The sequence below is a fragment of the Triticum aestivum genome, chromosome 1D (genome assembly GCF_018294505.1).
Source record: "Triticum aestivum cultivar Chinese Spring chromosome 1D, IWGSC CS RefSeq v2.1, whole genome shotgun sequence".
Lineage (NCBI taxonomy): Eukaryota > Viridiplantae > Streptophyta > Magnoliopsida > Poales > Poaceae > Triticum > Triticum aestivum.
Window position 1 is genome coordinate 375224138 of NC_057796.1, and position 72089 is coordinate 375296226.

Consider the following 72089-nt stretch of genomic DNA (forward strand, 5'->3'; position numbering starts at 1 on the left):
GAGGTGGTGCCACAAGTACTTGTTGCCGAGCCCCGGGCTCCAACTTGGGCAAGGCACATCGTCCGCTACCTCCACACCGGAGAACTTCCCGGCAACCAAGATGAAGCTGAGAAAGTAGCCCGGAGGGCCAGTATGTATCAGTTTGTCGATGACACTCTATACAGAAGGAGGCCCAATAGTGTGAAATTGAAGTGTGTTTGCCAGGAAGATGGAAAGGAACTGTTGGCTGAGATTCACAGAGGAATGTGCGGCTCACACATTGGATCAAGGGCATTAGTTGGGAAAGCATTCCGGCAACGATTCTATTGGCCCACAGCCCTCCAAGATGCGGTCGAGCTCGTCATGACATTTGAAGCCTGCTAGTTCCATTCCAAGAGAACACACCTGGCTGACCAAGCCCTTCAGACAATCCCTTTATCATAGCCATTTTCGGTCTAGGGGCTCGATATCCTCGGCCCCTTCCCCCGAGCAATCGGGGGCTTTGAATTCTCGTTCGTCGCTATTGACAAGTTTCCAAAGTGGCCGGAAGTGACTGTCGTGAGAAAGGTGACTGCTCAGTCGGCTATCAAGTTCTTGAAAGAATTGGTGTGTCGTTTTGGAATTTCGGCAAGGATCATCACCGACAACGGCACCCAATTCACGAGCCACGGCTTCATGCAATATGTTCATACCCTTGGATGCAAGATCTCATCCGCCTCTGTGGCACACCCCCGAAGCAATGGACAAGCTGAGAGGGCGAACGCTGAAGTGCTGTGTGGACTCAAGACAAGAACTTTCGATACGCTGCAGAAGCACGGCAGGCGGTGGATCGAGGAGCTGCCGGTAGTTCTTTGGTCCCTCAGAACGACACCTAACCAAGCTACCGGGCAGACTCCCTTCTCCCTGGTCTACGGGGCGGAAGTAGTTATCCCCACGGAACTCATTTACGGGTCCCCTCGAGTGCTTGCCTACGATGAAGTAGCGCAAGATCAGCACCGGTGTGACGATGTTGTGCTACTCGAGGAGAACTGTCTCCGGGCTGCTACGCATGGTGCACGCTACCAGCAAGCCCCGCGTCGCTATCACACCGCAGGGTTCATGCCCGGTGTTTTGAGGAAGGTGACCTTGTCCTAAGGCGCGTTCAGTACGCCAAGGGTACAAACAAGCTGTCACCAAAGTGGGAAGGCCCTTACCGGGAGGTACGAGTCACCAGACCTGGCGCAATCCGTCTGGAGACCGAAGATGGCACTCAGTTGCAAAACTCATGGAATATTGAGCATCTCCGCAAGTACTACCCATAAGGCGCGAGGCTGTCGGGCACTGCCCGGCAGCCACTCTTTTGTATAGGCCTTGCCTCAGCTGCATGTAACCCCTTGTACAAAGCCGGGGCGATGACCCCGTGCAAGAGAAAATAAAGAAGTGATGTAGGGGGGCCAACTAAGATTTCATGCATGCATGAGCACACCAAGATCATTGCATAAGCATTTCATGAGCATTCGCATATGCATATAGATAGGATTGCATCCTGCATTCATTCTCATCTACATGGAGTTGCAGGTTCCTGCCATGAACTTGGCTTTGACATGGGACAAGAAGATTGCATGGCACTGCGATCCCCGGCAAGCACAACAGATAAGTTTTACCTCTTGTCGATTAGTGTTCCGTAAAGCTATAACTTTGCATGAGAAAACCTCGCCTCTCTTTTGCAACTTAGCTGCTCCCATCCATGACTCGAACGTTGCTTCAGTCAGGATGGTCACAGTAGCCTTTGGTAAAAAGGTGCTGGCGGGGGGCTGGCCCCTCTGTTTTTCCCCCGACAGACGTAGCTGTCCGGCAGACAAAGAGGGTGCCGACAGGATATCCTGCCGGGAAAAACTCGTTTATTTTCATTAAAGAGGCACTCCACCTCTGCATGGACATACACATGCACGATTCCCCGACAAGGTTCATCTTTTTCATTTATATGCTGATACAAGTACAAGCATTACAAAACACAAATATGGACTCGAGGGATTGCATTATTTGAGTTAAAATTTGGCGATTGCCTACAAGTTTAAGATTGAAAAAAAGATAAGTGCCCCGTTACGCCTTTGCCCCTTTCCATCTCCTACAGGAAGAGGTCGAAGGGGCCGGAGGCGGCACAACTGGTATTCGGTGCCTCCCCGGGATCAGGACGGCATCGCTCCCCAGCAAGGAGGAAGAAACCGGAGGGCGGGCGTGGATGGTGACGCTGCCGGAGGACCAGATGGGAGGCACGGAGTCACCGGCAAACACGACTCATCAGAACGGTCGTCCCCATTCTTGACGCGTCGTGGGTTGCCGCTGCCGTCCGCATCACTACCACCCGAAGACCTCGGCACGACCACCACGCCGGACACCATGCTCTCTAAATCCTTCCACAGAGAGCATGGTCGTCCCCGGGAGCCCTGACATTGGAAGTCACCACGCGTCCTGAAGACGCGTGAGAAAGCACGGAGCCTTCTTGTTTGACGAGAAAACCGCGCCCAGGAGCCAGATTCGCCCCCGTTAGTGGTGAATCTCTCCTACGGATCCTCCCCGATGCAGCAAAAGGAAGAAGAATGGGGAGCGGCCGACTACCACGCGCCGTGCCCATCTCCAGCCACGACATGGTGTTAGTCGCGTCCCCTCCCACTGAAGTCAAGGCCATGGGCGACCCGGCGACAAGCACGCCGGGGTTGCCACTCCCAGCGTCGATGTCGCGCCGCCCGAACCTACCTCTTAGATCCAAGGGAGATCCCAAGCAGGAGCCCGGGAGCTGGCCCCAAGCTCTCCCCTTCAGCATCGCCGGCAGAAGCAGAGAACAAGAGAAGAAGAGGGGCGATGCAAAGATGGATGACTCCGGCCTCCTCCGCCTCTCCCTTTTATAGGCCAGGCGGGGAAGGGCAGCTGCTCCATCAACGGGCGACCATCGCCCTCCTCCGCCAATTCAAGGCGGGCGGACCCTCTCCAAGATGCTCTCCCGCGCCACGCGCCTCCGTTACCTACCCCGCGCGATGCATGCAGCATACGTGGCTAAGGATAAGGGCGCACTGTGGGAAGAGTAAATTGGCAGTTTCTACCCCGTGCGTTAAAGTCATTCACGGGCCATCACTAGAGCGGCCCCACCACTATTGGCTTTACACCACGCGTGGGAAAACCGGAAACTGGCCCGAAATCAAGGCCAATGAAGCGACAATGGAAACCTTAAGGGGCCAACCCCTTCAGCAACCCTGCATGTGCACTTATTAGGCCCTACCCCGACGATGCTCAGCAGCGCGTTTGGGGTAGGCCCGGGGTCTTCTGTCAATGCAACAAACCCTAGGTCCGTTGCCCAGATGGTGCACATGCACCAGGACAAGATTGAAGCACTAGCTTAAGTCAGATATTGAAGAACCAAGAGATTTGAAGAACCAACATGCAGTTCAGAGGGACCAAGATCAAGCCAGAGGAGCAAGATATCGACAAGAGAAGGGCCTCCCTTGCCAGGCAGGCGAGCCCGGGAAGGGGCGAGGCCACCGCCAGAAGCAGGCAACCAAGGCAACCCGGCAAGGTCTGCCGGGGTTCGCGGAGGCCGAACCGCCCCACCAACCACTCAAGCACAAAGTGCGGTGTCAAGCCGCAAGATGATTAAGTGGCAGCCATTCGCCACATGGCATCCATTTCCTACAGAAGAAACCCACAAATGACACCCGTCCTACGACGTGTTAAGAGAATAGGCGCGGGGCTGGCAAGATAGCCCGGAAGCCTTGCCGGGCGACCAATGATGTGACACTAAGTGGTGCATTTAATGCACCCTGTCAGCCCACAAAGTTAGGTATGATAGCACTGTTTGCTATCATATCAGTGGATAATGACTATTTTGCCATTGTGGTGACCCCTTAATCTATAAAAGGAGGCCCATGGCACCCGTAGAAAGGGTTGGAAAGTTAACAAACCCATACCACCATACGCGCGTAGTCGCTGCTGCCCTACGGCAATTCCTGCCGGGCGAGTGTAGCGCGTTTCACCATCCCCATTCCACCATCAATCCACTAAAGAAGGAGTAGGGTCTTACACCTCGTCGCGACCCGGACCTGGATAAATTGCTTGTGTGCTCTCTGCCGTGCTGTCGTGCGCTAGTCTGCTCTTTGTGCAACGTGACGTTCCCCTGCCGAACCAGCAAGGGGCCTCCTGGTCCCATAGGTGGCCGTGGATATCCCGCGACATTCACCCTCGGGGCTGAGGGTATGTACCAGTAGCTATGTGTTTGATCTCTCTCTCTCTCTCGTGTTCTTGATATGGCACGATCTTGATGTACCGCGAGCTTTTATATTATAGTTGGATCTTATGATGCTTCTCCCCCTCTACCTTCTTGTAATCGATTGAGTTTTCCCTTTGAAGTTATCTTATCGGATTGAGTCTTTAAGGATTTGAGAACACTTGATGTATGTCTTGCATGTGCTTATCTGTGGTGACAATGGGATATTCACGTGATCCACTTGATGTATGTTTTGGTGATCAACTTGCGGGTTCACTGACCTTATGAACTTATGCATAGGGTTGGCACACGTTTTCGTCTTAACTCTCCGATAGAAACTTTGGGGCACTCTTGAAGTTCTTTGTGTTGGTTTGAATAGATGAATCTGAGAATGTGTGATGCATATCGTATAATCAAACCCGCGGATACTTGTGGTGACATTGGAGTATCTAGGTGACATTAGGGTTTTGGTTGATGTGTGTCTTAAGGTGTTATTTTAGAACAAACTCTAGGGCTGTTTGTGACACTTATAGGAATAGCCCAATAGATCGACCAGAAAGAATAACTTTGAGGTGGTTTAGTACCCTACAATATTCTCTTCATTTGTTCTCCGCTATTAGTGACTTTGGAGTGACTCTTTGTTGCATGTTGAAGGATTGTCATGTGATCTAATTATGTTATCATTGTTGAGAGAACTTGCACAAGTGAAAGTATGAACCCTAGGCCTTGTTTCCTAGCATTGCAATACCATTTTCATTCACTTTTGTTACTTGCAACCTTGCTATTTTTATAACTAGACCAATGATGGCGCGCGTTGCCGCACCCGTTTATTTCTAGAATTGAATGCAGGAATTTTTGTAAGCATATGAAGATAGGAAGATATATGAAGAGACGAAACATGCAAATTAAAATAATCCATATATTGGTCAAACATTAATTATTGACACACATCAAAGAACTTGTTGCCATGCATGTGTCTCATCGAAAGAACTACGGAGATGTGTAAGAATACGAGTAGATAAGACTACAGTTAGGTCATCCTGCAAAAAAATAATACTACAGTTGGATCAAGAAATGCAAGACATAATATGTTCCAAAGAATTATAGGTAATGAGTACAAAAATACAAATTTTGGAAATAGAAATAAAAGAATAGACGACAACAATCACAACATAGTAATTACGACGATGGACATTAAGCATATGAAGATTCATCTCTTGGTTCTAGCATTGCAAGTAAATTTTAATTCTACAGAGTCAAGGGTGATGAAATACTTGAAAAGATATATAGTGAAATCGGATGTCACCGATATCCACTCGCTAGGAGGAACTAACAAAAAAAAGCTTTATGTATTTTGCTTCCCTTTGAATCTTTTTTCTAGTCAACCAACAAATCATCTTCAATCCCATATTGGCATTGGTTAGTGTACAGGATTTAACCTGCACACAACGCCATTCATTTTCAACATAGATTGCTCAAATTTGTAGGATATTTCCACACCAAAATTATCACCAAACTCAACAATACATAATCTCAACCCTGGTGTACTAACAAACAACACTGAGTGTAATGAATGGGCACAACTGGTCTATACTCACACAAGTTCTTCTTTCATTGTTCATTAGAACAAAATATGCAAAAAAAGAAGGGACAAAACAAAATTTTATTTTGTTAATGTGTTTGCTCGTGAGAAAAAGGTACAGATATGTATACTATGAGATGAGTAATTATACAGTTAAGATTTATGAAGCCAAAAATCTAAGAACATATGAGATTGCAGTCTTCAAAGGTAAGCAAAGTTGGTTAAAATAGTGCAATTGTAGCTGTCAAATAATGCTCAACCATCTCTCTTTTGCTTGGATGATATAGAGTAAGAATACTTAACACCTTCCATGAATTGCAACCATCAATAACAGTACTTCCTGATCCATGGAATATAGTCAAAACGGCTTAAAGAACATGTGTTAGGAAGAACAAGGAATATGGTGTATATAACAGGCCAAACACATGGCAGAATACAATGTTGATGCAACGCCGAACCCTTGGCGCCATGAGCGTGGTTTACGCATCGGTCTCCTTGATGCTACCGCTTGAGGTGAAGCCACTCCCCATCTCACATGAATAGCCGCTTCCGCTAGGACTGGCCGAACAGGTGGTGGGTTATTGTTCTCCTCGGCAAAGTGCAGCATGGATACAATATGTGATTATTTTTGGAAGAAATCCTACAACGTAATAGATTGGCAGCAGAAGCACAAAATAGTGAAAATAGTTTGTTTGTTTTGTAGGAAAAGTGAAAATTATTGTAGCCTATCGTAATAAGTTTATAGGGTATAGTACAAATTGGATAAATGAAAATTTCTGAACGATATCAAGAGTGTAATGACTTGAAACATTACATGCGTGCAAATATGATTTCTCATCCCTCGTCTACTATATTTCGTACTCCACTTCCTTTATGTACATGAGAACATAACTCAGATTTTTTTTAAGAAATGCTACAAACAAACAGGGCAGAGAAGCATCCAACTCATGGGCAATATACTCTGTTCTCTGAAGGCAGTGAGCGGCAGCTGCTGCGCCTCAGGCTACCCGGCTGGTGCTAGTATTTCTTGTCAGGCCGAGGAGGCTAGTTAGGCCTTGAGTAGCACGACGTGGATGCGTGCTAAGTCTCGCGCGAACTCGAAATAGCCTGCACCTCCATCAAAAAGATGAGTTATGAGGTCTGCCAATCATCCCTACCACCCGTTTCCGTTGTAAACTGAATGAGCATATGTTGCAGGAAAAGGATTCCACATATGAGAGAAGGAGGCTCACCAGGAAAGAAACACTCCTCAACTCAGTTCACCCTGCCAGCGAGGAAGAGGTCTAACAGGCCGCTGGCGGCGCCCATTGCCGTCTTGCAGGCCGGGCTGGTGGAAAGTATGGTAGACTTATCTCTGCCTGCGTTGTCGGTCGCATCGGTAGAAACCCAACGCAGTCACTATGGGACTCCAGGCTCTCACATCACTCGGCACCTAGGTCGCTCGACCATGGAGAGGCGCCTCCACGCGCGAGGCTGGCAGCGAACGAAACAGGGTCGTGAGCGTCTAGTGATTTAGGGTTTTCCACTTTTGCATCGCACGGAAGCTTACTATAGGCCCAGTAGGCCCAATTGAATCTCAGAAGCCGAAAAAACCACCAGAGCAGCGGCCTGAGAAGGTTTGCGCTTGTTACACGAATGTGGTCGCGCGATCGACGTGCGATTAGAAGCCAATCGGATGGCCAAGGAATCCTAGAAGTGGCAATCCAACTGATAAGAATGCTAATGCTCTGAGAGGACATGAAAAGTGCTCAGTTTTAATGTATCTAAATTTCAGATTACAAAAACCTATATCTCCTATCCATATTGCACTTGTATTACCATCTCTTCGCCGAACTAGTGCACCTATACAATTTACCATTGTATTGGGTGTGTTGGGGACACAAGAGACTCTTTGTTATTTGGTTGCAGGGTTGCTTGAGAGAGACCACCTTCATCCTACGTATCGGGTGGTTGGTGCGACATATGCCAAGGGATGGCTTATCATTGTGGGAGCCAATAAAACGTCGCCGGTGCCTGGAAACGGGATGAGGCGAAGACATGCACGCCGGCGAATCTTACCCAGGTTCGGGGCTCTCCGAGGAGATAACACCCCTAGTCCTGCTCTGCGGGGTCTCCGCATGATCACTAGATCGGTAAAAGGTAGCTACAATCGCTCCTAGAGCTGTTGAGATCAAGGGAGAAGAAGAACAAAGGTAGCTCTTGCTTCTCTCTATCTATGGTGGGTGTGCTATGCTTAGAAGGCAGCTCTATGCTCAGAGGCCAACTATGCTTGGGTGCCAACCCTTTGCATGGGTGCTCCGGGGGGTTTATATAGGCCTACCCCCCGGGGGTACAATGGTAATCCGGCTGGGCTCTGGCCCCAGCCGTCAGTGCCTACGCTCGCCGGCTTCTCCGCCGGCTGCTGGGTCCCGCTGGCTGGTGCGTCCCGCCGGCTGCCGGCTACTCAGTCGACAGGCCGGCCCCACTGCATAGGGTCTTGTCGGCGGCTGCTTACTGTAGCCTCGCCTGTGATGACGAGGGCTTTGTCGAGGTAAGCGTGGCTACAGTGGGCCGCCTCGGGGGCTGTCACTGTAGCCTTACCTCGTCTTGTCTCCTTAATGGGGCTCCTGCTTCGAGGAAGGGAGTAGCCGGCTTCTGGAGGCCGGCTACGCTCTTGGCCGACTGGGAAAGGCCGGGCCGCCTTCACGCCTCTCTCTGGCCGAAGGGGCCCGCCGCCCACGGGCCATACGGGAGTCGGTCGTGGGTGACGTCGAGGCCAACATGGCTACAGTGCCGAGCCGCACGGGATACGTCCGTCCCGTACGGCCTCCTGTAGCCATGCCCGCCTCGAGCTTCGGGGGTAGTAGGCCGCACTGTGGCCACACCCCGTCACGTCGCCGTTATGTGGGAGTGGTTTGGAGTGGTTGTGGTCTTGGCCGGCTGCTAGGAGTCGACGTCCTTCTTGGCCGGCTTCTTGGAGTCGGCCACCCCATAGTCGTCCTGGGGAGGAGTTGGTGAGGCTGGGTCGCCTTCCAGGAGTCGGCTTTAGTGGTAGCCGGCCAGGGAAGGCGGCCCATTGCTCGGAGTGCTTGGAGGCCCGAAGGCCTGATAATTTTTTCAGAAGAACCAGGGGCAGTCGGTTAGGCTACCCGTGGCCATTCACTCTGACAGTAGTCCCCGAAGCTGATTGGGCTTCGAGATGGAGTGGGGTTTGAGAAGCTCGATCAGCTTCCTATCGTGACAAGCCGGCAGCTGGGAGCCAGCCTTGGTCGGGCGCGCCGCCTGAGTCGAAGTCTTTTGGAGTCGGAGGGTGGGAACTCGCTGGCACGTGCACCGGGCCCCGGGCCGACCACGGGCCGTTGGCGAGCCACGTGGCCGGAAAGCCTGCCAGCCCACGCGCGTGACGGGACGTCGCCACAGGGAGGGGGCCCGCCACGTCCGCGCCCCAGCCCAGGCGCAGATCCTTTGTATCCCGAAACCACCCGCATGTTCCGTGCGGTAGTTTCGGCTCGCATTTACGCGCGATAATCGCGACACGTGGGGAGAGTGGGCGCGGTTAATCCCATGTCCCCCCCCCCCCACGTCCGGCCTCTTCGCCCTCGTGAGGCTATAAGTAGGGGGAGGTGGAGGGCGGCAGGCCCTCGCACGCTCCTCCTACTTCCACCGTCTTCTTCCCTCGCTCGTTCCCGCGACAGCGCCTTGCCGCCGCGCTCTTCCACCGCACGCTCCTCCGCCGCCGTGCTAGCTCTTTGCTATGCCTCCCCACGTAGAGCAGCTTGGCGGGGATTGGGACGGCTCCATCGTCCATGACGACCACGTCGACTTCCTCCGCGACACGCGGCGGCTGCCCGGCGCGGACAAAGTGGCGGTCCGCCTTGCGCCCGCGAAGGAAATCAGGCCGGAGTCGCGGGATGGCGAGCGGGTGGTCTTCCACTCGCACTTCCTTCGCGGCTTCGGCTTGCCAGTGAGCGCCTTCTTCCGCTCCTGGCTGGAATTCTATCAGCTCCAGCCGCACCATCTCACCCCCAACGCGGTGGTGCTGCTGTCTGCCTTCGTCACCCTGTGTGAGGGCTATCTCGGCGTCCTCCCCACCCTTGAGCTCTGGGGGGAGCTCTTCCAGACGAAGCTGGGCACGCGCAGCAAGGGCGTGCCGGCTCATACTGGCGCCTTCATCACGTCGCGGAGATCGGGCGCCGACAACCCCTTCCCCGTCATCACGCTAATCCAATCGGTGAAGAAGTGGCAGAAGTCATACTTCTACGTGCGGAACATCGCGCCGCGGGGTGACTACATCAACCTGCCGGCTTACGTAGCCGGCCCGCCGGCGGGCAGGCTGCCCCAGTGGTCCTTCCGGGCCGTGACACTGTCGCAGGCAGGAAACGCCGCCATCGCCCGACTGCGGGTGATGGTCCAGTCGGAGGGCCTAACGGGGCCCGACCTTTTGGCTGCGTTCGTCACGCGCCGGGTTCTTCCGCTCTAGAGCCGGCCTCATCTGATCTGTCAGATGAGCGGCCAGCTCGATCCGAGCCGCATGTGCACCCAGGAGATGCCGCACCACCAGGTCGCCTACATGGTGAACTATCTCGCAAACTGCCAACTCTCTGAAGAGTGGCAGTTCGGCAAGGAGCCATATAGCCGCGCCAATCCTCCGCCTACGGTATGCTCCCCTTGTCTCTTTTTCTCTCTCTCTCAGCCTCTCAGCCTTGTTGCCGAGTATCTCTTGGCCAACTCTGACTTAGTCGGCTTTGTTCTTCGACAGAGCCCTCTGCTTCGGCCGGCCGGCGGGTCAGACGCGGAGCGTCGCTTTGTCCCCGACCGGACCGAACACGACCTGGAGGACCCCGACCTGGGGGCGGTCCATATGGACGACGCCGTCGAGCCGGCCGGTGGCCAAGCCGGCGACGAAGCGGGCGGCTCCGGGTTCACTGCTACCTTCGACGACTGGCCGGACGAGGATGAAGCCGAAGCCGTCCCGCGCCGCCAGCTGGCATCCGGACGCGACGCGGCGCGGGCAGCCTGCTCGGGGTGGAGGCCAGAAGCGCCGCACCGCCCAGGGCTTGTTCGGCAGCCGAACGAAGAAGTCCAGGGGCGGGGCGGCAGCCACCAGGCGGGAAGAGGCGGCCGCGAAGGCGGCTCGCTTTCGCAAAGTGGTGAAGCAGCCGCAGACCGTGCCGGCGTAAGTTCTCTTTCTCTGTGTACTCTCTCTCTTTTCTTGGGTGGTTCTTGAACTCTCGTCTTCTTCTTCGATGATTAGAGCTCCGTTGTCACTTGAGCGGGCGGCTGCGGGCTCCGTCGTCGAGTCGCCAAGGGGCTCTGGGAGCACCACTCGCCGCGTAGATCCCCGCGCCGCCCTCCAGGAGGCGACGGAAAGGAATGCGCGGGAGGTGCGGGAGGAGCAGGAGGCACGGGAGGCGGAGGCACGGAAGGCAGCCGCCGCCCAGGCGGCTCGGGAGGAAGAGGTGGCGAAGGCGGTCGCCGAGGCCGCAGCCAAGGCCCAGGCAGAGGCTGAGGCCGCGGCGGTGGCAGGGGAGGTTCTGATGGTCACCCCCCTGCGCACCATGGCGCCTGGGGACACGGAGCCCTCGCCAGGGGGAGCCAGCAGCGGCCAGCCAGGGCTGGGGGGAAGCGGCGACGACGTCATCATCTTGGAAAAGGCGCCGGAGCCGACCCCTCCGACTAGAGCGGCCCAGGGCGGCCAGCCTGAGCCTGCGCCCGCACAGTCGGCGGAGGGCGAGCCGTCCGCGGGGGCTGAGGTGGCGGTCCGGGTTCCACCAAGCCGGCGTGCAGGGAAGGCCGCGTCTGAGCCACAGCCGGCCGTGGGCTCCAGCTCGTCGGCCCGAGACGCGGAGGCGGCCAGTGCTACCTCGGGGTGGACGCCAGGCGGAGGGACAGCCGTGGTGAACGTCGCTGCACAAGACGTCCGGACCCGGCTCCAAAGCCAAGCCGCGGCGCTGAGGCAGTTCACCGACGAATTCCTCGCAACACGGGCGGCCATCCGGGTTAGTATTCCCATCTGGTTCTTCCTTGATCTTGGTTTCTCTCGTGGGGGCGCGTCAGCGCACTCACCGGGTGTAGTCCCCGAGTTCCAAGTCGGCTGCTGAGCAGGCGGCTTGGAACTTCTTGGAGATTTTGTCTTTGCTGTTTTTGTTCTCACTTCGGTCTTCTGTCCGTTCTTGCAGGACTACCACAACCTCCGGGCGGCCGCCTTCAACTCCCAGGCTCGGGAGCTGACTCAGAAGACCGCCGACCTTCCTGAGAGCCGAGGTATGTGACTTGATTTTTATCTCATGTGGGGGCGCGTCAGCGCATCCACTGGGTGTAGTCCCCGAGATTCGGGCCGACTGCTGAGCAGTCGGCTCGGATCTTCCTTGACGATTTCTTATTGTTCTTCTTCTTCTTCCATCTCTGCAGCGGCCAATGCCAGTCTGAGGGCACAGCTGGGGTAGTCCCAGACTGCTCTTCGTGCCAAGGACGCGGAGCTCGCCGCCTTGGTGCAGGACCGCGACCGCCTGGTCAAGAAGCTAGCCGACCAGGAGGAAAGCCACAAGGTGGTACTGAAGGCGGCGCAGGACCGCGAGGCCACTCTCCAGGCTGAGTTCGAGACGGAGGCTGCCGGCTGGGCAGAGGCCAGGCAGACTCTGGTCTCCGGCTATGGCCAGATCGAGGATCTGGTTGACGGTAAGCCGTCTATCTCTTCGTCCTTTCTTGCTATCTGCCACTTTGGCTTGTTTTCTGATTTTGGTGTTCTTCTCTTCCTTTCTTCTTCGCGCGGAGTACTTCCCTGGCTATTCAACTGCCGCCAACCAGGCCATCGAAGCCCGTCGCCAGGCGAAGAGGCAAGCCAGCTTCGAGATCTCGCCAACCGCCGGCCGCTCGCTGGAGGAACAGCTCCTGGCGATCCAGGCTCGCATCCAGCCGGCTCACAGGCTGCTCCGCCGGCTTCAGCGTGCGGGGTCGCCGGTCTTGGCCGCCCTCTGGCCCGGCCAAGTGGTCCCTCGCACCCCCAGTCGGACCACCGACTGGCTGGAGGTGGCAGTCGGCCGCTTCGAGGCTTGGAAGGCGTCAGCGGCTCGCTCCGGTGCCAGGCGGGCGCTGGAGTTCATCAAGGCCTGGTATCCCAGCCTGAACCTGGATCAGCTGGCTACCTGGCAGCAGCAAGCCGACATGGAGCTGGAGCCGGCGCGGCCGGCCATCATTCGGCGGGCTTCAGCGATCGCCGACTACACCGACACCAACGTCTTCGCCCCCGAGGTGGACGACAATGGAGTCGCCCAGCCGGAAGATTGGTTCGGGCTGGACCCGGCGTACGGCGAGGACTCGGCGGAGGAGATCGACTCCAGCGACGAGGGCGAAGAGGAGGAGGAGGAGGGTGAAGACGCCGAGCCGGCTGGTGGAGTGGCCGGCCAGCCTGACCGCGCCTCCAGTACTACGTCGCGCGCGAGTGCGTCTCCTGCCGCAGGAGGTGGTCAAGCCGGGACCAGCTAGGCGGCCACTCCTTCAGCCGGCGAGGTCGCCTTCACCGACCAGCTCGGCCTTCATGTCGCGCCCTAGTCTTCTTTCTTTTGTTTTCCTGTCTTGTTACTTTTGAACAATGTTTGGTTAAGTCTGCACAATTCCACCCACTGGGTGTATTCAAACTTAAGTCTGTTGCCGGCCTGTTGGCGGTTTTTATGTATATATAGTTTATGCAATTTGGCCTTTCCTTGTACTTTTTGCTTTTTGTCCTTCTGCTTTTTCCTTTGCCGCCCTCCCTTGGTTGCCGCCTCCCCAGTCAAACAGTTGCTCTGCAATCTGTAGCCGGGGAGTGCCTGGCCGATTGGGGAGGGGGAAGTACTTTAGCTCTGCTGGACTAAAGCTAAGTTTTTTAGGAAGCCGGCCAGCCTACTGCTTTGACAGCCGGCAGGCATATTTAGGGGCCGTCTCTTGGCTATATAGGTTAGTTGTTCCTTAGCCGTTTTTCGTGTGGGCGTCCTTTCTGTCTTGCCTCTTGCTAGTCGGGTAGTCAGTTCTTTGAGCTGCGACTTGCAACAAGAGGGGACTCGGGAGCCGGTGCACTAGTTTCCTGACTTTTAGGAAGAACTTTTGATATAGCTCAAGGCGGCCAGTCCCCGGGCCGACTAGTTGAACCTGGTGCCGGACAAAAATTCGAAATGTAATAATACATTCAAGGATATGACACTCGTCATTCATAGGTAAAATAAAAGGCAGTCCTCGAGTACTGTTCGGGGGGCCTGTTGGTTTGTACTTAATACAAAAAGGGTAGCGTGATACATACTGCTTTTCAGCTGTAAAATCGTCTTAGGAGGTTTGCGTTCCATGGTCGCTCCGACTCCTTGCCGGAGTCGTCTCTCTTGCGTGCTCTTGGTTTTTGCGCATCGATCAAGTAGTAGGAGTCGTTGCCGAGTGCCTTGCTGACGACGAAAGGGCCTTCCCAAGGGGCCGAGAGCTTGTGCTGGCCGGCTGTTCGCTGGATCAGCCGGAGCACAAGGTCGCCCTCTTGGAAGGATCTTGGCTTGACCTTGCGGTTGTAGTAGCGGCGCAACCCTTGCTGGTAGATGGCGGACCGGCTGAGGGCTAAAAGCCGGCCTTCTTCCAGTAGGTCGACGCCGTCTTCTCTGCTTCTTTGGCTTCCTCCTCCGTGTACATGGTGATCCGAGGCGAGTCGAACTCGATGCCTGTGGGGATGACGGCCTCGGCACCGTACACGAGGAAGAATGGAGTGAAGCCGGTTGACTTGTTGGGTGTGGTGCGCAAACTCCAGAGGACAGCCGACAGCTCTTCGAGCCAGCAGCCGGCCGATCGCTCCAGTGGTACAACCAGTCGGGGCTTGATGCCGGAGAGGATGAGTCCATTTTCTCGCTCGACCTAGCCGTTTGACTGCGGGTGGGCAACGGACGCTAAGTCCAGTCGGATGCCCTGCGTCGCGCAGAAACGTTCCAGTGCTCCTTTGGCGAAGTTCGTGCCGTTGTCGGTGATGATGTTGTGCGGCACGCCGTACCGAGTAGTGATGTCGGTGATGAATGTCACGGCAGTCGGCCCATTCAGCTTCTTAATCGGCTTGACTTCGATCCACTTTGTGAACTTGTCCACAGCAACGAGTAGATGTGTCAGGCCGCCGCGGGCTGTCTTGAAAGGGCCCACCATGTCCAGTCCCCAGACGGCAAAAGGCCAGGTGAGGGGAATGGCCTTGAGTGCAGAAGCCAGCAGGTGTTGCTTGGAGCTAAAAACTTGGCATCCTCTGCAGCTCTTGACTATTGCTTTAGCATCCTCCAAGGCAGTCGGCCAGAAGAAACCGTGGCGGAAAGCTTTGGCCACGAGGGATCTTGAGGCTGCGTGATGGCCGCATTCGCCTTGGTGGATGTCTTTGAGGATTGCCACTCCTTTTTCTGGCTCGACGCAATGCTGGAAGACTCCAGTGACGCTGCGCTTCACAAGCTCCCTGTTGATTATTGTGTATGCTGCGGCTCGTCGTTGCACTAGTCTTGCTGAGATCTCATCAGCCGGCAGCTCTCTGCTGACTAGGAACTTGAGGATGGGCTGGGCCCATGAGGGAGCTGTGACTTCTTCTTCTGTTAAATGTGGCCACCATGACTCGGGCGGGTGGGTTGGGTGTTGCATTGGAGTCGGCCACCGCTTCTTGTGTCGTTGCAGTCCCCGGGCTGACTGCTGCAGTCCCCGGGCCGGGTTCTGAAGTCCCTGGGCCGGGTGCGACTACGTCAGTCCCCGGGCCAGTCGTCGAAGTCCCCGTGCCGCCTGCGGGGTTTCTCGAGCCGGATCCGGCTGTTTCTGGCGCAGGCGGTACGAAGATGGAATCCGACTCTGGAGACGGCTTAATGGACGGCTTGAGGAGGCGCTGGAGGGAGACGCCAGTCGGTATGGCTTGTCGGGTAGAGCCGATCCGTGCTAGGGCATCTGCTTGGTCGTTGTCGGCCCTTGGCACGTGAAGGAACTCGCACCCTTCAAAGTATCCGCTCATCTGTTGGATGAGGAAACGGTAGCTCGCCATGTTCGCGTCCTTGGCGTCCCAGTCGCCAGATGATTGCTGGACCACCAAGTCTGAGTCGCCGTAGCACAGGATCCGGCGTATGCCGAGTTCTTTGGCTAGCCGGAGCCCATGTACGAGCGCCTCGTACTCGGCCACGTTGTTGGAGGCGGCGAAGTGGATCTGCAGCGTGTACTTGAGCTTGTCGCCTTTGGGAGAGGTGAGGACGATGCCGGCTCCCAAGCCGGTGCGCATCTTGGACCCGTCAAAGTGCATCCGCCAATGGGTAGAGTCGGGAGCCGGCGGTAAGTACTGGGTCTCGGCCCAGTCGACGAGGAAGTCGGCCAATGCTTGCGACTTGATGGCGGTGCGGGGTTGATAAAAAATCGTGTAGGGCGCCAAGGCAATGGCCCATTTGGCCACCCGGCCGGATGCATCCCGGCTGCCAATGATCTCGGCGAGCGGGGCAGTGCACACGACCGTGATGGGGTGCTCTTGGAAGTAGGGCTTCAATTTCTTGGCAGCGAAGTACACTCCATAGCACATCTTCTGGTAGTGCGGGTAGTTTTGCTTTGAGCTGGACAGTACTTCGCTGAGATAGTAGACCGGCCTCTGGACTAGCTGGGCTCGGCCTTCCTCCGGGCGCTGGACCACAACAACAGTGCTGACGACTCGGCTTGTCGCGGCGATGTAGAGGAGCATGGGCTCCTTCTCAGTTGGCGCGGCCAGGACAGGCGGAGTGGTCAACATTTTCTTCAACTCATGGAAGGCTTGGTTGGCTTGATCATTCCACTCAAAATGAGTGGACTTCTTCATGAGTCGGTACAGAGGGAGAGCCTTCTCTCCTAGTCGGCTGATAAAACGGTTCAGGGAGGCTAAGCAGCCAGTGAACTTCTGCACATCTCGCAGCTTGGTGGGAATCTCCATCCTCTCGATGGCCTTGATCTTGACGGGGTTGCACTCGCCGCGTTCGGAGACCAGGAAGCGTAGCAGCTGGCCGGCTGGCACTCCGAACACGCACTTCTCGGGATTGAGCTTGATCTGGAATTGGCGCAAGTTGGCAAATGTTTCTTTCAGGTCTTACAGCAAGGTACCGCGCTTCTCTGTCTTCACCACAATGTCGTCTACGTAGACGTGGGCATTTCTGCCGAGTTGTTTCAAGAGACATTTCTGCATGCAACGCTGAAAAGTGGCACCGGCATTTCTCAAGCCGAATGTCATCGTCAGGTAGCAGAAAGCTCCAAAGGGTGTGATGAAGGCAGTCTTCAGGCGGTCAGCCGGGTCCAACTTGATCTGTTGGTGCCCGGAGTATGCATCCAAAAAACTTAACAGCTCGCATCCGGCTGTAGAGTCTATCACTTGGTCAATCCGTGGCAGAGCAAACGGATCTTTTGGGCAGGCCTTGTTCAAACTCGTGTAGTCTATACACATACGCCGCTTGTTATTCTTCTTCAGAACCAGAACTGGGTTGGCGAGCCATTCTGGAAAGAAAACCTCCATGATAAAGCCGGCGGCAAGGAGCCGGGCTATCTCTTCTCCCATGATTCTTCGCTTCTCTTCTGATAGTCGGCGGAGGGGTTGCTTGACCGGCTTCGCATCAGCTCGGACATGTAATTTGTGCTCGGCGAAATCATTCGGGACACCCGGCATATCCTTTGGGGACCATGCAAAGATGTCTCGATTCTCACGGAGGAAGTCGACGAGCTCACCTTCCTATTTGCTGTCCATGTTCGCCCCAATCACAGCGAACCTCTTCGGGTTCTCCGGGTCCAGAGGTATCTTCTTCGTCTCTTTGGCAGGCTGGAAGGAGCCCTGCGCGTCACACTCCTTGGGGTTGGGGGACAAGGCCGGCTGCTTGCCGGCCATGGCCACAACCCGTTCCAACATCTTCTTCTCTTCTGCCACCAAGAGGGACTCGGCCAGCCGGCTGCTGGCCATGGCACACTCGATGGACTTCTTGTAGTCGCCGGCTACCGTGATGATCCCCTTCGAGCTCGGCATCTTCATCTTCAGGTAGGCGTAGTGGGGCACAGCCATGAACTTGGCCAAAGCATGTCGGCCAAGCAGTGCATGATAGGGGCTCTCCAAATCCACTACCTCGAACCATATTGCTTCCCGGCGAAAATGATCTTTGTCTCCGAAGAGAACATCCATTTTGATCTTGCCGATTGGAGAGCAAGATAGTCCGGGTACGATACCATGGAAGACGGTGCGGCTCGGCATGAGCTGCTTCGCTTTGATGTTCAGCTTGTCCATGGTGTCGCGGTACAGTATGTTGATACTGCTTCCGCCGTCTATCAGGACGCGGGAAAATCTGGCAGCTCGCCTCTCCGTCGCAAGGGTGACGTCCAAGACCATAGCATAGGAGCCGGGCGAAGGCATCACCTCTGGGTGGTCGGCCTGGCTCCAGCTGATTGGCTTTTCCGACCAGTGCATGAACTCGGCGGTGCTAGAGGCGACTGTGTTTACTTCTTGGTGCTGCCGGCGTCGGCTGCACTTGTCGTCGGCTTGACTCGTGAAGACGATGTAGGCGGCGTGCTCTTCGGGGAATTCGTCTTGGATGGCGCCGACTGCCGGCCGGGCCGCCGGCTGCTGGGGAGCTGGAGGCGGCGGGCCGGGAGGCGGAGGCGGCACCATCCCTTCGCCCTTGGTGATGCGGGTGAGCCAGTGGCATTTCCGCGTTGTATGGTTGGACGGCTTCGCGCCGCTGTGGAACTTGCAGGGAGCATCGAGTGCTTGCTCGTAGGAGAAAGACGGCTGCCAAGGTGGCCGGCCACCCTTCTTCTTGGGAGCGGGCCGCTCTTCGGGCTGCTCGTCTTCAATTGTGGCCACCTGCCGACTGGAGGAGGTCGGCATGGGGCCCTTGCGCTTGTGGTCGTTCTGGTAGGGGCGCCGGTTAGGGTCGCCAGCCGGCGTCTTGGGAGCCGGAGCAACTACTTTTCCCGAGGCGTCCACTCGGAGCTCGGTCTTCATTGAGGAGTAGGCAGTGGCGAACTTGTCAGCGATGACTAGTAGCTCGTCGAGGGTAGCCGGCTCGTCGCAGAGGAGTCGGTGCTTGAGGAGGGTGCCCTCTCGGCACCCGGCAGTGAAGTACTCGATGGCCTGGACCTCGTGCACTCCCTCGCAGGAGTTGCGGAGCTCGGCCCATCGCGTGAGGTAATCGCGGGTTGACTCGTTGGGCCCCTGGACGCAGAGGGAGAGCTGGCGAGGCTTGGGAGGCCGCTTGTAGGTGCTAGTGAAGTTGTGGACGAATACTTCGGTGAAGTCCAGCCAACTGTTGATGCTGTAGGGCTTGAGGCTGTTGAGCCACGTGCGCGCCGTGCCCTGCAGCATCAGGGGGACGTACTTCACGGCGACGCGCCGATTGCCGTTGGCGATGCTGATGGCCGTGGAGTAGTCGATGAGCCAATCTTCCGGCTTCACCGAGCCGTTGTTCTTGGGCGTGTCTCTGGGGAGCGAGAACCCTTTAGGGAAGGGCTCATCGCGGATGCGGGGGCCAAAGCATGGCGGGCCGACATCGTCTTCTTCTTCTAACGCCAAGGACCGAGCAAGGCGGTCGATCCTGTGGCGGGCGTCATTCTCGCCGACTCCTTCTCGGCGACCAAGTCGGTCACCAAGAGTCGGATGCGTGATAGGCGGCGGAGTGGGGCGTCTTTCTTTTCGAGGCGGGGGAGGAGGCAGGTTTCCTTGGTGCTCTACAGCTCGAGGGCGGCCATCCGCGTCGCGCTCGATGGTGATGCGAGTCCGGCTGCGGTTGGCAGCCGGCTCCTTGTCTTTCTTCTGGCATGCGCCGCTCGCAGTCGGCGAGCGGGACATCGCGGCATGCTCCCTGCGCGGGGGATGACTATCAGCACGGGCGCCGGCTTCGTGCCGTTCTGCAGCCGCGTCAATCAGCTGCTGGATCCGTCTTGCCGTGTAGGGGAGCTCGTCGGCTCCCAGCCCATTGAGCTCTTCTGCGGCCGCCTGAGCGGCTCGCAGATTCTCGAGCGGGGTGGCGTAGACGGGGCGATCTGCGCCCAGCATGCTGGCAACGGCTGCGCCGCGCTTCTGGACGAAGCCGGCTCGGCTCGGGCCGCTAGGCGGCGGCGTGCCGAAGGCAGCGTGGTCGACTTCGCGCTGGTGGGCCTCGGTGAGGCGTCTCATCGAGGCTATCTTCTTGCCCTCCGCGATGAGGGCAAGGCGGCGTGCCTCCAGGGTCTCGGCGTCGGCGTCGGCCGGGATGGGGACCGAGAGGTCATGCATCGCCGCTTGCTGAGTGTCGCGGGCGTTCTCGCCCGAGTTGGAGACGTGGCTGATGACCAGCACTTCGGTGACAGCGCTGCTGCCGCTGTCAGCCCGAGGGAGGGGGTCATCGAAGACCACCACGTCGGAGGGGTAGGCGTCGAGCGACGCGGTGTCGGAGTCGATGAGCATCGGGTCGGTGGAGCCGACAGACTCCACATCCGCAGCAGGCTCGCTGGAGACGTGAAGTTGGTCGAGGAGGCTGACGAGACGGCTCTCGGGGTAGTCGGTGCCTGCGTCGGACGCAGGCTCATCGGAGATGCGAGTCTCGCCGAGCAGATCGGCGAGGCGGCTCGCTGCGCAGGCGTCGTCGACGCCTTGCAGCGCGTCGAGGCAAACGCCATCGGGCGCAGCAGGCTGGCTGCGCTCGCGGGGGAGGAAGAGGGTTCACGTCCAGAACAGGTCTCCGGACAACGGTGCACCTCGCCCCACGGTGGGCGCCAAATGTCGGGTGGTTGGTGCGACATATGCCAAGGGATGGCTTATCATTGTGGGAGCCAATAAAACGTCGCCGGTGCCTGGAAACGGGATGAGGCGAAGACATGCACGCCGGCGAATCTTACCTAGGTTCGGGGCTCTCCGAGGAGATAACACCCCTAGTCCTGCTCTGCGGGGTCTCCGCATGATCACTAGATCGGTAAAAGGTAGCTACAATCGCTCCTAGAGCTATTGAGATCAAGGGAGAAGAAGAACAAGGCTAGCTCTTGCTTCTCTCTATCTATGGTGGGTGTGCTATGCTTAGAAGGCAGCTCTATGCTCAGAGGCCAACTATGCTTGGGTGCCAACCCTTTGCATGGGTGCTCCGGGGGGTTTATATAGGCCTACCCCCCGGGGGTACAATGGTAATCCGGCTGGGCTCTGGCCCCAGCCGTCAGTGCCTACGCTCGCCGGCTTCTCCGCCGGCTGCTGGGTCCCGCTGGCTGGTGGGTCCCGCCGGCTGCCGGCTACTCGGTCGACAGGCCGGCCCCACTGCATAGGGTCTTGTCGGCGGCTGCTTACTGTAGCCTCGCCTGTGATGACGAGGGCTTTGTCGAGGTAAGCGTGGCTACAGTGGGCCGCCTCGGGGGCTGTCACTGTAGCCTTACCTCGTCTTGTCTCCTTAATGGGGCTCCTGCTTCGAGGAAGGGAGTAGCCGGCTTCTGGAGGCCGGCTACGCTCTTGGCCGACTGGGAAAGGCCGGGCTGCCTTCATGCCTCTCTCTGGCCGAAGGGGCCCGCTGCCCACGGGCCGTACGGGAGTCGGTCGTGGGTGACGTCGAGGCCAACATGGCTACAGTGCCGAGCCGCACGGGAGACGTCCATCCCGTACGGCCTCCTGTAGCCATGCCCGCCTCGGGCTTCGGGGGTAGTAGGCCGCACTGTGGCCACACCCCGTCACGTCGCTGTTATGTGGGAGTGGTTTGGAGTGGTTGTGGTCTTGGCCGGCTGCTAGGAGTCGGCGTCCTTCTTGGCTGGCTTCTTGGAGTCGGCCACCCCATAGTCGTCCTGGGGAGGAGTTGGTGAGGCTGGGTCGCCTTCCAGGAGTCGGCTTTAGTGGTAGCCGGCCAGGGAAGGCGGCCCATTGCTCGGAGTGCTTGGAGGCCCGAAGGCCTGATAATTTTTTTAGAAGAACCAGGGGCAGTCGGTTAGGCTACCCGTGGCCATTCACTCCGACACTATGCCTCCCACGGATTGATAAACCTTAGGTCATCCACTTGAGGGAAATTTGCTACTGTCTAACAAACCTCTGCACTTGGAGGTCCAACAACGTCTACAAGAAGAAGGTTGCGTAGTAGACATCAAGCTATTTTCTCGCGCCATTGCCAGGGAGGTGAGTGCTTGAAGGTATATCTTTATATCTTGAAATCGAATCTTTTAGTTTCTTGTTTTATCACTAGTTTAGTCTATAAAAGAAAACTACAAAAAATGGAATTGAGGTTGCCTCATATGCTTCATCTTTATCATGTCTTTCGTGAAAATGATGGTAAGGAAAACTTTGCTCAAGTGTTAGAAGAAGAAGTCTATAAAATGTTTGGCATAAAATATGTGTATGATGAGCTTGATTGCAATGTTGTTAGTATGAATTCCTTGAATATCCATGATGCTAATGATATGCAAAGCCACAAGGTTGGGGATGCTATGTTTGATGAAGATGATATTTTTTTCCCCCCAAGTTTTGAAGAGCAAATTTATTTGTATGAAAGCATGCCTCCTATTTATGATGATTATTTTGATGAAAGTGGGTTTGGGAGAGTGTCAACTTTAGGTAGTGCTGATCACAACACCTCTATTAAAATGCTTAAAGAAGTTATTTTCCCAAGGTTTGGAGTCCCTAGATATCTAATTACTTATGATGGTTCACACTTTATTCATGGTGCTTTCCGTAAAATGCTTGCCAAGTATGATGTTAACCATAGAATTGCATTACCCTATCATCCTCAGTCTAGTGGTCAAGTTGAACTTAGCAATAGAGAAATAAAATTGATTTTGGAAAAGACTGTCAATAGGTCCCGGAAGAATTGGTCTAAGAAATTAGATGATGCACTTTGGGCTTATGGAACATCATATAAATATCCTATGGGTATGTCTCCTTATAAAATGGTTTATGGAAAGGCTTGTCATTTGCCTCTTGAGTTAGAACATAAAGATTATTGGGAAATTAAAGAACTCAACTATGATTTTAAACTTGCTGGTGAAAAGAGGTTATTTGATATTAGCTCATTAGATGAATGGAGAACCCAAGCTTATGAAAATGCCAAGTTATTTAAGGAAAAAGTTAAAAGATGGCATGATAAAAGAATCCAAAAGCGTGAGTTCAACGTTGGAGAATATGTTCTTCTGTACAACTCTCGTTTCAGATTCTTTGCAGGAAAACTCCTCTCCAAATGGGAAGGACCATATGTTATCGAGGAGGTTTATCGGTCTGGAGCTATCAAAATAATTAATGCCGAAGGTACTAACCCGAAGGTTGTTAATGGGCAACGAATAAAACATTATATCTCAGGTACGCCCATTAATGTTGAAGCAATATTATCCAAACTATAACTCCGGAGGAACACATAAAAGAAACCTTCCGGAACACTCCAGAATCGTGAAAAAGAGGAGGTACGTGATACGGTAAGTAAACGGACTCCGAAAATCTGCAAAAATATTTTTTGTCCGTTTTGGAATATAAAAAAAATTAGGAAAATAAGAAACAGCCAGGAAGGTGACCCTGGTGGGCACAAGACACCAGCCAGGCGCGCCCACGTGGGTTGTGCCCACCTCGGGTACCTTCTGGACTCCGTTTTTCTTCCGTTTGCTTGTTTCCCAAGATAAAAAATCTTTATATACCCCCCCCCCCGAACCTATTGACCACCGTATCGCGGAGAAATCTTCTGTTTTCTTTTCTTGCTGTTTTCGGTCAAATCTATTGAGTCAGGCATCATGTCTTCTTCCTCCTCCAACAACGTGGAAGAGGATGCTTGGTTGATGAAGATCGAGCTGAAGAGAGAAGAACCCGTAGAAGCCGTCAAAGGGGACAAGAGCAAGGAGGCTACCGGAGATCAAGCGCCGGTGGTTGAGCAGGCCTGGCCTGCTGAGGAAGAAGAAGAAGATATCCTTAAACCTTACTATGATCATCTCACCCCCACCGATATCGAAGCCTTTCGGATCATCGAAATGGTTCGTGTGCAAAATAAATATCTCACCTGTGAAAATATTCTGTTGCAAGAGCACATCATCACCCTTGAGAGCGTCATCCGTAGATTGGAGAATCTCTTGATCATGAAGGACAAGATCACCTCTACTTCATCATCCCACCACCTTCTTCCTCATCACCCAAAGAAAATTGAGTATCGGGTATGGGCACTACCCTTGGTTTACGCGAAGCTTGGGGGAGGTGCCCCGGTATCGTGTCACCTCCAATATCTTTTGCCTTTACTTATCTTAGTTTGATCCATAATTATGTTTTGCTTTAGATGAATAAAAGTTTACTTTGATCCTTTCTTTTCAAGAGTTTGCTTAGTGATCTATCCTTGTAATCATGTGCGAGATATATAATAAAGTTTAGTTTGAGTTTTTCTTTCTTTACTTTCATGTTATAATAAAAAGAAAGGAAATAAATGAAAAAGATCATATGCTAATCTTATGGTAAGTAATGACATCACATAAGGAAAAGTATAAGTAGAAAATTTTATTGTAGAGTGACAAACATAGCATTGGTCAATGATGCAACTCATGAAAGAATTAATAAGGGAAGAGAAGATTCACATGCAAATAAACTATCTTGGAAATCTTTTGTGATTGTGAGCCCCCATCAAAATATTATATGCCAAAATTGTTGACGTTGGACAAGGAAGACAACGTAATGGTTTATGTTTGCTCATATTCACATAGAAGTTATATTGTCATAGATCCTTCAACATGTGGTGCTTGCCCCCCCATCTTTGCTAGCCAAAAATTCCGCACCAAGTAGAGATACTACTTATGCATCCAAAAACCCTTAAACCCAAATCTTATTTTCAAGAGTCCACCATGCCTACCTAAGGATTGAGTAAGATCCTTCAAGTAAGTTGACATCAGTGCAATAAGGCAATAAAAATTGCTTCTAAAAGTGTTAGATCATTTAGTGTAAGAGAAAATTGAGCGTTGTCCGAACTTGTGATAGCAAAGAATAAAAGCGACAGACTGCATAATAAAGGTTGCTATCATAAGGGGCAATATAACATGACGTTCTCTTGCACTAAGGGGTTGAGCATACAAACAAAAAGCGCATGGCAACCTCTGCTTCCCTCTGCGAAGGGCATGTCTTTTACTTTAATGTATTTACTTTTATGCAATGAGTCAAAGTTTTTCTCTCTATTCCTTTTTATTTTCTCTTTTGGCAAGCATCATGTGGTGAGGAAAGATCTAGGCACATATATCCAGTTGGATGTGGGTAGCATGAGTTATTATTGTTGACATCACCCTTGAGGTGAGTATGTTGGGAGGCGAAACTATAAGCCCTTATCTTTCTATGTGTCCGGTTGAAACGTTTTGCTCATGTGTATGCGGTGAGTGTTAGCAATCTTAGAAGACTATAAGATGGTTGAGTATGTGGACTTGCCTAAAGGCTCCGATACGCGACCCTTCTTGAAAAGATGATGAATTGTAGTTGCAAAGTTGACTGAAAACATAGTTTGTTGGTTTCCAATAGAGTTTATGCTTTATACTTCGATGGTGTGATGAATTGTTACTTATTCACGAGAAGTCTATAATAAAAGCCCTATTATAAAAGTTTTATGTTTAAGTTTGTTGCTGTTATAGTAATATACATGATGCTTCTATGTCTGTATTTTGTTTTTATCGACACCTCTCTCTCTCTCTCTCTCTCTCTAAGCATGTGGGCATGTTTTTCGATTTCAGTTTTCGCTTGAGGACAAGCGAGGTCTAAGCTTGGGGGAGTTGATACGTCCATTTTGCATCATGTTTACCTACTGTTATTTATGATGTTTTTATGCATAATAATGCTTTTTGGAGTAATTCTAATGCCTTTTCTCTCATAATATGCAAGGTACACACAAAGAGGGAGAATTCCGGCAGCTGGAAAAGCTACATCAGGCCAGCTATTCTGCACAACTCCAAACGAGCTGAAACTTCACGCGGAATTTTTATGGAATAAATAAGAAATACTGGAGCAAATAACTACCGGAGGGGGCCACCTGGTGAGCACAAGACACTAGGGCGTGCCTGGCCCCCCAAGTGCGCCCTGGTGGGTTGTGCTCAGCCCAGCCCACCTCCGGTGCCCCTCTTCTGGTATATAAGTCATTTTCACCTAGAAAAAATAAGGAGAGGACTTTCGGGATGGAGCGCCGCCGTCTCGTGGCGGAACTTGGGTAGGAGCACTTTTTCCCTCTGGCGGAGCGATTCCGCTGGGGGAACTTCCCTCCCGAGGGGGAAATCATCATCATCATCATCACCAACAACTCTCCCATCTTGGGGAGGGCAATCTCCATCAACATCTTCAACAGCACCATCTCCTCTCAAACCCTAGTTCATCTCTTGTGTTCAATCCTTGTACCGAAACTATAGATTGGTGCTTGTGGGTGACTAGTAGTGTAGATTACATCTTGTAGGTGATTAATTACTATATGGTTTATTTGGTGGAAGATTATATGTTCAGATCCAATATGCTATTTAACACCCCTCTGATATTGAGCATGTTTATCACTTGTGAGTAGTTACTTTTGTTCTTGAGGTCACGGGAGAAATCTTGTTGCAAGTAATCATGTGAACTTGATATGTGTTTGATATTTTGATAGTATGTATGTCGTGATTCCCTTAGTGGTGTCATGTGAACGTCGACTACATGACACTTCACCATATTTGGGCCTAAGGAAATGCATTGTGGAGTAGTAATTAGATGATGGGTTGCGAGAGTGACAGAAGCTTAAACCCCAGTTTATGCGCTATTCCGTAAGGGACCGATTGGATCCAAAAGTTTAATGCTATGGTTAGAATTTATTCTTAATAGTTTTCTCATAGTTGCGGATGCTTGCGAGGGGGTTAATCATAAGTAGGAAGTTTGTTCAAGTAAGAACAGCACCTAAGCATCGATCCATCTACATATCAAATTATCAAAGTAGCGAACATGAATCGGACCAACATGATGAGAGTGACTTGATGAAATTCCCGTGTACCCTCGAGAACGCTTTGATTATTATAAGAGACTGTTTTGGCCTGTCCTTTGCCTCAAAAGGATTGGGCTACCTTGCTGCACTTTTGTTACTACTATCGTTACTTGCTCGTTACAAATTATCTTGCTATCAAACTACTATGGTACTTACAATTTCAGCACTTGCAGACATTACCTTGCTGAAAACCACTTGTCATTTCCTTCTGCTCCTCGTTGTGTTCGACACTCTTACTTATCGAAAAGGCTACAATTGATCCCATATACTTGTGGGTCATCAGTGACTAGCGATATTATCAACCGCTTGACGATAAGCCGCCATGAGCGGGTCCTTAGAGTCCCACTTGCCTGAGAATTGTTGAGCCATGAGGTCTGAGTCGCCCAGGCACCTAACCCGGTGTAAATTCATTTTCGTAGCCATACGAAGCCCATGGAGCAAAGCTTCATACTCAGCTGCATTGTTAGTACAAGGAAACATTTAGATACATTATAACTGAGCACTTTTCCTGTTCTCTCAGGCTATTAGCGTTTCTATCCGTTGGATTGTCACTTTTAGGCATTTTTAACCGTCTGATTACCTCTTAATCCCACACCGATGCTTCCTTCCGATCCGAACGAGGGCTAGCCTGATCGGGCCGCTACTCTGGTGGTTTTTTTGGGCGTCCGAGATTAATGGGGCCTACTAGGCCTATACCAGGCTCCCCTGCGACGCAAAAATAGGTAAAACCTAAACACTCGATGCTCGTGAGTCACTCACGACCCTTGCCCTCTCGTTTGCTCGCAGCCTCGCCTGGCGGCGTCTCTCCATGGCCTTCCTTCCCGACCATTCCTCTCTCTCACGACATGCGGACACAAACCTCGATCTCAAGTATCCTTCTCTCGATCTCGACTTCCAGCGGCGACGCCCACCGCAAGGCTTTGCTCAACCCCTCCCACCAGCAGATCCTAGGTGTCCTCTCCAACCACGACCTCCACCTAGGGCAGACCCTATGTCTGCCGCCAGCACCGACTCATCCGGCGGACCAGAAGGACACCAAGAAGAGCGCACCGTTCAGCACGCGGTGCGTCCTGGTTGCCCACTGGCCTCAGCACTAGCATATGGTATTTATTTCCTTCCTGATGTTCAAACTATAATTATGAATCGTGTTGTGATACAGCGTGTTCGTTTTCCTGGATGAAAAGTTCTCTGCCGATTTTTCTTTTGTGATGCTATTCTTTGTTTTGTTACTCCTATGCATGTGACACTAAGAGATTATAAATTATATATGTGTGACTTCTTCTCCAGTGGTTGTTGGACAATTAATTTGTTCATGTGGACTACCATACCTCATATCTTTGTATTTAGCATTAGGTTGGCTATCTCAACTAATAACCATTTTTTATCTACATTGTTCATTGCATGTTGTTTGCAAATTTCTTCATTCCTTTTTTTATTGTAGAACACCTGCACCTAATGGAAATAAAATTCATAATTGGTAGACTAGAACCAAAGATTTATTCATCTGATAATATCTCACAATAGAAAGTTGCAGAATCTAGATCGCTTGTTGTTGTATTTGCACTCGATTATAGTTGCAAGCCCGAACATTTATTGATTTATATCAAGTAGCTAGTTAGAAATAGTTTCATACACAGTTAATGTTGATACGACACAGGAACTGTTAGATTATTTTTTATTGTTACCATGTGTTAATGTTGATAGGATACATGAACTGTTAGATTAGTTTTTTAGTTTTAGCATGTGTTCATATAATTATATTTAATGTATCAAAGAGATTGTATTAATCTATCATGAACCAATTGGATATTTACTAATCTTTTGACTGCAGGAAGGCTTCTTGTGCAAAGAAGGCACTCGGATGGTTGTTGCATGTCGATCCATAGAACAATGCCATACAAGATAAGATTTTGACCCTACTATTTTATTTAGAACAAGTCATCTTCATTGCTGCTCCCAACATCTTAGGCTTAGCAACACAATTGACAATTGGCCAAAAATAACTCTTGCTAATATGCCAAAATTCACTTTAATTATCACACCTTACTTGTTTCCTCTTAGTAGATGAAAGGCAAAGTCAAGAAACCTTTCATGGGTGTTGTTGGTTCGGTGAGCTTCCCAACTCTGTAATGGTCACGGCTGTTGCACACCGTTGACATTGATCAGGCTGCATCAATTCTGACTTTCAGGTAAAGAAGCAGAAACAATCGGATGACAGAAGGTACAAGAGGAGTGATGCTCAAAGAAAGAGGGTGCTAGAGAAACCAAAGATGGATCAGGATGGCAACAAGCAAAAGGCACTTAGATGTGGGTTATAAAGGTGCCATATTTTTATCTACTTAATCCTCATCTGTCTCACTGTGTTAATTTATTCATGTAGCCTTCTGCTCTTTTGATAAGGATGGCATCAGTGCTGGTTACACAATGGTGTGCTACTGGTTGATGGGCTTGTTTGTTGCAGAGGTCTCATACTATTCATGTCGAGCTTTGCTGCTATTCTTGATCTTGTGTATTATTAATAGTGATTGACATCAATATGCTACTATCTGAGATTTGGACATTCACTAATGATGTGATAAAAATAAAAATAAAACTAGAATATCGTTTACCTGAGTGCAACATGCATGTCTCCTTTTTTCTATTGTAATACCAATTTTTTTTGTAAAACCATTGTTTATTCACGTTCATCACTGTCAATATATCAGTAACTTTATGCAAATTGAACTTTCATATTCCTTGCATCAGTTTATTTAGGCAATCTGCATTACTTTGAAGACAAACTTCATCAAAATTTTATTTTTACTTTATAAATTTCTACCAATCTATTGTAGAAATGGACGGGAGCAGCAACGCGCGCCTTCAATTATCTAGCGAGCCTTAAAACATAACATAATTTATCACCTCATGGGGAAGTCAAAATAACTCCACCCCCCGAGCCTTCCAATTGCCTAGACCCATCAAATTGGATTGTCCAATATGTGTTGTCAGGCTTCTCCTTAGGTGTTTGCAACTCTGTCCAGTCATTTATGAAGTCCACCAAAGCTTGAGATTTGATGGTTGTTCTTGGCACATACTTCAGATTATGAGGTCCAAGCTCGATTGCCCACTTGGCAACCCGGCCAGTGGCTTCTCTGTTTTGAATAATATCCCCCAAAGGAGCAGAGCTGACCACCGTAATAGGGTGCCCAAGGAAATAATGCTTCAACTTGCGACTCGCCATGAACACCCCAAACACCAGCTTCTGCCAATGCGGATATCTTTGCTTCGACTCAGTTAGAACTTCGCTAACATAATAAGTCGTCCGCTGGACTAGGTACTCTTTACCGACCTCCTTGCGCTCCAAGACAACTTCCATGCTGATAGCCTTATTGTTAGCCGCCACGCACAGGAGCAAAGGCTCTTTGTCTATAGGAGCAGCCAAGATGGGCGGCTCAGCAAGCTACTTTTTGAGTGCCTCAAACGCCTCGTTAGTAGAATCACTCCACACAAAGTGGTCTGTCTTCTTCATCATCTGATATAAAGGGATAGCCTTCTCTCCTAGGCGACTTATGAACCGGCTTAAGGCCGCAATACGACCGGCCAAGCGCTGGACCTCATTGACACACGCCGGCTTAGAAAGCAAAGTGAATTCCCTTATCTTCTTCGGGTTAGCTTCAATGCCCCGTTCTGAGACCAGAAACTCCAACAGTTTACCTGCAGGCACACCAAAGACACACTTGGCCGGGTTAAGCATCATCTTGTAGACCCGAAGATTATCAAAAGTTTCCTTCGAATCAGCAAGTAGAGTCTCCTTCTTCCTTGACTTGACCACAATTTTGTCCACATAAGCATGAATGTTGCGCCCAATCTGACCATGGGAACAGTTCTGGACATAGCGCTGATAAGTCGCCTGAGCGCTTTTGAGTCCAAAAGGCATAGACACATAGCAGAAAGCCCCAAAAGATGTAATAAAAGGTGTCTTCTCTTGGCCTTCAACTGCCATCTTGATCTGATGGTAACCAGAATAAGCATCCAGGAAGCACAAGCTCTCACAACCTGCCGTTGCATCAATGATCTGGTCGATATGGGGGAGAGCAAATGGATCAGCTGGACGAGCCTTGTTAAGATCTGTGTAATCAACACACATACGCCATGTGCCATTCTTCTTAAGTACAATCACAGGGTTAGCCAACCACTCAGGGTGAAAGACTTCTACGATAAACCCGACCGCCAAGAGCCGGGCTACCTCTTCTCCAATAGCTTTACGTCGCTCTTCATTGAAACAACGGAGGAACTGTTTGACTGGCCTAACTATGGGATCCACATTAAGGTGGTGCTCAGTGAGTTCTCTTGGTACACCCGGCATGTCAGAAGGTTCCCATGCGAAGATGTCCCGATTCTCACGGATGAACTCGATGAGTGTGCTTTCCTATTTGGGATCCATATTAGCCCCCACAGTAAATTGCTGCGATGAGTCGCCAGGGACAAAATCCACTAGATTGGTATCCTCTGCCGACTTAAATTTGAGGGGCGGGTCAGACTCTGTGCTAGGCTTCTTCAACACGGTCATATCAGCAGGGTCAACGTTGTCTTTGTAAAACCTAGGCTCCTCAGTAGCACAAGCTGACTCTGCATAAGCTACATCTCCTTCCTCGCATTCCAAGGCGACTTTCCGATCACCATGGACCGTAATTGTCCCCTTTCGGCCTGGCATCTTGAGTTGTAAATAGACATAGAAAGGGCGAGCCATGAACTTAGCATAAGTCGGCCGTCCGAATAAAGCATGATACTGACTCTTGATTTTGACCACTTCGAACCATAGTGTCTCTGCTCTGTAATCATAGTCATCACCAAAGGCTACTTCCAGGGCAATTTTTCCCACGGGATATGCCGAATTACCAGGCACCACACCATGGAAGACTGTGGAAGACGGCTTGAGATCCTTGTCAGTTAAATTCATCTGACGAAAAGGGTCATAGTACAGATGTTGATACTGCTACCACCGTCAATGAGTACCTTAGTGAATTTATAACCACCCACCTGAGGGGCTACCACTAACGCCAGATGACCCGGATTGTCAACCCGGGGCGGGTGATCCTCCCAGCTCCATGTGATCGTATACTCTGACCATCGTAGGTATTGGGGTATTGCCGGCTCGACAGCGTTGACAATTCGCTTATGAACCTTCCGGTCACGCTTACATGTGTTCGTAGTGAAGACATGATATTGACCCCCATTAAGCTGTTTTGGATTACTCTAATATCCTGACTGATTACTTTGCTGCTGGTTACCCTCATCAGGCTGCTGATTATGGCCACCATGGTTACCTTGACCCTGATATCCAGAATTTGAGCCGCCGCCACCAAAGCCTGACCTGTGAGAACCAGATCCTGACCCACCAGGCGGCCCATTGTTGTTCCATGGTGCTGGTTGAGGCTGTAATTCCTGAACTCCCGCATAACGTAACAATCCTTCCAAGCATGAGTGGACGGCCTGTTGGGAGAACTATGCTTTGGGCAAGGTTCATTAAGCATTGCCTCAAGATTGAAAGGCTTTGGTCCACCAAAAGGCGGCTTGCCATTACCATTGCGGTGCTGGTTTTTATGCCCAATGTTGGTGTTAGCCACTAAATCTAGCCCCCGTCGGGGTTTCTTCGCTTACCACCGTTACCCTAGTTGTTGCCATTATGCCCTACCATATTCTGCTGCTGACCCTTACCATTGCCATTCTTCTTACCCTTGTTGGATTTCTCATCATCAGATCCGGAGTCCTTTGTGTTATCAGAGTCTGCATATTTAATGAGAGCCGCCATGAGTTCGCCCATATCATTGCAATAACGCTTAAGCCGCCCGAGCTTCTGCTTAAGGGGAACAATGTGACAGTTTTTCTCTAAGATCAGAACCGCCTAACCCGCCGTGATACTTTCAGATGAGTGAATAATGGCAGAGACCCGTCGGACCCAATGGTGGGCCGACTCATCCTCACGCTGCACGCAGTGGTCCAGATCAACAATCGTCAGAGGATGCTTGCATGTTCCTTTAAAGTTTTTGATGAACCATGCTTTCAACTCTGCCCATGAACTGATGTAATTAGGAGGTAAACCATTTAGCCATGTATGAGCTGGCCCGTCCAACATCATTGTAAATTATTTGGCATAGACGGTATCATTAACGTCCAACATCTCCATGGCGAGCTCATAACTCTCAATCCAAGCCTTAGGAGGGAGATCAGCTGTATAATTGCGCACCTTGCGAGCGCCCTTAAAATCTTTGGGCAAACGCTCTTTATGCAAAGCCGGTACTAAGCACGACACTCCAACAGACCTTGAAATTGCACCGGCTCCCACCGAAGCTGAAGGGGTCACCGGAGGCTGCTGATAAGCCCCTTGGTGAGCTGATGCTGCCACCGCCGCCTCTTGGCGGGCTCTGGCCTCATCTATAATCGCATGAGCCTCAGTCCTGAGGTTGAGGGGCGGGCCATCAACATGGGGCAGGTTTTGGCGCCGCTCACTACTCGAGACTGCGGGCGAGTCAATGCGCCTGCTGTAACTGTGACTCGTACGGGGAGTGGAATGCATCCTGTCACGACTGTATGAGTAGGTGGCATGCTGCGCCAAGGCAGTCTGTAAGAGCTCAGCTGCGTTTCGGGTCTCTACCGCTGCTGATGAGTCGCCGGCCATCGGGATCGCCGCAAGCCGAGTCACCGCCGCTACCATGTTATCTACTGGGTTAGAGAAGTGGACGGGTGGTGTTAAGAAACACTGTGGTGGCGTCTGAGTAGGGGGCGGGTTAAGTGCATGATCTTCCCTCCGCGTCGGCTCAGGCTGACGAGGTTGAACCGTTGCTCGACTTCCTGGTACGTCCGGGTTTGACTGGGGATTCACCCATGCATCTGGAGTACTCGGACCTGCTCCAGGAATATCGAACAAACGCCTTGGGTCATACGTTGATGGGAGGCGACTCTGATGTCTTCTCTAGAATACTGCATTGGACGCGTTTTGGTCCAGGTTCAAGCGCCAGGCCTCTGCCCTTACGCGCTCTGCATCTGCATCAACTTGAGCCTTCAGCGCAGCTGTCCAGATGCTCTCAGCCACGACATCTCTTGGGCCTTGGTTATCTCTTCACGAACCTTTGCAATCTCCGCGTTGCGCTCTGCCTGATTCGCCGCAGTGACTTCCGCTACCAACAAGGTTGTCAAAGTGCCCATGAGATCCAACAGTACGTGAGTCGGCGGCCTTGCTGAACCGGAACCCTCACCCCTTGCTGCAGCCGTGTCAGAGGTCGTCAAAACCGTTGTTGAGGAATTTAAAGCCGGCCCTGTGCTAGCCATGAAGATAGCGGCCCTGCACGGCGGCTCATAGGGGTCTGGAATACTATTGCCGTCGGAAAAGCCCCCAAGCCCGTCGTCCTGAAGCTGGTAAATTGAATCTGTCTCTCCTGTCAAGGACTCATCACCTGAGTAGACGAGAGTTTCTCTTCCAGACTCAGAGTTCTCCGCAAGCTCCATGCCTTGCATGAAACGAACAAAAACGTGCTTCCGGTCGGGTTGAACCCGGGCGGGTCGCGCGCATCGAGCTGGCTCGACGATGTCGGTGTGGATGTCTGGCCCAGGCTCTGATCCGCCGATCTTTCCGATGAAGACGTGAATTCCGCCGAAGGGGACCCAGTACCCGTACTCGATTGAGTCGGCCTCGGGGCCCCAGCCAGCGTCATCGATGTAGAGCTTGCCGCGGCGACTCTTGGTCATCCTGCCAACGACGCATATCTCGATCCCTCGGAAGGAGCCCTTCAAGAACCTGAAACCACCGTGCACAAGCCCCACGGTGGGCGCCAACTGTCATGGGATTAACACGGCAGATGCCCTAGTGAAAGGACTTAGGTGCGAGGCCATCGCTACAGTGATTAGTTTGAAGGGGTTGAGCGGGACGAGAGACACGAGTTTACCCAGGTTCGGCCCCTCACAATCGAGGTAAAAACCTATGTCCTGCTTTGAGTTGTATTGCTTTGAGTATCGATTACAAGGGAGCAGATTTGCTTAACCTAGCTATCGATTGATTGCAACTTAAGTTTACCCGCCGCAGGGACTCGCCTTTATATACACAGGTCGAGGCCCTGGGCTTACAAGAGTCCAGTCGGGTCATACTTCATGACCGACCTTGGTTCTAAGTCGCCTTGCCTTGCAAGGCAAGTCGCCATCGGGCGGCTTACACTTCCGGGTCACACACCGTCTTCTGGCCTTGGGCCTCCGTCCGGCTCACCACGTAATTCTCCTCCTTGGTTCCATGTCTTGGTCTCTTGGACCTGTCTAAGGCCTTACTGTTAAGCCGCCAACATCTTAACCCGGCCCGTCTAGGGCGGGTCATATCATGGGGTCATATCCCCAACAGATATAATAAAAACTTTCATGAAGATCATTGGACAAATAGACTTGATTCTTTGTAATAGTTTTGAGATATGATGATAGTGATATGTGAGTCCTGTTGGTGAGTAATTATGCTTTAGTAAGAATATTGGTGTTAAGGTTTGTGATTCCCTATGCAAGCACAAAAGTCAATAGTTATGCAATGAAATTACATCCTACTTATGGTGCATTATTCGGTGTTAGTTATGCTTAATGCTCGCTTATGTGATTTTTTGTTTCTTGATTGGTTGCTTCTCAATCTTTTTGCTAGCCTCCACATGTACTAAGTAGTAATACTACTTGTGCATACAAAATCTTTAAACCCAGTTTTGCCACATGAGTCCACCATACCTACCTATATGCGGTATTTCCATGCCGATCTAAGCAAATTTGTATGTGCCATCTCTAATTTTTAAAATAAATTTCCTTTTTGTGTGCTCATACCGCTCATGAAGCGGCAGGAGGTGGCCAATATTTTCCATGCTAGATGTGTTATTCTCAAGATGAGTATTTATTCACTTGTCATTGCACGAGAGTACGGCGGTAATCGGGATGCCCAGTCCCGAAATGGAAAAAAAAATTACTTTATGTTGTCAAATAATAAATTCCTTGGAAAGTGTTGGTATGGAAGGCACCCGTGGATACGCCTAGCCATGGATTGTGAAAGAATGGTGGAAAAGGAATAAACTTTATTTTCTATTTGGGAACCGCCTGTGATATATCTAGCATGGAAAGTGTTGGGAATTACTCAGCCGTTTTTGTTGACGGGAAAAGTATGCCTCTCAAAAAAATCTCAATTTAAGCTTTGAGCTCTGGCACCTCTACAAATCCCTACTTTCCTCTGCAAAGGGCCTATCTATTTACTTTATTCAGTTTTTATTTTTATTCGAGTCTCAATCTTCTCTTATAAAGCAGCAACTAAGGGGCACTATGATCGTACTTGAGCATTGGATGTAGCTAATATGCGAGTGTGTTTCATGAATGGATCAATGATTGAGCATGATGGGCTAGGGATAACTTTCTTTAGTGTTGATATTTTTAAAGACATGGTTGCTTGTTGATATGCTTGAGTATTGAAATATTCATGTCAAAACTAGACTATTGCTTTGAACCATATAAAAGTCCAAATGTGCATGCTACAAAAGAAAAGAATATGTGTTGAACATGTTAGGTAGCATTCCACATCAAAAATTCGGTTTTTGTCATTTACCTACTCGAGGACGAGCAGGAATTAAGCTTGGGGATGCTGATACGTCTCAAACGTATCTATAATTTTTGATTGTTCCATCTTGTTATTGTCATTCTTGGATGTTTTACAATCATTTTATAGCAATTTATATCATTTTTTGGGACTAACCTATTGAGATAGTGCCCAGTGCTAGTTGCTGCTTTTTGCTTGTTTTTTACTTCGCAGAATATCAGTACCAAACGGAGTCCAAACGCAGCGAAACTTTTCGGCGATTTTTTCTGGACCAGAAGACACCCAGTGAGCCAAAGAAGTACCAGAGGGGAGGCACGAGGGGAGCACAACCCACCAGGGTGCGCCAGGAGGCCCAGGCGCATCCAGGGGGTTGAGCCCACCTCCGAGCCCCCCCCCCCTGCACTGCCTCTTCGCCCTATAAATTCCCAAATATTCCAGAAACCCTAGGGGAGTCAACGAAACACAATTCTAGCCACCGCAAGTTCCAGAACCACGAGATCCAATCTAGACACCATCACAGAGGGGTTCATGATCCTCACTGGTGCCTCTCCGATGATGCGTGAGTAGTTCACCATAGACCTATGGTCCGTAGGCAGTAGCTAGATGGCTTCTTCTCTCTTTTTGATTCTCAATACAATGGTCTCTTGGAGATCTATTTGATGTAACTCTTTTTGCGGTGTGTTTGTTGGGATCCGATGAACCTTGAGTTTATGATCATATCTATATCCATGAAAGTTATTTGAGTCTTCTTTGATCTCTTATATGCATGATTACTTATAGCATCGTATTTCTTCTTCGAATCTTTGGTTTAGTTAGGCCAACTAGACCGATTTTTCTTGCCATGGGAAGAGGTACTTTGTGATGTGTTCGATCTTGCTGTGTTCTTTCCCAGTGACAGAAGGGGTAGCAAGACACGCATGTATCGTTGATATTATGGATAACAAGATGGGGGCTATTCCTACATGAATAGATCTCGTCTACATCATGTCATCATTCTTATTGCATTACTCTGTTTCTCCATGAACTTAATAAACTAGATGCATGCTGGATAACGGTCGATGTGTGGAGTAATAGTAGTAGATGCAGGCAGGAGCTGGTCTACTAATCTTGGACGTGCTACCTATATAATGATCGTTGCCTGGATATCGTCATAATTATTCGATCTTCTATCAATTTCCCAACAGTAATTTGTTTACCCACTGTGTGCTATTCTTGAGAGAAGCCACTAGTGAAATCTACGGCCCTCGGGTCTATTTTCCCATCATATATTTTCAGATCTATATTTCTATTTGCCTTTTCTTTTATTTGCATCTTTTATTTTCAGATCTATATTATCAAGAACCCAAAAATATCTTGCTGAATTTTATTTGCCGTTATTCTATTTGCATATACCAATCTATCACAAATATTTGGCCGTCAACTAGCCAATTTCTGGCGCCGTTACCCGAGAGGGATTGACAACCCCTCTTACGCGTCGGGTTGCAAGTATTTGTTCTTTGTGTACAGGTACCATTTACATAGTGTTGCTTGGTTCTCCTACTGGATTGATACCTTGGTTTCATAACTGAGGGAAATACCTACCATAGTTGTACTGCATCATCCCTTCCTCTTTGGGGAAATACCGACGCAGTTTCAAGCGACATCACTCACAAACCATACTTGCTGAAATCCCTCCTAACCGTGTTTGCCTCCTCAACACTCTTAATCTATTGTTCAAGATGCCTCATCATACTAAGGCGTCGGTTTTCTGCACACTGCTCATATAATATCTGCAAACTCGACTTGTTTTCCATCCTACAAGAATGTTATGTTAGGTAACTTCAAATGACATACACAAAAAGATAACTCAAATGAAATGACCTACAACAAACACGCAACATAGCTTACTTGAAATGACATAAGACACGAAGTTCTCAAATAGTTCAAATGACAAAGGTTACATAAAACATAAGGAAGAGTTCAACTAAAGTACAAAGGAAATGATAAAGGTTACATGCCATTATAATTCAAATGACTCTATGACATCATGTATTTCAAACCACTTTTATTCAGCCATCAACACAATGTCTCTGTCGAACGGTCCCAGGTTGCAAAAAATGGCATCCCTTCTTTCAAGGACCCAACCCCAACGGGAAGATTTGCTCGGTATCGGCGATGATGCCTACCTAACTACCTAGTCAATGATTTGGCCAGGGTTTTTCAAGTCCAGCTGAGGGTATTCATCACTTGTTGTGCACAATGCAATTTGCCTTGAAAGATCACGTCTATGACAATTCTCCTTTCTCCTCAGCTTGTTTATGGTTTTCTCTTTTTCTTTGATCACCTTCTCGCTATCGCCATACTTGCATACATAGTACTTTGAAAAGTCCCTTGAAGCCGCATTCAACGCATAGACGGAGTGGACCCACTCTGTCATCTTTTCCTCAAGGAGTTCGCATTCAAGCTTCGCCGCCGCCTCGGTAGAAGTCTCAAAGAAGACGATCGGTCCCATCCTAGAATTCGACGGGTAACTATAACGGTCATCATAGGCGTAACCTTAACCATAACCCTAACCACTAACAAAACCCTAAATGCTAGATCTTGGTACACCCAACAATGCTAGTCACACAATACATAGTCAAACCACAAATATTACCCTAAATGCATCATATACATTGATTTCACCACAACAAAATCATGAACTAGGGTTTGCAACAAAGTGAGCAAAATACATGATTTCAACCAACCAAAATTAGGGGGAGTGAGGGAGGTACCTTGGGTGATGAAAGTGCTCCGGATCCACCGGACAAATCTCAAGCAAATGAGAGAGATTTGAGAGGGCCTTGTGTGAGGAGAAGAGTGGAGAAGAGGAGTTGAGCTCGAAGGTGCATGGGGAATGGGGGTGAACGAGTGGGTGGGGGAGCACAGGCCCCAACCCACCACCCTATCCTGTACAGAGTCCTACCGCCAAGGCCCTCGGCGGTAGGTTATGCTACCATACCGCCAGAGGGTACGGCGGTAGGACCCTTTGCCAGGTGGGCCGAACCAACGGCCATTAACGGCCGCCAAAAGCTTACCGCTAGAGGCTCTGGGAGTAGCCTATATTGGGCTACCGCCGAGGCCTATGGCGGTAGCCAAAAGGATAAGATCCCGAATTTTTTTCATAGGGGGGTCAGATCCAGCTAAACTAGTGCAAAAGGGTCAAAACACGAAATTTAGCCACCCCTCGAGACCGTTGATACAAGAGAAGTGGATATGACGTGGGCAACCGGAGTAGATGGACGTACTACGAAGCATAATTTACCGCTACCCGACCCGTGACAGTTGAGTGTCCGTACGTACTACGGCAACGTGACATTACTTGCTCCCCCGTTTAAGGTTGCATCTTTGCCTAACACGACTCACGGGCCAAAAAGCTATGTTTAATTAGGACAACACCCTCCCCGAATGCTCAAATCAGCACGTGGATCTCGACCATCTTTCATGTCTCACGACTCATGAGTCTCGGAAAGAATGGCAGATAGCACGGCAATTTGTTTTGTTGCTCCCTCAAAAAAAAATTTTGACTGCCCAAACTGCAATCAAAATGCTGAAGAGACAAATCTTCACCTGCTTTGGGACTGTAATTTTGCATAGGATTGTTGGAACACGCTAATTCACCATAAGGCAAGAGGCACTTCGGTATACGAGAAAACACTACTGGCGACAGAACAACTTCCACGACAATTTGCCACAGAAATAGTTATTCTTGGATGTTGGAATGTTTGGAATCAGTTAAATGGGAAGGTCTTCACAGGGCTGCCACATTCAATCCAGTGTTGGCGTTTTCACCTCAAGCAAGATCTCAAGCTCCTACAACACAAGCTAAAGGCGAAGCACTTCCAAAGCTTCAAACAGTGGCTAGATAACATGTTTTAAATCAGTCTTAATGTTTCCAAGAGCATGAATTGGCTAAGTTTCCCTTGTATATAGGGATCATTTGATCCCCTTGTAACTTAGTTTTATTTTACTTTAATGAAAAATTATCGTAGAACAATTTGTTCTACGGTTTTCGGTTCAAAAAAATTGTTTGTTGTTGCCCACCCTATGCATTTCAGCTTGTGATCGAAAAGGGTAGAGCCGTCTATGCAACCTTCTGATTGGCCAGGCTTGTCATCCTTCCTCGGTTGGCGTGCAGATCTCTGGTTCATCTGTATGTGGAGGTCCTCGGTCGAGTTTGGAGATAGAGCGTGAAGCTCAGCTATAGATTCGAGATCTTCAACCTTCAGTTGTAGTTCTAGGAACAATGGTAATGGGGGACGAAGGCAAACGATGTTTACCCAGGTTCAGGCCCTCTTGAAGAGGTAAAGCCCTACATGCTGCTTTGATTTTATTGATGTGATGGAGTACAGAGCGCAAGATGATCTACCTGAAGATCGTATGATTGTGTTCTAAACCCTGAGGCTGATAATCGTGACTTTGAAGACTAAACCCCTCGGCTTATATATGCACCGGGGTACCTAGGTTACACACGTGGTCGGTTGTCTATGCGTCGGCTACAGAGCAGTCCTTGAAGTACATGCCAAGCCTTTGGAGGTTTCCATCTTAAGTACGCTTCGGTTCATACCGTCGGTAGTCCTCCCTTTAGTGATCAGCGGGCCGTATAGGTTAGTACCCCTTAGTCCCGGACACCGTCAGTAAAAGCGTTGATCCAGAAAAAATAGATTTATCTTAAGTAACATAACGTCTCCTTTTGTCTTAGACAATAATCAGATCTGTATCCCCGCAAAAAAAAAATCAAATCTGTATATCTTTTTGTTCGAAAGATATACAGTAACACAGACAGATCCTCTGTTCCTCTCAGAGAAGAAACGACGTCATTTTTAGTTTTTGGTGGCAGCATACTTTTGTACTAGCATTTTTAACAAAAACAAAAAACAAAAACTTTTGTCCTAGCGGCGCCCCGGTGTCCATTGTCCTCCCTGGCGACAAATCTGCACGCGCGACGTCCTGAAAGCTGCAAGGGCCGGCCCGAAACAACTGACGTCTCAGCTGCTTGCAATGCAGCCTCTTCTCACGATCAGCTCGTTCTCGCCGGCTACGACGAACCGGGATCACGACGCACGCAATAGCCTCGTGGTCGGACCACCGATCGTCGCGGCGCCGTACCACCTATGCCCGGACCCCGGAGTCCACTGTTCCGCGGTCAACCGCATGGATTGCGTCGCCGTACTGCCTCGGGGCTTGGCGCCACCGATCCCATCTCCCACCAGATCGATCCAAGATGGTCCTGCCACAGCATGCAATTGCAATGCAATGGACCGAAGCAAGCAACAGCGAGGCGCCACCTTGTTCGTGGTACGTTCGGTGCACGCCGCGGCGATAGATGGATAGATAGATCCTCCACGGTTCGAGCTAACGCGAACCGTACGTATCTGCGGTCCGCGCGCACGAGGTGTGTCCGTTCTGTTCTTGACTTGAAGGTGATGGCGGCAGCAGCTATAGGCCGGTGGTGGTGTCGCATGTGTTCCGTACGTTCACAAGTCCGCGCGGAATCATATGCTCTCCCTCCCTCTGAAACTACAGTGGCTCATGTCCGCGTCCGGGGGCCACGCCACACGTAGCACGTACGTACGTCCGGGGCTATGGCCGACCGCGCGCACCCCGCGTCGTCGTTGCGGCTCGTGTCAGGTCCCCATTAAAGCAAGTATAATAGGTCCTAGTCAGCTGGCTATAAGGTGTTCCACATCAGCAAAATCTTATTTGGAGGAGAAAGAAAGCGGGAGCGAGAATAGAGCTGGCGCTTCATCTATCGCCGGGCGTTAACACAAGCTCCGATGCATTTGAGCGAGCATGCAGCTGGCAACCAGGGCAGAGCATGCAGCCAGCCAATCACTGTACATTTCCTTGCATCTCTCTCCATGCAAACATTAAAGGCAATAGCTAACCTACATCCCGTTTATTATATGCGTTAGCTATATGGCTGACCTGGCACTAGTATAAAGCCGGCAACAGGCTATTCTATTAGCTTTGCTCTTATATCTGGCATCCGGTTTCGGCGATCTCGGGAGACATATTGGATCTAGAGCAGCCCATGGTTTTGATGCAATCAGTGGTACATATCCAGAGTCATCTATTGCTAATCTCTGATTGGTGTCTCCTGTGTGGCAATAACGGACCGATGGGTCATCACGCAGGGGTCACGTACAAGAAAAGGAAAACGCATGTCGTGCCGGGCAGCCAGCGGATATGGTCTGGATGGAGTGGCCAGCGCATCCCGCCTGCAATCCAGTGGATCCGCCGTCGAGTGGGACGGTCGTGTCAGGACTCAGACTCGGGACAGCAACGTTGGATAGCAGCAGGAGGATGTCGATCGTGCCGCCGTCCGGTGGTGGAGCTGCTGCGCCCGCAAGCCGATTGCTATTGCTGGATCTCCATCATGAATGGCTGCTGCTGTGAGTGATCGATCGTCTCTTTTGTTGGATCCGTTTTTCCTCCTGGTAGAGGGAAATGTGATGCCTCCGTCCGACACGGACATGGTCTTTCTTTCTTTCCTTATTAGCCTGCTATAGTGCGTGTCACTTATGTCATGCTCACGGGGTGCTGAATTGATGGGTGCCAACACCGCCGGTACACACAACGCCTGATATTTCTCTATTGACAGGTGAAATTCGTGGAGTGGAGCAAAAAAGCATGACCCCGTCTCGAAAAAGAAGCAGGGGAAATGAAACCTGAGTCTTAGAGCATCACTAGTAGTACCCTCAAACCCTCAAACCAGTTTAAGGGTTGAGAATTGGCATTTTTTGGGACGCGGCCAATCTGCACCCGAGCTCAAATGAGCACGGGTGAACAGTAAAATCGAAAAAAAACAAAAAAAATCAAAAAATTCCAATTTTTTTAGAGAAACATTGACAAAAGTTCTAAGTGCCTGCAAAAAATCGTCATGAAATCACATTCCTATAAGGCGTGGCAAAAAAACAAAAACAGTACTCTAAAAAGCTACTTTCAAACGCATTTTTAAGCACTGAATTTGTTTTTTTTGCCACGCCTTACAGGAATGTGATTTCATGATGAATTTTTGCAGGCACTTAGAACTTTTGTCAATGTTTCTCTCAAAAAAAATTTGGAATTTTTTGATTTTTTTGATTTTTTTTCGATTTTACTGTTCATGCGGGAGCATATGAGCTCGGGTGCAGAATGGACTTTTCGGATTTTTTGGCACTTTTAAGGGTTGAAAAACAGGGGCAAAGGCTAGAACCCTCAAACCCAACTCTTATAATGGAATATTCCCTTCCTCCACCTTGATTTCGGCCGTCCTCCACCACGCCCGTCTCCGTCGGCGAGGAGAGCTCGGGGCGACGCGGCTGCCTCTGGCCCGCCTGGCCTCTGGCGCGGCGGCGAGGAGAGCTCGAGGAGGCCTGGGGCCGGCCTGCCTCTGGCTGCGGGAGGCGGCTGGGGGGCGGGAGGCCGTTGTCGATGGTGGGCGGGGCGCGGCAGGCGGCCTGGTGCGGGAGGCGGCGGGCGGCTAGGGGGCGGGGTGCGGCGGCTGGGGGAGGTCGAGGAGGTGGAGGAGAGGTTGAGGAGGCCGGGTGGCGGCCGGACGGCGAGGAGAAAGCTCAGGGCGGCGACGGCGGTCGCGCGGCACGGGTGGGTGCTGCGCGGGGCGGGAGGCGGCGGGGAACGGCGGATCCGGTGGCGGGGAGTGTGGCGCAGCCGGCGGCGGGCGGCGTGCGTCGAGGGGAGGCGGGGGGCGGCCGGATTGGCGGCGGGCGGCGGCCGACGGCTCGGGAGGGAGGAGGCGGGAGGTTGGGGACGGGATTTTTTCCTCCCGCGCGACGTGGGAAGAGGAGTGCGGGTTGGGGTCGAGTGCGCCTCTCCAACCCTCACTTCTACAGGTTGGAATTGGGTTTAAGGGTTGGACCCTTACTTTTTTTTGAGGGTTTGAGGATTTAGGGGTTCTAGTATTTGCCTTTTTTTGTTCCAACCCGGAAAAAAGCGGTTATTTTTTAGGGTTTGAGGGTTTAGGGGTACTACTAGACATGCTCTTAGTAAGTTAGGAACACCGTCGTGCACATGAAAGAAGCAGGAGCTAGCTGGATTTTGGCCGAAATTTGGTACTATGTGACCAAACCCAATCAATACATGGGAAAATGAACACCGTCTGGGCGGCCTCATTGGCTGTCGTGTCGCTGTCCCCATCCTGCCATACCACGGATGGCTTGAAGAGCCTTTCTAGGAAGGTGTTTGTAGGGACTGGGTCGTGCTTGGCGCCCATGCGGGCAAGGACATCCGTGGCTTGGTTACTGTCTCTAGAGACGTGGTGAAATTCTAGACCCTCGAATCGGGCCGACATCCTGAGGACGGCGTTTCTGTATGCCGCCATTTTCGGGTCTTTGGCGTCAAATTCGCCATTGACCTGGGAGATAGCGAGGTTCGAGTATCCCCGCACCTCAAGCCGCCGAACACCCATTGACGTTGACATCCTAAGACCGTGCAACAGTGCCTCGTATTTGGCCGCATTATTGGAATCCGTGTACATAATCTGTAGAACGTACCGAATATTGTCGCGTGTGGGGGATATGAGGATCACCCCGCCCCCCGGTCCGGCCAACATTTTAGAGCCGTCAAAGTACATTGTCCAGTGTGCATATGTCCTATGTTCCCTCGGGAGTACGGCTTCGGTCCATTCGGATAGAAAATCGGCCAACACCTGAGACTTAATAGCTCGGCGTGGTTTGTACACAATTTCGAAGGGAAGGAGGTCTATGGCCCATTTGGCGATGCATCCTCTGGCGTCCCTGTTATTGATGATATCATTTAGGGGTACCTCAGATACCACTGTTACCGAACACTCTTGAAAGTAGTGTCGCAGTTTCGGGATGCCATAAATACTATATAAGCTATCTTTTGGTAGTGTGGATATCGAGATTTGCATGGTGTGAGAACCTCTGACACATAGTAGACCGGCTTTTGGACCTGGAACTTGTGGCCCTCTGATTCTCGTTCTACCACAAGCACCGTCACCACTTGATTGGTGGCTGAGATATACGGCAGCATAGGTTCGCCGATACCCGATACGGCTAGGATGAGGTTACTTGCGAGGAGTTTTTTGATTTCCTCTAGTGACGTAGTCGCTTCATCAGTCCACTCGAAGTTCTTTGTCTTTTTAAGTAGCTTGTAGAGTGGCAGTGCCTTTTCACCGAGGCGGGAGATGAAACGGCTTAGAGCCGCTACGCAGCCTGCCAGCTTCTGAACGTGCTTGAGCTCTGTTGGTATCACTAGCTGTGATAGGGCTCTGATTTTGGCCGGATTGGCCTCTATCCCTCTATGGGAGACAATAAATCCGAGCGGTTTTTTGGCGGGGACCCCGAAGACGCGCTTGTCCGGGTTGAGCCGTATATCGTAAGCCCGTAAATTTTCGAAGGTTAAGCGGAGGTTATCTACGAGTTGATCGACGTTTTTGGTTTTAACAACCACGCCGTCTATGTATGCCTCGACTGTTTTGCCGATTTGGTTTTCCAGGCATGTTTGAATCATGCGTTTGTACGTGGCTCCCGCATTCTTTAACCCGAAAGGCATTGTGTTAAAGCAGAATGGCCCGTAAGGGGTGATGAACGCGATTGTAGGTTGGTCCGACTCCTCCATCTTTATCTGGTGATATCCGGAGCATGCGTCAAGAAAGCATAGTGAGTCGTGTCCGGCAGTGGCGTCGATGATTTGATCTATGCGGGGCAATGGGAAGGAATCCTTAGGGCAAGCCTTGTTTAAGTCTTTGAAGTCGACGCAGAGCCGCCATGATTTGTCCTTCTTGGGTACCATGACCAGATTTGCTAGCCATGCAGGATGCTTATTTCGTGGATGAATTCGGCCTCCAGTAGCTTTGCCAATTCCTCACCCATAGCCTGTCGTTTAGGTTTGGAAAATCGGTGCAGTGTCTGTTTGACTGGCTTGAAGCCTTTTATGATGTTCACGCTGTGCTCCGTCAGCCTCTGTGGGATGCCTGGCATATCCGAAGGGTGCTAGGCGAATACGTCCCAATTCTCGCGTAGGAACACCCGTAGTGCCTCGTCAACTGCGGGGTCCAGCTGTGCTCCGATGGACGCCGTTTTATTTGGGTATGTCGGATGTACTTGAAATTTTACTATCTCATCAGCAGGTTTAAATGACTTGTATTTTGACCTTTTACTGAGGACCACGTCGTCCCTGTTAACTGTAGTGCGGAGCACTGTTAATTCTTCGGCTGCTAGGGCCTCTGAAAGTGCCTCGAGGGCGAGTGATGCTGTTTTATTCTCAGCTCGGAGGGCTGTATTCTGATTGCTGGTGAGCGAGATAACAGCATTGGGCCCTGGCATTTTGAGTTTCATGTACCCGTAATGTGGTATAGCCTGGAACCTTGAGAATGCCTCACGTCCCAATAGGGCGTGGTATCCGTTGTGGAAGGGCACAATGTGGAATAACAAAGGTTCGGATCTGTAGTTATCGGGAGTACCGAACACTACGTCCAACGTGATGCGTCCAGAACAACATGCCTCCCTGCCGGGGATAATTCCTCGGAATGTGGTATAGCTATGCTCGATGCGGGATCTGTTGAACTGCATCTTGTCGAGTGTGTCCTCATAAATGAGGTTCAGGCCATTACCCCCGTCCATCAGTACTTTAGTTAGTCTGAAGCCGTCGATTATGGGGTCGAGGACTAGTGCAGCGGGGGCGTGGGTGGGGCAAGACCTTGGCTCGTCCTTCTGATCGGAGGTGATAGTGTTGGGGAACATAGTAATTCAAAATTTTCCTACGATCACGCAAGATCTATCTAGGAGATGCATAGCAACGAGACGGGAGATTGTGTCTACGTACCCTCGTAGCCCGAAAGCGGAAGTGTTTAGTAACGCGGTTGATGTAGTCGAACGTCTTCATGATCCAACCGATCCAAGTACCGAACGTACGGCACCTCCATGTTCAGCACACGTTCAGCACGATGACGTTCGTCGAGCTCTTGATCCAGTTTCGTCGGCACGACGGCGTGGCGACGGTGATGATGAAGTTACCGGCGCAGGGCTTCGCCTAAGCACTACGACGATATGACCGAGGTGTTAAACTGTGGAGGGGGGCACCGCATACGACTAAGAGATTGTCTGTTGTGCTTTGGGGTGCCCCCTACCCACGTATATAAAGGAGGGGGGAGGAGGAGGCCGGCCAAGGGGGAGGCGCGCCATGGGGGAGTCCTACTAGGACTCCAAACCTAGTAGGATTCGCCCCCCTCCTTCCATCTTACGGAGAGGGGAAAGGGGAAAGGAGGGAGAGGGAGAAGGAAAGGAGGGGCCACGCCCCCACCCCTTGTCCAATTCTCTTTGGGCAGGGGGGAGGCGCATGCCACCTCGTGGCCCTTCTTCCCACTCTCCACTAAAGCCTAATAAGGCCCATTAACTTCCCGGGGGTTTCCGATAGCCTCCCGGTACTCCGATAAATCCCCGAACCTTATCGGAACCATTCTGATGTCCGTATATAACCTTCCAATATATGAATCCTTACCTCTCGACCATTTCGAGACTCCTCTTAATGTCCCTGATCTTATCCGGGACTCCGAACAAACTTCGGTCATCAAATCACATAACTCATAATACAAATCGTCATCGAACGTTAAGCGTGCAGACCCTACGGGTTCGATAACTGTGTAGACATGACCGAGACATATCTCCGGTCAATAACCAATAGTGGAACCTGGATGCTCATATTGGCTCCTACATATTCTACGAAGATCTTTATCGGTCAAACCGCACAACAACATACGTTGTTCCCTTTGTCATTGGTATGTTACTTGCTCGAGATTCGATCGTCGGTATCATCATACCTAGTTCAATATCGTTACTAGCAAGTCTCTTTACTCGTTCTGTAATGCATCATCCCGTAACTAACGCATTAGTCACATTGCTTGCAAGGCTTATAGTGATGTGCATTACCAAGAGGGCCCAGAGATACCTCTCCGATACACGGAGTGAAAAATCCTAATCTTGATCTATGCCAACCCAAGAAACACCTTCAGAGACACCTGTAGAGCATCTTTATAATCACCCAGTTACGTTGTGACATTTGATAGCACACAAGGTGGTCCTCCGGTATTCGGGAGTTGCATAATCTCATAGTTAGAGGAACATGCATAAGTCATGAAGAAAGCAATAACAATAAAACTAAACGATCATTATGCTAAGCTAACGGATGGGTATTGTCCATCACATCATTCTCTAATGATGTGATCTCGTTCATCAAATGACAACACATGTCTATGGTTAGGAAACTTAACCATCTTTGATTAACGAGCCAGTCAAGTAGAGGCATACTAGGGACACTCTATTTTGTCTATGTATTCACGCATGTACTAAGTTTTCGGTTAATACAATTCTAGCATGAATAATAAACATTTATCATGATATAAGGATATATAAATAACAATTTTATTATTGCCTCTAGGGCATATTTCCTTCAGAAAGGTGTGTCCGCCCATGGCTGTGTGGTCGTCACTTGGTAGACCTGGCCGAGCTCTCGAAGAGCCCTTTTCCTTTGATTGTTTGAAGAGAATGTCTCGTGGACTGTCAGAACATTGTTGACATGAGGTGGCGTTGCTGATCGTCTCTCAGGGGGGGTGAGACCAAGGATATTCTTGCCACTTTTGGCCACATGCCGGGTCAGTTTTGCATTTAGCAGGGCCGAGTGTATGGGGCATGGTTTATCCAGCAACTCGTCCAGGACTGTTCTGGGTCTGTTTTTCTTTTCGGCACGCTCGTGCTCGGGCGACCGTCGTGCATATGCTCGTTTTGTCTGCGCTTTTTTGGGCAGTGCGCCGAGGACTGACTCCGTGCGCATTTGCTGCAACTTCCAGGCGCTTTTCATGGCATAATATTTGTGTACCATGTCTGATAGTTCGGCATAGCTTTGCACGTGGCGACGGCCGAGGGCGTATATGATTCCTTCGTCCCAACAATTAAACCGAAAGGCTTCAATTATTTCCTCGTCGCGGTAGTCCATTATCTTGTTTTTGACCAAGAGAGATCTGGCCTAGTAATGATGAACCGTTTCTTCGGGCTGCTGCTTGACGTACATTAAGTCCCATACATCTAGACTTCCCGTCTTCGGGAATATTCGGCGTGGGAGGTGGGTGGGAATTTTTTTAGCATTCCCGTCTGCTGTGAGTCCGGAGCATCAGCAATGGCGAACCGTGCTTGGGCAGTGTCCGGATCTGGCAGAATAATATTCGGGCGTGAGCTCGTATGTGGTCGGGCCGACTCAACGTTGGATCCCATATCGGAGGTTGAGTCTGAGCTCTCCTCTCAACGGGTGTCCGTCTCGAGGCTAGAGACCCGGGTATATACTGTTTTCAGCTTCGGAGACCGTGGTCCTTCCGCTGCTTCTTCGGGGTGGCGATAAGATGTGTGATCGGCGGGGTGTGGGTCTCCATGTTGTCGGGTTTAAGCCCGATTTGGTCGTAGGCTGTAGGCCTGCTGACGGAGATTCTCAGGGCGAAGAATCGATCCAACATGTCATCAACCGAAGAGGTTCCCGTTGGGGCCATGCCTCCTGGAATTTTGGTGGGACGTTCTTCGGATGGTTCAAGGGGATCCGACTTTAAGGAAAGATCCCGGATAGAGTTTGCTCCCTTCATGCCCACCGAATCCGAGGTCAAGGCTTCGGACTCGACGGGTGTTTCCGCCGGAGTGGCGGATTCTACAGGAGCTGGGCTTTCCCGAGGTTCGGCGCCTGACTCTAGGTTCCGGTGGCGGCCCTGTAATCGGGGGTGAGGTTCTCAACCTGGTCCAAATGACCGGTGAGGTCGACGCGGAAAGTAACGCTGCCAAACATAAAGATCTGGCCGGGGACGAAGATGTCCCTGGCGCGGGCGGGATTTCCAACAAATAGTTGGGCCGTCGATCCTTTGGCGATCCGCAGTGGAACTCTCAATGAAAGCACCAATGCCGGTGTCAAAACCGGTGGATCTCGGTAGGGGGTCCCGGGCTGTGGATCTAGGACTGATGGGGAATAAGGGACGATGAACATGGTGTTTACCCAGGTTCGGACCCTCTCTAAGAGGTAAAACCCTACGTCCTGCTTGATTGTATTTGATGTGTATAGTATGGTTACAGAGGCGATCTACCTCGAGATCAGGTGAGCTAAACCCTAGGTTGAGGAGGGATTGGATGTTGCTCTAGCCCTAAAGACTAAAACGCTTTGATTTATATAGACACCAGTAGGGTTAGGGTTACATGCGATCGGTTACAACAAAGGAAAGATCATGCTAAATCTTGACTTGGAGGGCACACCACGGCTCCGAAGATCTCCTGTCCGGTCACGGGTCCATGCCCTAGTTCGGCTCCATAGGAACCCATCAGCCCGGCCCATCAGCAACGGGCAGGCGGCCCGAGGACCCCTTAATCCAAGACTCCCTCAGGCGGCACAGTGCGGAAGCGACGGCCGCTAGGATTTAGGATCGAGGTAAGGCTGATACCATGTTAAAAGGGAATAGAGGGATTGGTGAAATTGTTGTTTGTATTGTTTGAGGCTCGTGGGCGTATATATAAAAGTACAATGATCAACTTGAACTACAAGACAAGGCATGAACAAATCCTAGTCTATTCTATACTTCCTAATAAACATTATACTCAACACTTTTCTCAAAACAGACTTAGAGCATCTCTAGCAGACCCCATATAATGCCGACCCGCAAAATGCGTTTACAGATCGCTGAAAAACGGATTTGCGGGTCGACGCGGGCTACGGCCGAGCAGACCTCGCGTAGCCGACCCATAAAAGAGCATAATCTAATATGCTCTTTTACGGGTCGGCTACGCGGGGTCAATATGCTCTTTTACGGGTCGGCTATGCGGGGTCTGCGTGGCCGCAACCCGCGTCAACCCGCAAACTGAAAACCCCCAACAAGCGAATTTGATAGCGATTCTGACAATTGAGTTCAAATTCGAACAATAAAACATAGTTCGCGCACAAATAAAACCGTAGTTTTGTATGACAAACGCAAAAGGACTTCATGCAAAAGTGACGACCACGTCCATCATCATCTTGGTCGTTTTTCACCTGTCGTCATGATCTTCACTCCGCACCACCTCCATCCATGCCATCGCCTCCCCCGAATCCATTGTTGGCACTTGTTCCAACTCCGGCACCGAAAGCATCATCAGGCGCACTGAATGCATCAGCGGCACTGGTTCCAAATCCTGATGAGAAAACAGCGTTGGCACAAAAACACGCACCGGCCGCCGCAAGCATCCTCCTCTTCAAGATGTCTCTCCTTGCCATATCATGCCATTTTTTGGTGATGTTGTCCATGTCAGTGCCATTCATTGTCATGATCCTATTCTCTTCGGCAAGAAGCTTGGACATGGCTTTGTTCTCAGCGGCACATGCTCTTCTCTCCTCAATGGCCGCCTTGCGCAACCCCTCGTCCTTGAGCAATTGCCACTTCTCTTGCTTCTCTCGTGCCTTCTTCTCGGCCAACTCTTTATTTGTCTCCATTTTCTTCGCTAACATCAACTCATTTGATTGCACCATGGCATCTATCTTGTCCCGCAAGATCGATGCTTCGTGTTCCCTCTTGATCTTCTCCTTTGTCTTCTTGTCACCATCGGGCTTTTTCAAGTTTCTTGGGCCATCATCATCTTCATCTTCATCCATGTTTGTAAGTGAATCTCTCTTCGGTGGGGATTCTTTGGCAATCAGCTTCCACTTGTCGCACCCTTTGAGAAAGTGCCAACAATGCTCTAGTTTAAAAAATTGCCTTCGGAAGCTTCCATGTCTTTGTATCTTTGTTGGGCAATTTTCTCCTACACAATTAAAACAAAGTCAATTGTGCAATCACTTCAAATGCTACAAATGATTTGCACAACTTGGGACATGAAAATGAACTCACATAGCCAGATTCCACGGTTCCACTTGGAGGTGCATTGCGAACTTGTTCCAAGCAAGCAGCCCCACGGCTACAAATCGGCTTGGTCACGTCCCAACGACCTTGGAGTGACCGAAAGGTGCATGGATTCCTATTGGGATGCTTCGCCATCATGCAGAAGTATCGATCTTCGATTCTTTGCCAATACCTCTTGGCGGTTTGAGATGTACCGGTGCAAGCATCAAGAGACACCGCACTCCAAGCCTTGATCAAGATTTGGTCTTCCAACATCGTGTAGTTCTCCGATCTCGCGCTTTTTTTGCTTGCGCTTGCTCATACTGTTGGGGAACGTAGTAATTTCAAAAAAAATCCTATGCACACGCAAGATCATGGTGATGCATAGCAACAAGAGGGGAGAGTGTTGTCCACGTACCCTCGTAGACTATAAGCGGAAGCGTTATGACAACGCGGTTGATGTAGTCGTACATCTTCACGATCGACCGATCCTAGCATCGAAGAAAGATACGACACCTCCGCGATCAGCACACGTTCAGCTCGGTGACATCCCACGAACTCACGATCCAGTAGAGTGTCGAGGGAGAGCTTCGTCAGCACGACGGCATGATGACGGTGATGATGAAGTTACCGGCGCAGGGCTTCGCCTAAGCACTACGACGATATGACCGAGGTGGATTATGGTGGAGAGGGGCACCGAACATGGCTAAGAAATCAATGATCAACTTGTGTGTCTATGGGGTGCCCCCGTCCCCGTATATAAAGGAGTGGAGGAGGGGGAGGGCCGGCCTTCCTATGGCGCGCCCCATGGGGAGTCCTACTCCCACCGGGAGTAGGATTCCCCCCTTTCCCTAGTTGGACTAGGAGTGGAAGGAAGGGGGAGAGAGGGGGAAGGAAAGGGGGGCCGGCCCCCCACCCAATTCGGATTGGGCTTGGCGGGCGCCCCCTCCTAGGCCTCCCTCTCGTCTCTCCCAATATGGCCCAATAAGGCCCATATACCTCCTGGGGGTTCCGGTAACCTCCCGGTGCACCGGTATATGCCCGAACTCACCCGGAACTATTCCGATGTCCAAATATAGGCTTCCAATATATCGATCTTTATGTCTCGACCATTTCGAGACTCCTCGTCATTTCCGTGATCATATCCGGGACTCCGAACTACCTTCGGTAAATCAAAACACATAAACTCATAATACCGATCGTCACCGAATGTTAAGCGTGCGGACCCTACGGGTTGGAGAACTATGCAGACATGACCGAGACACGTCTCCGGTCAATAACCAATAGCGGAACCTGGATGCTCATATTGGCTCCCACATATTCTACGAAGATCTTTATCGGTCAAGCCGCATAACAACATACGTTGTTCCCTTTGTGATCGGCATCTTACTTGCCCGAGATTCGATTGTCGGTATCTCAATACCTAGTTCAATCTCGTTACCGGCAAGTCTCTTTACTCGTTCCATAATGCATCATCCCGCAACTAACTCATTATTCACATTGCTTGCAAGTCTTATAGTGATGTGCATTACCGAGAGGGCCCAGAGATACCTCTCCGACAATTGGAGTGACAAATCCTAATCTTGATTTATGCCAACTCAAGAAACACCATTGGAGACACCTATAGAGCACCTTTATAATCACCCAGTTACGTTGTGACGTTTGGTAGCACACAAAGTGTTCCTCCGGTATTCGGGAGTTGCATAATCTCATAGTCATAGGAACATGTATAAGTCATGAAGAAAGCAATAGCAACGTACTAAATGATCAAGTGCTAAGCTAACGGATGGGTCATGTCAATCACATCATTCTCTAATGATGTGATCCCGTTAATCAAATGACAACTCATGTCTATGGCTAGGAAAATTAACCATCTTTGGTTTAACGAGCTAGTCAAGTAGAGGCATACTAGTGACACTCTGTTTGTCTATGTATCCACACATGTACTAAGTTTCTGGTTAATACAATTCTAGCATGAATAATAAACATTTATCATGAATAAGGAAATAAATAATAACTTTAGTATTGCCTCTAGGGCATATTTCCTTCAGTCTCCCACTTGCACTAGAGTCAATAATCTAGTTCACATTGCCATGTGATTTAACACCAATAGTTCACATCACCATGTGATTAACACCCATAGTTCACATTTCCATGTGACGAACATTCAAAGGGTTTACTAGAGTCAGTAATCTTAGTTCACATCGTCATGTGATTAACACCCAAAGAGTTCTAAGGTGTGATCATGTTTTGCTTGTGAGAGAAGTTTAGTCAACGGGTCTGCCATATTCAGATCCGTATGTATTTTGCAAATTTCTATGTCAGTAATGCTCTGCGCGGAGCTACTCTAGCTAATTGCTCCCACTTTCAATATGTATCTAGATTGAGACTTAGAGTCATCTGGATCAGTGTCAAAACTTGCATCAACGTAACCCTTTACGACGAACCTTTTCTCACCTCCATAATCGAGAAACATATCCTTATTCCACTAAGGATAATTTTGACCAATGTCCAGTGATCTACTCCTAGATCACTATTGTACTCCCTTGCCAAACTCAGTGTAGGGTATACAATAGATCTGGTACACAGCATGACATACTTTATAGAACCTATGGCTGAGGCACAGGGAATGACTTTCATTCTTTTCCTATCTTCTGCCGTGGTCGGGATTTGAGTCTTACCCAATTTCATGCCTTGTAACACAGGCAAGAACTCTTTCTTTGACTGTTCCATTTTGAACTATTTCAAAATCTTGTCAAGGTATGTACTCATTGAAAAAACTTATCAAGTGTATTGATCAATCTCTATAGATCTTGATGCTCAATATGTAAGCAGCTTCACCGAGGTCTTTCTTTGAAAAATCCTTTCAAATAATCCTTTGTGCTTTCCAGAAAATTCTACATTATTTCCGATAAACAATATGACATTCACATATACTTATCAGAAATGTTGTAGTGCTCCCACTCACTTGTAAATACAGGCTTCACCGCAAGTCTGTATAAAACTATGTGCTTTGATCAACTCATCAAAGCGTATATTCCAACTCCGAGATGCTTGCACCAGTCCATAGATGGATCGCTAGAGCTTGCACATTTTGTTAGCACCTTTAGGATCGACAAAACCTTCTGGTTGCATCAAATACAACTCTTCTTTAAGAAATCCATTAAGGAATGTAGTTTCGACATCCATTTGCCAGATTTCATAAAATATGGCAATTTGCTAACATGATTCGGAGAGACTTAAGCATCGCTACGAGTGGGAAAATCTCATCGTAGTCAACACCTTGAACTTTGTCAAAAACCTTTTTCGACAAGTCTAGCTTTGTAGATAGTAACACTACTATCAGCGTCCGTCTTCCTCTTGAAGATCCATTTATTTTCTATGGCTTGCCGATCATCGAGCAAGTCAACCAAAGTCCACACTTTGTTCTCCTACATGGATCCCATCTCAGATTTCCTGGCCTCAAGCCATTTCGCGGAATCTAGACTCATCATCGCTTCCTCATAGTTCGTAGGTTCGTCATGGTCAAGTAACATGACCTCCAGAACAGGATTTACCGTACCACTCTGGTGTGGATCTTACTCTGGTTGACCTACGAAGTTCGGTAGTAACTTGATTTGAAGTTACATGATCATCATCATTAGCTTCCTCACTAATTGGTGTAGGACTCACAGAAACATATTTCTGTAATGAACTACTTTCCAATAAGGGAGCAGGTACATTTACCTCATCAAGTTCTACTTTCCTCCCACTCACTTCTTTCGAGAGAAACTCATTCTCTAGAAAGGATCCATTCTTAGCAACGAATGTCTTGCCTTCGGATCTGTGATAGAAGGTGTACCCAACTGTCTCCTTTGGGTATCCTATGAAGACACATTTCTCCGATTTGGGTTTGAGCTTATCAGGATGAAACTTTTTCTCATAAGCATCGCAACCCCAAACTTTAAGAAATGACAACTTTGGTTTCTTGCCAAACCACAGTTCATATGGTGTCGTCTCAATGGATTTAGATGGTGCCCTATTTAACGTGAATGCAGCTGTCTCTAATGCATAACCCCAAAACGATAGTGGTAAATCAGTAAGAGACATCATAGATTACACCATAACTAATAAAGTACGGTTATGATGTTCAGACACACCATTACGTTGCGGTGTTCCAGGTGGCGTGAGTTGCGAAACTATTCCGCATTGTTTCAAATGAAGACCAAACTCGTAACTCGAATATTCTCCTCCACGATCAGATCGTAGAAACTTTATTTTCTTGTTTCGATGATTTTCCACTTCACTCTGAAATTATTTGAACTTTTCAAATATTTCAGATTTATGTTTCATCAAGTAGATATACCCATATCTTCTCAAATCATCTATGAAGGTCATAAAATAACGATACCTACCGCGAGCCTCAACACTCATCGGACTGCATACATCAGTACGTATTATTTCCAACAAGTCTGTTGCTCGCTCCATTGTTCCGGAGAACGGAGTCTTAGTCATCTTGCCCATGAGGCATGGTTTGCAAGCATCAACTGATTCATAATCAAGTGATTCCAAAAGCCCATCAACATGGATTTTCTTCATGCGCTTTACACTAATATGACCTAAACGGCAGTGCCACAAATATGTTGCACTATCATTATTAACTTTGCATCTTTTGGCTTCAATATTGTGAATATGTGTATCACTACGATCGAGATTCAATAAACCTATGACCATTGAAGGTTTTATTCATGTAAATAGAACAACAATTATTCTCTGACTTTAAATGAATAACCGTATTGCAATAAACATGATCAAATCATGTTCATGCTTAACGCAAACACCAAATAACATTTATTTAGGTTCAACACTAATCCCGAAAGTATAGGGAGTGTGCGATGATGATCGTATCAATCTTGGAACCACTTCCAACACACATCGTCACTTCACCCTTAACTAGTCTCTGTTCATTCTGCAACTTCCGTTTTGAGTTACTAATCTTACCAATTGAACTAGTATCAAATACTGAGGGGTTGCTATAAACACTAGTAAAGTACACATCAATAACATGTATATCAAATATACCTTTGTTCACTTTGCCATCCTTCTTATCCGCCAAATACTTGGGGCAGTTCTGCTTCCAGTGTCCAGTCCCTTCGCAGTAGAATCACTTAGTCTCGGGCTTAGGTCCAGACTTGGGCTTCTTCACTTGAGCAGCAACTTGCTTGTCGTTCTTCTTGAAGTTCCCCTTCTTCCCTTTGCCCTTTTCTTGAAACTAGTGGTCTTGTCAACCATCAACACTTGATGCTTTTCTTGATTTCTACCTTCGTCAATTTTAGCATCACGAAGAGCTTGGGAATCGTTTCCGTTATCCCTTGCATATTATAGCTCATCACGAAGTTCTAGTAACTTGGTGATAGTGACTAGAGAACTCTGTCAATCACTATCTTATCTGGAAGATTAACTCCCACTTGATTTAAGTGATTGTAGTACTCAGACATTCTGAGCACATGCTCACTAGCTGAGCAATTCTCCTCCATCTTGTAGGCAAAGTGCTTGTCAAAGGTCTCATACCTTTCGACATGGGCATGAGTCTGAAATACTAATTTCAACTATTGGAACATCTCATATGCTTCGTGGCGTTCAAAACGTCTTTGAAGCCCCGATTCTAAGCCGTAAAGCATGGTGCACTAAACTATCAAGTAGTCATCATATCGAGCTTGCCAAACTTTCACAACGTCTGCATTTGCTCCTGCAATCGGTCTGTCACCTAGCGGTGCATCAAGGACATAATTCTTCTGTGCAGCAATGAGGATAATCCTCAGATCACGGATCCAATCCGCATCATTGCTACTAACATATTTCAACTTAGCTTTTCTCTAGGAACATAACAAAATAAACGGGGAGCTACATCGCGAGCTATTGATCTACAACATAGTTATGCAAATACTATCAGGACTAAGTTCATGATAGATTAAAGTTCAATTAATCATATTACTTAAGAACTCCCACTTAGATAGACATCCCTCTAATCATCTAAGTGATCACGTGATCCAAATCAACTAAACCATGTCCGATCATCACGTGAGATGGAGTAGTTTTCAATGGTGAACATCACTATGTTGATCATATCTAATATATGATTCACGCTCAACCTTTCGGTCTCAGTGTTCCGAGGCCATATCTGCATATGCTAGGCTCGTCAAGTTTAACCCGAGTATTCTGCGTGTGCAAAACTGGCTTGCACCCGTTGTATGTGAACGTAGAGCTTATCACACCCGATCATCACGTGGTGTCTCGGCACGACGAACTGTCGCAACGGTGCATACTCAGGGAGAACACTTATACCTTGAAATTTAGTGAGAGATCATCTTATAATGCTACCGCCGAACTAAGCAAAATAAGATGCATAAAGGATAAACATCACATGCAATCAATATAAGTGATATGATATGGACATCATCATCTTGTGCCTTTGATATCCATCTCCAAAGCACCGTCATGATCACCATCGTCACCGGCACAACACCTTGATCTCCATCGTAGCATTGTTGTCTTCTCGCCAACTATTGCTTCTACGACTATCGCTACCGCTTAGTGATAAAGTAAAGCAATTACATGGCGATTGCATTTCATACAATAAAGCGACAACCATATGGTTCCCGCCAGTTGCCGATAACTCTCTTACGAAACATGATCATCTCATACAATAAAATTTAGCATCATGTTTTGACCATATCACATCACAATATGCCCTGCAAAAAGAAGTTAGACGTCCTCTACTTTGTTGTTGCAAGTTTTACGTGGCTGCTACGGGCTGAGCAAGAACCGTTCTTACCTACGCATCAAAACCACAATGATTTTTCGTCAAGTATGTGTTGTTTTAACCTTCAACAAGGACCGGGCGTAGCCACACTCGATTCAACTAAAGTTGGAGAAACTGACACCCACCAGCCACCTGTGTGTGAAGCACGTTGGTACAACCAGTCTCGCGTAATGTCGGTCCGGGCCGCTTCATCCAACAATACCGCCGAATCAAAGTATGATATGCTGGTAAGCAGTATGACTATTATCGCCCAAAACTCACTTGTGTTCTACTCGTGCATATAACATCTACGCATAGACCTGGCTCGGGTGCCACTGTTGGGGAACGTAGTAATTTCAAAAAAAATCCTACGCACACGCAAGATCATGGTGATGCATAGCAACGAGAGGGGAGAGCGTTGTCCACGTACCCTCGTAGACTGTAAGCGGAAGCATTATGACAACCGGTTAATGTAGTCGTACGTCTTCACGATCGACCGATCCTAGCACCGAAGATACGACACCTCCGCGATCTGCACACGTTCGGCTCGGTGACGTCCCACGCACTCACGATCCAGTAGAGTGTCGAGGGAGAGCTTCGTCAGCACGACGACGTGATGACGGTGATGATGAAGTTACCGGCGCCGAGCTTCGCCTAAGCACTACGACGATATGACCGAGGTGGATTATGGTGGAGGGGGGCACCGCACACGGCTAAGAGATCAATGATCAACTTGTGTGTCTATGAGGTGCCCCCTCCCTCGTATATAACGGAGGGGAGGAGGGGGAGGGACGGCCCTCCTATGGCGCGCCCCATGGGGAGTCCTACTCCCACTAGGAGTAGGATTCCCCCCTTCCCTAGTTTGACTAGGAGTGGAAGGAAGGGGGAGAGAGGGGGAGGAAAGGGGGGATGTCCCCCCACCTAATTCAGATTGGGCTTGGGGGCACACCCCCTCCTAGGCCTCCCTCTCTTCTCTCCCACTATGGCCCAATAAGGCCCATATACCTCCCGGGGGTGTCCGGTAACCTCCCGGTGCACCGGTATATGCCCGAACTCACCCGGAACTATTCCGATGTCCAAATTGAAGGAAATATGCCCTAGAGGCAATAATAAAGTTATTATTTATTTCCTTATTTCATGATAAATGTTTATTATTCATGGTAGAATTGTATTAACCGGAAACTTAGTACATGTGTGAATACATAGACAAACAGAGTGTCACTAGTATGCCTCTACTTGACTAGCTCGTTGATAAAAGATGGTTAAGTTTCCTAGCCATTGACATGAGTTGTCATTTGATGAACGGGATCACATCATTAGAGAATGATGTGATTGACATGACCCATCCGTTAGCTTAGCACTATGATCGTTTAGTTTGTTGTTATTGCTTTCTTCATAACTTATACATGTTGCTATGACTATGAGATTATGCAACTCCCGAATACCGCAGGAACACTTTGTGTGCTACCAAACATCACAACATAACTGGGTGATCATAAAGGTGCTCTACAGGTGTCTCTGATGGTACTTGTTGAGTTGGCATATATCGAGATTAGGATTTGTCACGCCGATTGTCGGAAAGGTATCTCTGGGCCCTCTCGGTAATGCACATCACTATAAGCCTTGCAAGCAATGTGACTAATGAGTTAGTTGCGGAATGATGTATTACGGAATGAGTAAAGAGACTTGCTGGTAACGAGATTGAACTAGGTATTGAGATACCAACGATCGAATCTCGGGCAAGTAACATACTGATGACCAAGGGAACAACGTATGTTGTTATGCCGTTTGACCGATAAAGATCTTCGTAGAATATGTGGGAGCCAATATGAGCATCCAGGTTCCGCTATTGGTTATTGACTCGAGATGTGTCTCGGTCATGTCTACATAGTTCTCGAACCCGTAGGGTCCGCACGCTTAACGTTTGATGACGATTTGTATTATAGAGTTATGTGATTTGATGACCGAAGATAGTTCAGAGTTCTGAATGAGATCATGGACATGACGAGGAGTCTCGAAATGGTCGAGACGTAAAGATTGATATATTAGAAGGCTATATTCGGACATCGTAAAGGTTCCGAGTGATTCGGGTATTTTTCGGAGTACCGGAGAGTTACGGGAATTCGTGTTGGGCCTTAATGGGCCATACGGGAAAGGAGAGAAACGCCTCAAGGGTGGTCACGCCCTTCCCCATGGACTGGTCCGAATTGGACTAGGGAAAGGGGGCGCCCCCTTCCTTCCTTCTCCTTCTCCCTTCCCCTTTTCCTATTCCATGTGGGAGGTGGAATCCTACTAGGACTAGGGAGTCCTAGTAGGACTCCACATTTTCGGCACGCCCTATGAGGGCCGGCCTCCTCCTCCCTCCATCCTTTATATACGTGGCCAGGGGGCACCCCATAGACACACAAGTTGATTTCTTAGCCGTGTGCGGTGCTCCCCTCCACAGTTACACACCTCGGTCATATCGTCGTAGTGCTTAGGCGAAGCCCTGCGTCGGTAACTTCATCATCACCGTCACCACGCCGTCGTACTGACGAAACTCTCCCTCGGCCTCAACTGGATCAAGAGTACGAGGGACGTCATCGAGCTGAACGTGTGCTGAACTCGGAGGCGCCGTGGGTTCGGTACTTGGATCGGTCGGATCGTGAAGACGTACGACTACATCAACCGCGTTGTCATAACGCTTCCGCTTACGGTCTATGAGGGTACGTGGACAACACTCTCCCGCTCATTGCTATGCATCACCATGATCTTGCGTGTGCGTAGGAAATTTTTGAAATTACTGCATTCCCCAACAGTGGCATCCGAGCCAGATCTATGCGTTGATGTTATATGCACGAGTAGAACACAAGTGAGTTGTGGGCGATAATAGTCATACTACTTACCAGCATGTCATACTTTGATTCAGCGGTATTGTTGGATGAAGCGGCCCAGACCGACATTACATGAACGCGTTCATGAGACTGGTTCTACCGACGTGCTTCGCACACAGGTGGCTAGTGGGTGTCTGTTTCTCCAGCTTTAGTTGAATCGAGTGTGGCTACGCCCGGTCCTTGTTGAAGGTTAAAACAGCACATACTTGACGAAAAATCGTTGTGGTTTTGATGCGTAGGTAAGAATGGTTTTTGCTCAGCCCGTAGCAGCCACGTAAAACTTGCAACAACAGAGTAGAGGACGTCTAACTTATTTTTGCAGGGCATGTTGTGATGTGATATGGTCAAGACATGATGCTAAAATTTATTGTATGAGATGATCATGTTTTGTAACAGAGTTATCGGCAACTGGTAGGATCCATATGGTTGTCGCTTTATTGTATGCAATGCAATCGCCATGTAATTGTTTTTACTTTATCACTAAGCGGTAGCGATAGTCGTAGAAGCAATAGTTGGCGAGACGACAACGATACTACAATGGAGATCAAGGTGTCGCGCCGGTGACGATGGTGATCATGACGGTGCTTTGGAGATGGAGATCAAAGGCACAAGATGATGATGGCCATATCATATCACTTATATTGATTGCATGTGATGTTTATCCTTTACGCATCTTATTTTTCTTAGTACGGCGGTAGCATTATAAGATGATCCCTCACTAAATTTCAAGGTATAAGTGTTCTCCCTGAGTATGCACCGTTGCGACAGTTCTTCGTGCTGAGACACCACGTGATGATCGGGTGTGATAAGCTCTACGTTCACATACAACAGGTGCAAGACAGTTTTGCACATGCAGAATACTCAGGTTAAACTTGACGAGCCTAGCATATGCAGATATGGCCTCGGGACACTGAGACCGAAAGGTCGAGCGTGAATCATATAGTAGATATGATCAACATAGTGATGTTCACTATTGAAAACTACTCCATCTCACGTGATGATCGGACATGGTTTACTTGATTTGGATCACGTGATCATTTAGCTGACTAGAGGGATGTCTATCTAAGTGGGAGTTCTTAAGTAATATGATTAGTTGAACTTTAATTTATCATGAACTTAGTCCTGGTAGTATTAGCATACCTATATATGTTGTAGATCAATAGCTCGCGATGTAGCTCCCCGTTTATTTTTGATATGTTCCTAGAGAAAAATAAGTTGAAAGATGATAGTAGCAATGATGCGGACTTGGTCCGTGATCTGAGGATTTTCCTCATTGCTGCACAAAAGAATTATGTCCTTGATGCACCGCTAGGTGATAGACCTATTGCAGGAGCAGATGTAGACGTTATGAACGTTTTGACAAAAGCTCAGTATGATGACTACTTGATAGTTTAGTGCACCATGCTTTACGGCTTAGAACCGGGACTTCAAAATGTTTTGAACGCCACGGACCATATAAGATGTTCCAAGAGTTGAAATTACTATTTCAGACTCATGCCCGTGTCAAGAGGTATAAGACCTCTGACAGTACTTTGCCTACAAGATGGAGGAGAATAGCTCAACCAGTGAGCATGTGCTCAGATTGTGTGGGTACTACAATTGCTTGAATCAAGTGGGAGTTAATCTTCCAGATAAGATAGTAACTGACAAAGTTCTCTTGTCACTATCTCCAAGTTACTAGAACTTCGTGATGAACTATAATATGCAAGGGATGACAAAAGTAATTCCCGAGCTCTTCGCGATGCTGAAATCAACGAAGGTAGAAATCAAGAAAGAGCATCAAGTGTTGATAGTTAACAAGACCACTAGTTTCAAGTAAAGGGGCAAAGGTAAGAAGGGGAACTTCAAGAAGAACGTCAAGCAAGTTGCTGCTCAAGTGAAAAAGCCCAAGTCTGGACCTAAGCCTGAAACTAAGTGCTTCTACTGCAAAGGGACTGGTCACTGGAAGCGGAACTGCCCCAGGTATTTGGTTGATAAGAAGGATGGCAAAGTGAACAAAGGTATATTTGATATACAAATTATTGATGTGTACTTTACTAGTTCTCATAAGCAACCCCTCGATATTTGATACCGGTTCAGTTGCTATGATTAGTAACTTGAAACAGGAGTTGCAGAACAATAGAGACTAGTTAAGGGCAAGGTGACAATGTGTGTTGGAAGTGTTTCCAAGATTGATATGATCACCATCGCACACTCCCTCTATCTTCGGGATTAGTGCTGAACCCAAATAAATGTTATTGGGTGCTTGCGTTGAGCATGAATATGATTAGATCATGTTTATTGCAAATACGGTTATTCATTTAAGTCAGAGAATAATTGTTGTTCTGTTTATTTGAATAAAACCTTCTATGGTCATACACCCAATGTGAATGGTTTATTGAATCTCGATCGTGTGATACACATATTCATAATATTGATGCCAAAAGATGCAAAATTAATAATGATAGTGCAACATATTTGTGGCACTGCCGTTTAGGTCATATTGGTGTAAAGCGCATGAAGAAACTCCATGCTGATGGATTTTTGGAATCACTTGATTAATGAATCATTTTGATGCTTGCGAACCATGCCTCATGGGCAAGATGACTAGAACGCCGCTCTTCGAAACAATGGAGCAAGCTACTAACTTATTGGAAATAATACATACTGATGTATGCAGTCCAATGAGTGTTAAGGCTGGCGGCAAGTATCGTTATTTTCTGACCTTCACAGATGATTTGAGCAGATATGGGTATATCTACTTGATGAAACACAAGTCTGAAACATTTGAAAAGTTCAAAGAATTTCAGAGTAAAGTGGAGAATCATCGTAACAAGAAAATAAAAGTTTCTACGATATGATCGCAGAGGTAAAATATTTGAGTTACGAGTTTGGCCTTCAGTTAAAACAATGTGAAATAGTTTCACTACTCACGCCACCTGGAACACCACGGTGTAATGGTGTGTCCGAACGTCGTAACCGTACTTTATTAGATATGGCGCGATCTATGATTTCTCTTACCGATCTACCACTATCGTTTTGGGGTTATGCATTAGAGACAACTACATTGACGTTAAATAAGGCACCATCTAAGTCCGTGGAGATGACACCGTATGAACTGTGGTTTGGCGAGAAACCTAAGCTGTCGTTTCTTAAAGTTTGGGACTGCGATGCTTATGTGAAAAAGTTTCAACATGATAACCTCGAACCCAAATCGGAGAAGTAAATCTTCATAAGAAACTATTGGGTACACCTTCTATCACAAATCCGAAGGCAAGATATTTGTTGCTAAGAATGGATCCTTTCTAGAGAAGGAGTTTCCCTCGAAAGAAGTGAGTGGGAGGAAAGTAGAACTTGATGAGGTAATTGTAGCTTCTCCCGAATTGGAAAATAGTTCATCACAGAAATCAGTTCCAGTGATGCCTACACCAATTAGTGAGGAAGATTAATGATGATGATCATGAAACTTCTGATCAAGTTACTACCGAACCTCGTAGGTCAACCAGAGTACGGTCCGCACCAGAGTGGTACGGTAATCCTGTTCTGGAGGTCATGATACCTGACCATGACGAACCTACGAACTATGAGGAAGCGATGATGAGCCCAGATTCCACAAAATGGTTTAAGGCCATGAAATCTGAGATGGGATCCATGTATGAGAACAAAGTATGGACTTTGGTTGACTTGCCCGATGATCGGCAAGCCATTGAGAATAAATGGATCTTCAAGAGGAAGACGGACACTGATAGTAGTGTTACTATCTACAAAGCTCAAATTGTCGCAAAAAGGTTTTCGACAAGTTCAAGGTGTTGACTACGATGAGATTTTCTCACTCGTAGCGATGCTTAAGTCTATCCGAATCATGTTAGCAATTGCCACATTTGATGAAATCTGGCAAATAGATGTCAAAACTGCATTCCTTAATGGATTCCTTAAAGAAGAGTTGTATATGATACAACAAGAAGGTTTTGTCAATCCTAAAGGTGCTAACAAAGTGTGCAAGCTCCAGCGATCCATCTATGGACTGGTGCAAGCATCTCGGAGTTGGAATGTACGCTTTGATGAGTTGATCAAAGCATATAGTTTTATACAGACTTGTGGTGAAGCCTGTATTTACAAGAAAGTGAGTGGGAGCACTACAACCTTTCTGATAAGTATATGCGAGTGACATATTGTTGATCGGAAATGATGTAGAATTTTTTGGAAAGCATAAAGGAGTGTTTGAAAGGAGTTTTTCAAAGAAAGACCTCGGTGAAGCTGCTTACATATTGAGCATCAAGATCTATAGAGATAGATCAAGATGCTTGATAAGTTTTTTCAATGAGTACACACCTTGACAAGATTTCGAAGTAGTTCAACATGGAACAGCCAAATAAGGAGTTCTTGCCTATGTTGCAAGGTGTGAAATTGAGTAAAGACTCAAAACCCGACCACGACAGAAAATAGAAAGAGAATGAAAAGTCATTTCCTATGCCTCGGTCCTAGGTTCTATAAAGTATGCCATGCTGTATACCAGACCTATTGTATACCCTGCCCTGAGTTTGGCAAGGGGGTACAATTCTGATCTAGGAGTAGATCACTGGACAACGGTCAAAATTATCCTTAGAGGACTAAGGAAATATTTCTCGGTTATGGAGGTGATAAAGAGTTCGTCGTAAAGAGTTACGTCGATGCAAGCTTTGACACCGATCTGGGTGACTCTGAGTCTCGATCTGGAAACCTATTGAAAGTGGGAGCATTTAGCTAGAGTAGCTCCGTGCAGAGCATTGTAGACATAGAATATTTGCCAAATACATACGGCTCTGAATGTGGCAGACCCGTTGACTAAACTTCTCTCACAAGCAAAACATGATCACACCTTAGTACTCTATGGGTGTTAATCACATAGCGATGTGAACTAGATTATTGACTCTAGTAAACCCTTTGGGTATTGGTCACATGACGATGTGAACTATGGGTGTTAATCACATGGTGATGTGAACTATTGGTGTTAAATAACATGGCGATGTGAACTAGATTATTGACTCTAGTGCAAGTGGGAGACTGAAGGAAATATGCCCTAGAGGCAATAATAAAGTTATTATTTATTTCCTTATTTCATGATAAATGTTTATTATTCATGCTAGATTTGTATTAACCGGAAACTTAGTACATGTGTGAAAAAACATAGACAAACAGAGTGTCACTAGTATGCCTCTACTTGACTAGCTCGTTGATCAAAGATGGTTAAGTTTCCTAGCCATTGACATGAGTTGTCATTTGATGAACGGGATCACATCATTAGAGAATGATGTGATTGACATGACCCATCCGTTAGCTTAGCACTATGATCGTTTAGTTTGTTGCTATTGCTTTCTTCATAACTTATACATGTTCCTATGACTATGAGATTATGCAACTCCCAAATACCGGAGGAACACTTTGTGTGCTACCAAACGTCACAACGTAACTGGGTGATCATAAAGGTGCTCTACAGGTGTCCCCGATTGTACTTGTTGAGTTGGCATAGATCGAGATTAGGATTTGTCACTCCGATTGTCGGAGAGGTATCTCTGGGCCCTCTCGGTAATGCACATCACTATAAGCCTTGCAATCAATGTGACTAATGAGTTAGTTGTGGAATGAGGTATTACGGAACGAGTAAAGAGACTTGCCGGTAACGAGATTGAACTAGGTATTGAGATACCGACGATCGAATCTCGGGCAAGTAACAGACCGATGACAAAGGGAACAACGTATGTTGTTATGCGGTTTGACCGATAAAGATCTTCGTAGAATATGTGGGAGCCAATATGAGCATCCAGGTTCCGCTATTGGTTATTGACTCGAGATGTGTCTCGGTCATGTCTACATAGTTCTCGAACCCCTAGGGTCCGCACGCTTAACGTTTGATGACGATTTGTATTAAAGAGTTATGTGATTTGATAACCGAAGATAGTCGGAGTCCCGGATGAGATCATGGACATGACGAGGAGTCTCGAAATGGTCGAGACATAAAGATCGATATATTGGAAGGCTATATTCGGACATCGGAAAGGTTCCGAGTGATTCGGGTATTTTTCGGAGTACCGGAGAGTTACGGGAATTCGTATTGGGCCTTAATGGGCCATACGGGAAAGGAGAGAAAGGCCTCAAGGGTGGTCGCGCCCTTCCCCATGGACTGGTCCGAATTGGACTAGGGAAAGGGGGTGCCCCCTTCCTTCTCCTTCTCCCTTCCCCTTTTCCTATTCCATGTGGGAGGTGGAATCCTACTAGGACTAGGGAGTCCTAGTAGGACTCCACACTTTGGGCGCACCCTATGAGCGCCGGCCTCCTCCTCCCTCCATCCTTTATATACGTGGCCAAGGGGCACCCCATAGACACACAAGTTGATTTTTAGCCGTGTGCGGTGCTCCCCTCCACAGTTACACACCTCGGTCATATCGTCGTAGTGCTTAGGCGAAGCCCTGCATCGGTAATTTCATCATCACTGTCACCACGCCATCGTGCTGACGGACTCTCCCTCGGCCTCAACTAGATCAAGAGTACGAGGGACGACATCGAGCTGAACGTGTGCTGAACTCGGAGGTGCCGTGCGTTCGGTACTTGGATCGGTCGGATCATGAAGACGCACGACTACATCGACCGCGTTGTCATAACGCTTCCACTTACGGTCTACGAGGGTACGTGGACAACACTCTCCCACTCATTACTATGCATCACCATGATCTTGCGTGTGCGTAGGAAATTTTTGAAATTACTGCGTTCCCCAACACAAATATAGCCTTCCAATATATCGATCTTTACGTCTCGACCATTTTGAGACTCCTCGTCATGTCCGTGATCCTATCCGGGACTCCGAACTACCTTCGGTACATCAAAACACATAAACTCATAATACCGATTGTCACCGAACGTTAAGCGTGCGGACCCTATGGGTTCGAGAACTATGCAGACATGACCAAGACACGTCTCCGGTCAATAACCAATAGCGGAACTTGGATTCTCATATTGGCTCCCACATATTGTACGAAGATCTTTATCGGTCAAACCGCATAACAACATACATTGTTCCCTTTGTCATCGGCATGTTACTTGCCCGAGATTCAATCGTCGGTATCTCAATACCTAGTTCAATCTCGTTACCGGCAAGTCTCTTTACTCGTCCGTAATGCATCATCCCGCAACTAAATCATTAGTCACATTGCTTGCAAGGCTTATAGTTGTGTGCATTACCGAGAGGGCCCAGAGATACCTCTCCGACAATTGGAGTGACAAATCCTAATCTTGATTTATGCCAACTCAACAAACACCATTGGATACACTAGTAGAGCACCTTTATAATCACCCAGTTACGTTGTGACGTTTGGTAGCACACAAAGTGTTCCTCTGGTATTCGGGAGTTGCATAATCTCATAGTCATAGGAACATGTATAAGTCATGAAGAAAGCAATAGCAACATACTAAACGATCAACTGCTAAGCTAACGGAATGGGTCAAGTCAATCACATCATTCTCTAATGTTGTGATCCCGTTAATCAAATGACAACTCATGTCTATGGCTACGAAACTTAACCATCTTTGATTCAACGAGCTAGTCAAGTAGAGGCATACTAGTGATACTCTGTTTGTCTATGTATCCACACATGTACTAAGTTTCCGGTTAATACAATTCTAGCATGAATAATAAACATTTATCATGAAATAAGGAAATAAATAATAACTTTATTATTGCCTCTAGGGCATATTTCCTTCACATACGCCCCCTCATCTACCTCCTCCACTTCATCTTCACCACCATAATCATCCACGCCACCCTTCATTTCATTGTAATTGAAATCAGCGAACGGGGCTTGATCGATGTCGACGACGTTGGTGTCCAACAAGTTGACGAACTCGGCAGTGGCATTGTTCGAACCACCGCTACAGTGAGCGATATCAAGTCATGAGCTACCACAATGGCGAAAAGCGAAGCAAGTAGAAGGGATCGAAGATGCATACCTTCCGGCCATTTCATCAAACACCTCGCCTGCGGTGGAAGCAGCGCCGTTGAACGACATCGTCGGGGAACCTCTTGCCGGGGTGGAGGGAGTGGATGAAGGCGCTGAAGGAAATATGCCCTAGAGGCAATAATAAAATTGTTATTTATATTTCCTTATATCATGATAAATGTTTATTATTCATGTTAGAATTGTATTAACCGGAAACTTGATACATGTGTGAATACATAGACAAAACAAAGTGTCCCTAGTACGCCTCTACTAGACTAGCTCGTTAATCAAAGATGGTTAAGTTTCCTGACCATAGACATGTGTTGTCATTTGATGAACGGGATCACATCATTAGAGAATGATGTGATGGACAAGACCCATCCGTTAGCTTAGCATAATGATCGTTTAGTTTTATTGCTATTGCTTTCTTCATGACTTATACATCTTCCTCTGAGTTTGAGATTATGCAACTCCCGAATACCGTAGGAACACTCTGTGTGCTATCAAACGTCACAATGTAACTGGGTGATTATAAAGATGCTCTACAGGTGTCTCTGATGGTGTTTGTTGAGTTGGCATAGATCGACATTAGGATTTGTCACTTCGTGTAATGGAGAGGTATCTCTCGGCCCTCTCGGTAATGCACATCACTATAAGCCTTGCAAGCAATGTGACTAATGAGTTAGTTGTGGCATCATGTATTACGGAACGAGTAAAGAGACTTGCCGGTAACGAGATTGAACTAGGTATGATGATACCGACGATCGAATCTCGGGCAAGTAACATACCGATGACAAAGGGAACAACGTATGTTGTTATGCACTTTGACCGATAAAGATCTTCGTAGAATATGTAGGAGCCAATATGAGCATCCAGGTTCCGCTATTCATTATTGACTGGAGATGTGTCTCGGTCATGTCTACATAGTTCTCGAACCCGTAGGGTCCGCACGCTTAACGTTCGATGACGATTTGTATTATGAGTTATGTGATTTGATGACCAAAGATTGTTCGGAGTACCGGATGAGATCACGGACATGACGAGGAGTCTCGAAATGTTCGAGAGGTAAAGACTCATATATTGGAAGGTTACATTCGGACACCGGAATGGTTCGGGACGTTTCGGATGAGTTTCGGAGAACCGGGGGTTACCGGACCCCCCCCCCCGGGAAGTTAATGGGCCATCATGGGCCTTAGTGGAGAAGAGAGAGGGCCGGCCAGGAGGTGGCGCGCGCTCCCCTTGCCAGTTCGAATTGGACAAGGGGTGGGGGCGGCGCCCCCCCCCCCCTTTCCCTCTCCTACTCCTCCTCTCTTTCCCCCTTTGCTACTCCGGAAAAGGAAAGAGGAGGGGAATCCTACTTGGACTAGGGAGTCCTAGTAGGACTCCCCACACCTGGCGCGCCCCCCTTGGGTCGGCCTCCTCCTCCCCCCTCCTTTATATACGTGGGAGGGGGCACCCCAAAGGCACACCAAGTCTTCTCTTAGCCGTGTGCGGTGCCCCCCTCCACAGTTACACACCTCGGTCATATCGTCGTAGTGCTTAGGCGAAGCCCTACGCCGGTAACATCATCATCACCATCGCCACGCCGTCGTGCTGACGAAACTCTCCCTCGGCCTCAGCTGGATCAAGAGCTCGAGGGGCGTCATTGTGCTGAACATGTGCTAAACACGGAGGTGCCGTACGTTCGGTACTTGGATCGGTTGGATCGCGAAGACGTTCGACTACATCAACCGCGTTACTAAACGCTTCCGCTTTCGGTCTACGAGGGTACGTGGACTCACTCTCCCTGCTCGTTGCTATGCTTCGCCTAGATAGATCTTGCGTGATCATAGGATTTTTTTTTAAATACTACGTTCCCCAACAGGCGCCGGCCATTTCGTAGGAACCTTCTTGCGCTTCGCGCCCGAAACCTTGCCCACCTTAACTGCCGGTGGCCGGGCAGATCGGCAGCGGCGGCGGCGCCCGAGGCGCGTGCCTTTCCGGTGGGGCCAGCCGGATTCCCGCCCTGCACGACCACGTTGCCCTGCCGCTTGCGGGCAGGCGCGATGTGCCTTGGGAGACGGCGGGGGCGACATGACAGGCGACGAGATCCGTCGGAGGGGATTGCGCGTGCGCGACCTCCACGGTGATGGGGGACGGCTGGGAGGCTTCCATGGCGGCGAAGAATGGCCGGGGAAGATGGACCGGAGCGGGCGGTGGCGGGGCAATGGCGGCCGAGGGGGGAGCGGGAACGGCCGCGCGGAAATTTCGCTCGCGCCAAATCTCGCTACGGATAGGGGGCGAGCTCGGGTCGGCCTCCCACCCCATGAATCTAAAATTTGAGGGCGAACTTTTGCCGCACCCCGCAAAAAAATTTACGGGTCGGACGCGTTTGCGGGGTCT